Source organism: Acomys russatus, chromosome 16 (assembly GCF_903995435.1).
Source record: "Acomys russatus chromosome 16, mAcoRus1.1, whole genome shotgun sequence".
Lineage (NCBI taxonomy): Eukaryota > Metazoa > Chordata > Mammalia > Rodentia > Muridae > Acomys > Acomys russatus.
This window is the reverse complement of record NC_067152.1, coordinates 22,195,986-22,259,659: the sequence shown is the minus strand read 5'-3', so window position 1 is coordinate 22,259,659 and position 63,674 is coordinate 22,195,986. Positions and strand designations below refer to the sequence as shown.

At 50.4% G+C, this 63,674-nt stretch overlaps 3 protein-coding genes and 1 non-coding gene across 5 annotated transcripts; 2 read left to right on the top strand and 2 right to left on the bottom strand.

The window, feature by feature from the left end:
• Positions 1-3,114: 3,114 nt before the first annotated feature.
• Trnaq-uug (transfer RNA glutamine (anticodon UUG)) lies at positions 3,115-3,186 on the top strand. Its single transcript has one exon. It is a non-coding gene; the product is annotated as a tRNA-Gln (tRNA).
• A 12,658-nt stretch (positions 3,187-15,844) lies between these two features.
• Gngt2 (G protein subunit gamma transducin 2) lies at positions 15,845-17,030 on the bottom strand. Its single transcript, XM_051158373.1, has 2 exons — positions 16,873-17,030; positions 15,845-16,129 (listed from the first exon to the last, which is right to left on the bottom strand). Exons 1-2 carry the CDS (start codon positions 16,954-16,956, stop codon positions 16,004-16,006), a joined length of 210 nt encoding a protein of 69 aa, XP_051014330.1. The 5' UTR covers positions 16,957-17,030; the 3' UTR covers positions 15,845-16,003.
• A 3,078-nt stretch (positions 17,031-20,108) lies between these two features.
• Abi3 (ABI family member 3) lies at positions 20,109-30,606 on the top strand. Its single transcript, XM_051158375.1, has 8 exons — positions 20,109-20,568; positions 26,056-26,223; positions 27,246-27,422; positions 28,718-28,803; positions 29,013-29,111; positions 29,318-29,478; positions 29,797-29,922; positions 30,283-30,606. Exons 1-8 carry the CDS (start codon positions 20,452-20,454, stop codon positions 30,444-30,446), a joined length of 1,098 nt encoding a protein of 365 aa, XP_051014332.1. The 5' UTR covers positions 20,109-20,451; the 3' UTR covers positions 30,447-30,606.
• Positions 30,607-31,825: 1,219 nt separating this feature from the next.
• Positions 31,826-39,193, bottom strand: Phospho1 (phosphoethanolamine/phosphocholine phosphatase 1). Of its 2 annotated transcripts, none has more exons than XM_051158370.1 (3): positions 38,958-39,193; positions 34,467-34,579; positions 31,826-32,619 (listed from the first exon to the last, which is right to left on the bottom strand). In XM_051158370.1, exons 2-3 carry the CDS (start codon positions 34,509-34,511, stop codon positions 31,861-31,863), a joined length of 804 nt encoding a protein of 267 aa, XP_051014327.1. In that variant the 5' UTR covers positions 34,512-34,579; positions 38,958-39,193; the 3' UTR covers positions 31,826-31,860. The 2 variants fall into 2 exon arrangements, with proteins under 2 accessions (XP_051014327.1, XP_051014326.1); XM_051158369.1 differs by having other exon boundaries at positions 31,826-32,734; positions 38,958-39,192.
• Between the last annotated feature and the right edge of the window lie 24,481 nt (positions 39,194-63,674).

The following is a 63,674-nucleotide window of genomic DNA, read 5'->3' as shown; positions in this document are numbered from 1 at the left end:
AGAGGAGAACAACCAAAGGAAGAGTTACAAACTATTTTCTTTCTTCTTTTTTGGTTTTTCCAGACAGGGTTTCTCTGTGTAGCCTTGGCTGTCCTAGACTCCCTTTGTAGACCAGGCTGGCCTCGAACTCATAGTCATCTGCCTGCCTATGTCTCCCTAGTGCTGGGATTAAAGGTGTGAGCCACCATGCCTGGCGTTACAAACTATTGTTTATTTATTTATACAGGGTTTCCACGTGTAGCCCTGACTGGCCTCAAACTCAAGAGATCCACCTGCCTCTGCATCCTGAGTGCTGGAATTAAAGACATGGGCCACCACCCCTGAAAGAAAGTTCTTATACATTCACTACCCAGAGAGAAACTGTCAAACTGTCACCAACAGAGCTTTGTGGCCTTAGGCTAGCCTTTTTTTTTTTTTTTTTTTTTTTTTTTTTTTTTTTTTGGTTTTTCAAGACAAGGTTTCTCTGTGTAGCCTCGGCTGTCCTGGACTCACTTTTGTAGACCAGGCTGGCCTCGAACTCACAGCTATCCGCCTGCCTCTGCCTCCCAAGTGCTGGGATTACAGGCGTGCGCCACCACGCCCGGCACTAGCCATATTCTTGACTGCACACATGGGTAGAGGGTGTCATTCATTATACAGAAGGGGAACTTACTAGAAGGATAATGGATAGCTCATAGCACTAGAAGAGATGGACAAAACAAGCTCAGGAAAGTGGCCAGAAATCCAGGGGACTGAGGCAAAAGCTCTAGCATCTGGGCATGAGTCTTTGGATCCTACTGGCCAAGCTAACGACACACTCACGGAGCCAGGAGAGTGTATCTGACTTGGGGCACAGCTCTGATGTTACCTAGACTTTCAAAACACTGAATTCCTTACGAAAGCGAGACACAAACCAGGTGAGGTGGCTCATGGCTTTAACCCAGCACTCAGGAGGCAGAGGCAGGAAGATCTCTGTGAGTTCCAGGCCAGCCTGGTCTACAAAGCCAGTCCAGGACAGCCAAGGCTACACAGAGAAACCCTGTCTCCAGGAAAACAAAAACAAAAACCAAACAAACAAACAAACCAAAAAAAAAAAAAAAAAAACCATAAAAGGAAAAAAAAAAAAAAAAAAGGAGACACATCTGTGATGGCTATTTTGTCAACTTGACTACATGTGAGATTAAGTGAAGGCTAAAACTGGAGGGCACACCTGTGAGGGATTTTTGCTTAATTTGAAATAGGAAGATTCACTTCTAATCCAGATCTTGAGGGAGGAAGACACACCTTTGGTATAATATAGTGTATCAATATAAATATGCATTACATATGACACACTTCTTTTATATTACTATTATATATTCGTTCTATAAGTTCAATTTCCCCATAGAACCCTAATACAATGTTACAAGCAAACAGAACGCACTAGTGTACAGCTCTTCTGTTTGCCCAAGAGTGACATCTTAGGCATGTGACCACCAAGGCCAACAACTGCCCAGGGGAAGAAGGTACTTCAACTTACTACGACTCAGTAGCTTAAGACATGTGACATCTTCTATAATATGTGTGTGTGTGTGTGTGTGTGTGTGTGTGTGTGTGTGTGTGTGTGTGTGTTCCATACATAGTTTCTATAGACTGACTGAGAAAAACACTTAATAAGGGTCTTGGGGAGGAACTGGTGTAGTCTCTGCCACACAGCACAAAGGACATCAGGCTAGTAACCCGTTCACTCTCAGCCTTCTGGGCAGAAACCGGGTTATCCATCTCTCTCATAAAAGAGACAGATAGCCGGGCGTGGTGGCGCACGCCTTTAATCCCAGCACTCGGGAGGCAGAGGCAGGCGAATCGCTGTGAGTTCGAGGCCAGCCTGGTCTACAAAGTGAGTCCAGGATGGCCAAGGCTACACAGAGAGACCCTGTCTCGAAAAACCAAAAAATAAAAAATAAAATAAAATAAAATAAAAGAGACAGACATGCCGGTTGTGGTGGCGTGGCGCACACTGGTAGGATTTGCCGAAGGAGGCAGAGGCAGGAGGATCACGAGTTTGAGGCCAGCCTGGACTACACATTAAAAAAAAAAAAGAGAGAGAGAGAGAGACAGACAATCCTGTGTATTTAACATTACTGGTTTCCTTGGTGCTCATCTATGAGCACAAGAACTGCTGTGCCTCACACACAAGATTTTGTTTTGTTTTGATTTTGTTTTTCGAGACAGGATTTCTCTGTATAGCCTTGGCTATCCTGGACTCCAGTTGTAGACCAGGGCTGGCCTTGAACTCACATCCTCCCGAGTGCTGGGCTTAAAGGCGTGCGCCATCACGTCCGGCCCACAAGATATTCTTAAAACTCTTTCAGAGCACTTACAGAATAGCCTTTTTGTTGTTGTTGCCTCCTGGCATAGATGGAAGTCCAATAGTATATCGCCCGGACCGGCGAAACTGCTGAGTCAAACTGTTGGTGGCCTGACCTGCACAAAAACACTTCGAGTCAGTGAAACGAGGGAGTGGGGAGGAGGCCGGGGGGGGGGGGCGGGAAGCGTCTGATTTTAAGATCTGACTGGACCTTTCTAAGGATCCGAACGCTAGAAGTTTCGGCAGCGCGGGCGGAAGTGGAGAAGTGGAAGCGCATCTCCCAACAGTGCGGAGCGGGTACTGCGGGTACCAGGTGGGGAGCACTCTCCAGGATGCTTCCCCTCTGGCCCGTTAGCATCCCAGGTGCGGCCCGGGTTTGAACGGCTGTGCCACCACGTGCCAGTCCGCGTCCTTCCCCGCTGGGCTAAAGCGTCCTGACCACAGGCTTCCTAACATAAACACGTAAACAAGCCGAAAGCTCAGGCTGCGTGAGCCGAACCTCCGGGGCCCAACCCGGCTTTCTCCGGATTTGGTCCAACCAGACAACCCGCCGTCCCCCCGGACTAGGGGGCCAGGGCCAGTATCCCTGGAGGAACACCGTAAGTGGTGACACTTGAGGGCCCGGGAACGTGTGGAACTCGTAACGACATAGTTACCTCGGTGGTTCCGTGTCTGCCCGCCACTGCGGCCATTGGCCAGAGGCCCAATCCAAGCGTAGCGAAGCTTAGAAAAGGTTGCCCAACGTCATGTGGCTTGAGAAGGCTGCCGGGCGCCTAAAGCCGCCAGCAGGTCCCATGGTGTAATGGTTAGCACTCTGGACTTTGAATCCAGCGATCCGAGTTCAAATCTCGGTGGGACCTCACTGATCCTTTTTCTTTTTCGGCCTTAGAATCCCTGTTTTGGGGCCTGCAGGAAGTAACAACAAACCCGAGGCCGCGCGGGGAATGCACTGACCTGCAGGACGGCCGTTCAGCTTCCCTCCCTGCGTCTCAACACGCTTACATTTCAGGAACAGCCTAGGCTGGAAGGCACTGCGCACGCGCGCTGAGTCGGGCAGAAAAATAGATGTGTTGATGGAAGACTGAACATTAACTTTACCCTAGAGTGAAAACGAAAGAACCCGAAGGCTCCCGAGGCTCTGCTGTCTGGGTACGGCGGCGCCCGGCGCGCCTGGAAGTCCCCGCCTCCTATTCTCTGATTGGCTGGTGTGCAGAACGCATGGCGGGATTGCTTTATGAACCGCGAATGAAATGGTCGGACAGGGCTGTGGGGGCGGGCAAATAGTGCCAGGGGACCTCTGATTGGTCACAAGCCAGTGGTTCCCGGAGGCTAGTGCCTTTAGGGGTCGGAGACCCGTGTTTTGATCTCGGCTCTTCCGTGCTCACGGAGATTCGTCGTCTTTCAATTAGACAACAGTCCCTCCTTGGTAGGCGCACAGCTGATCAGGACTGTTTCTCAACGTCCATGGGGTGTTCCTCCGAGCGGAGGACAGGAATCGCCGAGGGCTCCTCCAGCAGCATCGCGCGGGTGTGCGTGGGACCTGCGGGAAGAGGCGTACCTCCACGATAGGGTCAAAGATACATATACAGGGAGAGTTCTTTTTGCATTTCGTTTCTGAGGTTTGAGACGTGTTTGTCCCTGTGGGGTAAGTGACGAGGGAGCCTTGCTGACGCATTATGATCTCCCTACAGAGTGATTGGCACTGTGGCTATAGGTTCCCGCTCTTGGGAGGAAGCCATGGAGACAGAAAGGAACCCCACTGGTCTCCTATTACTCCACTAAGCACGCCTCTTCCCGACCTGACCTACGCACTCTTTAAAACATCTGAATGGATCAGTTTGAACGAGCCATCCCAGCCTCAAAAATATCAAGGCCTGAGAAGAGGGACACTTGCGCTACCAGAAAATAAAGTTGCTTGTCAACTGTACACAAAAGAGATTAAGATAATGTCTGGATGGATAAACGTACCTACGGATGGAACAGAATACAGAACCAAGATACAGCCCCACCTTTAATGGACAGTTTATAACAGGTGTCAAAAACAGAAAATTTAAATAATAATAAAAATAAAAGGTAGCACAACAGAGTAGGGAAAAGAACCTCCTTGACATCGGGCCGTTGTGCTTATATGGAAAAATATGAAATCAGATTTCTCTCTGATTTACACCAAGCACAGCAGTAAATCCCGCGAGAGTTGTTGACCTCACCGTGAAGGAAGCAGTGAAGCTTTGGATGACAGCACAGGGGAATACCTACATCTCTTCAGTTTAAACAAGGCCTTAATAAAAGACACAAACACTGTGCGTGCTACCTTATGCTCTGATTGAAAGATAGCTAGTAAGGAAGAGGACATGTCTGAGTGTGCTACTCAGTGGCAACTTGTGCAAAGCACTAGAAGGCCTGGCAGAATAAGGATACGCATGTGTAATACATAAGTAACAAATTAATGTCAATAAATAAATACTAAAACCCTGTAAGAAAACTGCCCGCAGAAAAATAGCAAAACCGTGGGCTACCGGCATAGCCCTGCTGGTAAAGTGCTTGCATGCAACCATGATGCCCTGAGGTCCATCCGCAGAACCCCTGTCAAAAACTGGGCACAGCAGCACTTGTTTATAGTCCCAGTGCTGGGGAAGTCCCAGTGTCCCCAGCAGGGTCTCTGGGGCTCACTGGCCAGCCAATAAGAGAACTTGTCTTTTTGTTAAAAAAAAAAAAAAAAAGAAAGAAAGAAAAAGAAAAAAGAAAGAAAGAAAGAAAAAACTGAGCAATGCCTGAAGAATCACACCTGAGGTTGATCTCTGGCTCCACATCTACATGCACACACATTTTAAATAGTGAAATCAAGAGGAAAATAGTCTAAGACTTTAGTAGGGGCCGGGCGGTGGTGGCGCACGCCTTTAATCCCAGCACTCGGAAGGCAGAGGCAGGTGGATCGCTGTGAGTTCGAGGCCAGGACAGCCAAAGCTACACAGAGAAACCCTGTCTCGAAAAGCTAAAAAAAAAATTAAAAAAAAAAAAAGACTTTAGTGGGTACCTCACTTTGGACACCCACAACAGCCACAAACATGTGAGAAGGTGCAGCAGATCACTAAAGAGGGCACCTGGATGTCACACGCCCACCTGACGACAATGCTCAGTGTCTACAGGGACATGGGACAAGACGGGCTGGAAGCCTAGGTCAGCAGGACACTTAAACAAAGCTCTCAGCCTGGCCTCTTTAGAACATGCGTTCATTCACATAGGCACACATACGTAAATAGGATAATTCCCTCCACACACGGGTATGGCCCAGCATCATGGGACATCCCTATTAATACCAGTATCCAGCACTTGGCAGGGAGAGGTCGGAGGTTTGCTGTGAGTCTGAGTTCAGCCTGGGGGTACACGGTAAGTTCAAGGCTAAATAGCAAAACCTTATTTCCAAAAAACAAAACAAAACAAAAACCCAGGTATGCGTACACATTGTTCTGCTTGTATATTATATTTTTACACAAAGCTTTAAATGCTCAAAAATCTAGGGGATAGAAAGATGGTTCAATAGTGAAGAGCACTGGCTGCCCTTCCAGAAGACCAGAGTTCAATTGCCAGCACACAGCTGTCTGTGGCTCCAGTTCTAGGCAACCCGATGTCCTCTTTTGGCCTTTGTGGGCATCTGGCATACATGTGGTGCACAAACACAAGGCAAAATATTAATACATATAAAATAAATAATAAATCTTTACAAATTACTTAAAACGATTATGGGTTGAACGCCTGAGACCCCACAGCTGAGGAGGGTGAGGTAAGAGAATTAAGGGTTCAAGGCCAGCCTAGGCTACATAGTAAGACAGTCTAGGCTCAGTTGATAAGAGCCTTGGCTGTGCTTTCAGAGGACCTGGGTTTGAGTCCCAGCACCTACATGGTGCTCACAACTGTCTGTAACTCCAAATCCAGGGGCTCCAATGCTCTTTTCTGGCCTCTCAGACACTTCGTGCATGTGCACACACACACATACACACACACACACACACACACACACACGGAAAATATTCATACACTTAAAAATAAATAAGCAGCTTATTTGGTAGGGTGCTTGTCTAGCATGCAGAAAACCTTATGTTCCATCCATAGCAGCAGATACATGGTGAACTTTCAGGAGGTAGAGGCAGAAAAAACAGGTATTAAAGGTCATGTCCAACTCTAATAGGGAGTTGAAGGCTAGCTTGGGACACAACAGAGACTGTCTCAAAAAAAAAAAAAAAAAAAAAAAAGCTTATTTTAGCCAACCATGATGGCATCCACTTTTTGTTATAGCACTTGGGAGTCAGAGGCAGGCAGATCTCCATGAATATGGGGACAGTCTGGTCTACATACTGAGTTCCAGAACCTCCCAAGATGTATAGAAAGACCCTGATTCAAACCAATAAGTAAAGAAAAGAAAGAAAGAAAGAAATTTTAAAAAAGACTTTGTCTAAGCTGGGTGGTGGCAGCACACACCTTTAATCCCAGTACTCTGGGAGGCAGAAGCAGGCGGATCTCTGAGTTTGAGGCCAGCCTGGTCTACAGAGTGAGTTCAAAGACAGCCAAGGCTACACAAAGAAACCCCGTGGAGGGTGGGGCGGAGAAAGACTTTGTCTAAAACAAAAGCTATCCAGCAATATGGTTTTGCTTTACTAGATAGGAGGGTGCATGTATAAGACCAGTTGTCATACAGAGACCTGGATAAAACCCATCCTCCCTCAGTTGGCTAGATCTATCTGGGTAAGCAGTTTGAATGTACTAAGCCTCTTTGGTAAAAAAAAAGTAACAGTGGTGCCTTATGCCTGTCAGTGTTTCAAGAATTAGTAAAACAAGCAGAAGAACCCTGGCTAGGTGTATTGTCCCATGCCTATAATCCCAACACCTGAAAAGTAGGAACAGCAGGATCAGAAATTTAAGGTCATCCTCCACTACACAAGCAAGATCAAGGCCAGCGTGGGCTCCTTGAGATTCTGTCAGAGAAAGAAAGAGGCCAGTGAGATGCCTCAGTGGGTGAAGTCACTTACCACCCGAGCCTGGTGACCTGAGTTCCACTCCTGAACCTGCGTAAGGAGGAAGGACAGAACTGACTGCCGAAGGTTGTCCTCTGAGCCCTGCACACAGCTTGACACACATTTACCTCCACCCAACTCTTCAGGAACCCAGGTAATGTGACATTGAGAGAAGGTGGAAGCACTTCTGTCTGGACCAGTCTGTGCTACGTCCAACAATGGTAACTTCTAGAAAGACAACCAGAATAGTGAAGGTCTAGGAGCTTGAGTACTAGAAAGAAGAAACCCTGACTCGAGGGCAAAAAACTTAGAGAGCACAGACAGCTATGTAGTGTATTTGCTTTTGCGTTCTTAGTCTGGGCTACAGTGGAGGCGGAGGATGAGGACTCAGGGGAGGAAGGTGAAAAGGCAGTTAGGACGAACAGTGGGACAGTCCTGAGAGATGGGGCTTCTGATGCCTAGAATTGTTCTGGGGAACTTCAAGACCTCTGTCTGCTGTGGCATCAGAAGCTTCTGCACTGGGGAAGAGATGGGCACCGCCCACGTCAGGCCAGGCCGACTCATCTCCCACTCCCAGTGAGTCCTCACTTCTCACTCTGAGCTTCACCGGCCATGAGCTTTCAAACCAGTTTTCCACGAGTTTTCCCCTTTTTGTTTGTTTGTTTGTTTGTTGACTCATTGGCATTAAGACAGTCAGTCAGATAACATTTTGCCAATACACACACACACACACACACACACACACACACACACACACACACGCGCGCGCGCGCGCACACACACACACCCCTGAAATAAAAGTTTAAGAAACATGATATGGGCTGAAAAGGTGGCTCAGTGGTTAAGAGCACCAACTCCTCTTGCAGAGGGTCTGGGTTTGATGCCCAGCACCCACACCGTCTGTAGCTGCACTTCCTGGGAATCCAGAGCCTTCCTCCTGACCGCCTTGGTGCATGAAGTATGCATGAGGTACACAGACATACATACCTAGATGAAACAAATAAATCTAATTGAGATGGGAGTCGGGACAATGATCCAGATGTGGTGGTTGCACACCTGCAACCTGTCTCGAAAGACAAACAAACAAACAAACAAACAAAAAACCCATCATTCCTCTGTTCTTTTTCGCGTTCCAGCTTCGCTGACCCCTGTCTTCCCCCCTTCCGAGCCCCTGTAGCTTTGGAGGAAACCTCTCTTTTCTCAAGACAGTCCCTGCTCATGGTTTTCTTCCCGAGAAAGGACAGATGGGCTGTTTTTTTGGAATGTACCACAGAATGATGCCGTCTGTAGCATGATGTCCCAGTCTGAGTCACCAGCAGAGGGCAGCACCCTGGCACCAGCAAAGCTGCGTTTACATCCTTACTCCCGGAAGCCCTCCCTTCCTTGTCTTGGTTTTCACTTGCAGATAAAATAATGTGCAAGGCATGGTGGCGCACGCCTTTAATCCCAGCACTCGGGAGGCAGAGGCAGGCGGATCGCTGTGAGTTTGAGGCCAGCCTGGTCTACAAAGAGAGTCCAGGATAGCCAAAGCTACCCAGAGAAACCTTGTCTTGAAAAACCAAAACCAAAACCAACAAACAAACAAGCAAACAAAAAACGTTAAAATGTACCTGCACCACTTATCACACTGTTTAGCACACAGTAGCCTGTGAATTGCACAGACTCCTCTCATCCTGTTGGCCAGCACCCTCCAAGGTCAATGAAATAAAGCAAGCCTTGGCCTCAAGGAATCTGAGCTCCTTAAAAGAAAGAGGGGCAGGGGGAGTAATTGGAGCTAGAGAGACAGCTCAGTGGTTAAGAGAGTTTGCTGCTCTTGCAGACGACCAGTTTGATTCCCAGCATCCACATGGCAGCTCAAACCCATCTGTAACTTCAGTTCCAGAGGATCCAGTGTCCTCTTTCTGGCTTCTACCAGACATACACACAGTACATATAGGTAAAAATTAAGAAAACTGTGTCTTAAAAAAATTAAGAATAAAAAAAATTGTATAATAATGCCCTCTGTGGAGGGCATAATGTGTGCATGTGATTGCGGACACGGGTGGGTAAAGGAGGAGTGTTTGTAAGAGGTCAGAGGACAACTTTCAGGAGTCAGTTCTCTCCTTCCAATGTGAATTCTTGGGGTTGAATTCACAATGATCTGCCTGCCTCTGCCTCCTTGAGTGCTGGGAGTAAAGGCGTGCGCCATCATGCCAGCCTCCATCAACCACTTTTACCTGCTGAGTCATCTCATCTTAATGCATCTGGATGGAAAGATTACAATCAAACTCCCAGTCTTGACCCCTAGAAGGCCATGGCAGGAGGGCAGTGAGTTAAAGGCCAGTTTAAATATTTAACAAGTTGCCGGCCAACCTGGGATAAGTACTGAAATCCTGTCTTAAAGCCAAAAAAAAAAAAGATGGGCACGGTGGCTACACCCCTTTAATTCCAGCACTTGGGAGGCAGAGGCAGGTGGATCTCTGAGTTCCCACTAGCCTGGTCTACAGAGCAAGCTCCAACACAGCCAGAGCCACACAGAGAAACCTTATCTAGAAAACAAAAACAAACAAGAAGGGCTTTAAGAGAGGAGAAATCCCTTCAGAGTGAACTGGAGGAACCGGAAAGCCTTGGGCGTGAGAGGAGCTCCCAGGAAGCTGTGGAGCCTTGAGTGGTTAGCCTGAGGCAAAGGGTCTTTAACTAAGGAAGTGGAAGAGTGAGGGAACAAAGCCATTACCTGTGAATGCTTGAGAGCTTTACTGTCCTGGAGAATTACAGAAGTTAGGAATTAGCATACCCCAGGGACATGCAAGCCTGTAATCTCAACCCTTGAGGAGCTGAGCGAGATCAGCAGTTCAGAAGGTCGAGGCCACTCTCTGCTGCTCAGTGCGTCAGAGGCTGTCCCCTGGATAGAGTACACCCTGTCTCAAAAAGAAAACAAGGATTTGAAACGTGAGAAACGAATTAGTACAACATTGCTTAAACAGGGCTTGGAGGGGTTTTAAGTCCCACTGCCTCCTCAGACCAGAGTCCTCTGAGTTGCAATCACCTGGTCTCTGCTGAGCAGCTCTGCTTCTCTGACCCAACAGCTCGCAGGCCGCTTCACTGCCCTTCCTCCTCAGGCTGGTCTGAACTGCTGGGGTTCCTCCCGTCTCTATTTCTGGCCTTCTTTCAGACATACACAGAAGATCAGCTACCACCTGCCAATGATTTGGAGTAGGGCACAGAAGGTGAGAGGAAAAGCTGAGGGGAATCTCTGGAAAAGTGCCTGTCGTGTGTGTGTGTGTGTGTGTGTGTGTGTGTGTGTGTGTGTGTGTGTGGTGTCTCTACCTGTGGCCTCACCATTGACCCATCATCCAAAGACCACGATGATAGATAGAGTTGAAGGAAGTATCCTTGGTACTTTTTCTTTTTCTTTTTCGAGACAGGGTTTCTCTGTGTAGCCTTGGCTGTCCTGGACTCACTTTGCAGACCAGGCTGGCCTCGAACTCACAGTGATCCGCCTGCCTCTGCTTTCCGAGTGCTGGGATTACAGGCGTGCGCCACCACGCCCTGCTACTTTTCATGATGTCTATCTTTTCTCCTATTCCTTGCCTCCGCTTTGTGCCTTCCTACTGCATCTCCTAACCACATCTGAGAGGCTGCCTGCTCTAGTCTGCTCCCCCTTTCCCCGGAAACTGCTGTTCTCGGGGTGCTCTGGAAGTCCTTTCCATGTTCTGGATTCCTGGGAAGCTGTTAAGGTTCTGATCAGGCCGGGTGGTGGTAGTGCACTTGGGAGGCAGAGGCAGGTGGATCGCTGTGAGTTCGAGGCCAGCCTGGTCTACAAAGTGAGTCCAGGATGACCAAGACTACACAGAGAAACCCTGTCTCGAAAACCAAAACAAACCAAACCAAACCAAACCAAAAACCCAGAGAAATCCCAACAAAATTTGGAGTTTAGTTGATAACATTGTACCCATGCTAGTTTCTTATTTTTTGTTTATTTATTTTTTTTATTTTTTGGTTTTTTCGAGACCAGGTCTCTCTATGTAGCCTTGGCTGTCCTGGACTCGCTTTGTAGACCAGACTGGCCTTGAACTCACAGTGATCCACTTGCCTCTGCCTCCCGAGTGTTGGGATTAAAGGCCTGGGCCAAGCCGGGCGTGGTGGCCCTCGCCTTTAATCCCAGCACTCGGGAGGCAGAGGCAGGTGGATCGCTGTGAGTTCGAGGCCAGCCTGGTCTACAAAGTGAGTCCAGGATGACCAAGACTACACAGAGAAACCCTGTCTCGAAAAACCAAAACAAAACAAAACAAAAAGGCCTGCAACGCCACCACCCGCCTTTGTTTGTTTATTTATTGGTGTACGCACCCATGTGCACACGTCACTATCGCAGGGCCTCTCTGTGGATGTCCGAGCAAAACTCTCAAGGGTTTATTCTCTTCTTCTGCCTTGTGGTGACCCAGCTCAGGTTGTCAAGCTTGACAGCAGACATCTTTCCTCTCTAAAGTATTGCTGCAGACCCCTACTTTTTGTCATTTAGGACAGTGTCTCACTGTGCAGCCCTGGCTGGCCTGAAGCTCGCATTGTAGGACATGCTGCTGACCTCATGCTTGTGGGTAACCCTCCTGCCTCTTTTTCCCACATGCTGGCATTACAGGCTTGTGCGACCATGCCCACTTCTCGATTTCTTCATTTTAATAAATGTCACGACCACATAAGAAGTTACCACTGGGTATGTGTAGAGGGGAATTCTGTTACTTTGCAATTTTGCAATTTTTCTGTAAATCTAAAAATATCTCAAAGCCACCAAGGAAGGTGGGGACTGGGAGGAGTGGAAACAGAGGAAACTGCTGCCAGTCTGGATTGAGAACAAAGAAATAACTACATCAGTCAATCAGGCAAACAACAGCAACAATAAATAAATAAAAATAAAACCACCAAAGGAAAAATAATTAAAAGCCTTGGAGCTGATGGTGGCAGGATTTGATGGCACCGTTTGTGATCAGAATCTGAGAGCAATGGCTTTGGTGGCACGCTGGGCTGACTTGGGAAAGACTGAGTGGAGTGTCCCAGCTTTGCTGGGTGACACCACTCTGCCCAGGCTAGGGGCCATGGCCATTGGACAAACAACCTGGCCCCCTGCACCTTTAATCCTAGCACTCGGGAGGCAGAGGCAGGTGGATCACTGTGAGTTTGAGACCAGCCAGGTCTACAAAGTGAGTCCGGGACAGCCAAGGCTACACAAAAAAACCCTGCCTGGGGGGGGGGGAAATATATATATATATATATATATATATATATAGATAGATAGATAGAGAGAGAGAGAGAGAGAGAGACCAGGATAGCCATAACTACAAGAGAAACCTTGTCTCAACCCCCACCACCCTACCCCTGCCAAAGGATCATTGCTAGGCATGGTGGACCTTTAATCCCAACACTGAAGAGGCAAAGGTAGATCTCTGAGTTCAAGGCCAGCTTGGTCTACATAGGTCACCTAGAACAGCTAAATCTACATGAAAAGATCCTGGAGGGCAGGAAAGGAGAGAAGGAAGGAGAGAAAGAGAGACAGAGAGAGAGATCCCCTGGAGCTGGAGTTACAGGCGGTTATGAGCTACTTGATGTAGGTACTGCAATCTGAACTTCAGTCCTCAGGAAGGATAGTACCAGCTCTGTTTGTTTTTGGAGACATGGTCTCTCTGTGTAGTCCTGGCTGTCCTGGAGCTCACTTTGTACACCAGGCTGGCCTCAAACTCACAGTAATCCTTCTACCTCTGCTTCCTGAGTGCTGGGATTAACGGCTGCACCACAGTGCTTGGCAGTAGTGGCATTTACTTGCTGATGTTTGGTCTTGACTGTTAGCTTGGAGAGATTTAGAATCACCTTGGAGACACAACTTCAGGTGTTTCTGGCAGAGAGTCTCCAGAAAGGATTAACTGGGGTTCGGGGGTAGTGGTACGCTCTCAAAGCAATTAACACCTTCCTTTTAATTTTTTTTGAGACAGGGTTTCTCTGTGTAGCCCTGGCTGTCCTGGACTTGCTTTGTAGACCAGGCTGGCCTCGAACTCACATCAATCCGCTTGCCTCTGCCTCCCAAGTGCTGGGATTAAAGGCGTGCACCACCGCGCCAGGCTAATTAACACCTTCTAAATGGTGGCCCAGGTAAAAAGATGTCTAAAGAAAAAGTGACAGCTGCCTGAGCTTCTTCCTTCGGACAGTGTCATCCGTCGCTGGCTTACAGGCGGCTCTCCACAGCGCTTCCAAGTCTTCCAACAGTGAGGCATCTGGCTTTGTGGACCGGGTACCTGCAAAGTTCTGAGCCTTTCTGACATACAGATAGACACCGCTGGAAAGCCCAGCCCTGATTCTTGTCAGCCCCTGTAGCAGAAAACCCCCTTGTATTGAAGACACACGCTCCACTGGCTTACTTCCTCTAGCGCACTCTGAGTAACACAGCTGTCATCCGTGCTCTCCTTCCCAGCGGTCAGACGCCAAGAAACTCTTCAAACCACGCACCCCCCCCCCCCACCGCGGCTACTGCTGTTCTTCTCACCTCGGCCCGCCCCCCCCCCCCGTCTTATTCCCCTCCCCCTCCCGGAGAACCATCACTTCCTAGTTTCCTCTCCAACCCCTTTCTGCTTCCAGTCTTGCCAAGAACACATTTCCACTAGGGGTGGTGATTCATGCCTGTCGTTTGGAGCTGGGGACGTGGAGGCAGAAAGGTGGCTGTGAGTACAAGGTGAACTCGGAGTGCTTGCTGCATGAGATTCTATCACAAATTAGCAAAACCAAAAACCAAAACAAACCAAATCAAACCAAAACAAAGAACAGAAAACAAAACCAACCAAGCAAAACAAAACCCCAGGAAGTTTCCTTCTAACATGAGGAAGACAGGAAGATGGACAGCTCTACCAGCAGATAGAGCTGTATTGCTCAGCCAGAAGACCGTCTGGCCATCGTAAGGGCCTGGGACTCCTCTTGACATTCAGTTCCAACCTGACGGCTCTTCCATTTAAAATATAGTTCTTGGGGGCTGGAGAGATGGTGCAGCAGCTAAAAAGCGCCGGCTGTTCTTGAAGAGGGACTCAGTTTGGTTCCCAGGACCAACATTGGTGGCTCACAACTGTCTGTAACTCCAAATCTATGGGATCCGATGCCCTCTTCTGATCTCGATCTGCAGAAAACAGGTGTTCATGTGGTACACATGCATACATGCAAGCAAACTTCTTCTTTTTTTTTTTTTTTTTTGCAAGCAAACTTCTTATTTACATGAAACAAATAAGTCTAAAATAAATAAATAAAGCAAAATATTAAAGTACAGTTTGAGCGGGGTATGGCGGTGCACACCTTTAGTCCCAGCACTCAGGAGGCAGAAGCTAGTAGCTAGATCTCTGTGAGTTTGAGGCCTGCTTGGTCTAAATAGCAAGTTCCAGACCATCTAGTGCTACAAAGAGAGGCCCTGTCTGAAAAGAAAACAAAATAACAGCCGGGCGGGGGTGGCGCACACCTTTAATCCCAGCACTTGGGAGACTGAGGCCCGGCAGATTGATGTGAGTTCAAGGCCAGCCTGGTCTACACAGAGAAACTCTGTCTCAAAAAACAAACAAGTTCAACAAGGAAGAACCAGCTAGCCTTCCTTATACTTCTAGCTGTACTGCCTAGCACGTCGTAATAGACATTCAATACATTAAATAAACCATATACCGTGTAATCATAACCCTACAAACAACCCTCCAAAACACACTTTCAAGCTAATGCTGGTTTTTATTTTGTTTTCTTTTTCTTTCTTTCTTTTTTTTTTTAAGATTCATTTATTTATTATGTACACATTGCTCTGCTTGTACACCTGCAGGTCAGAAGAGGGCACCAGGTCTCATTATAGATGGTTGTGAGCCACCATGTGGTTTCCGGGAACTGAACTCAGGACCTCTGGAAGAGCAGACAGTGCTCTTAACTGCTGAGCCATCTCTCTGGCCCTTGTTTTCTTTCTTAATTTTGTTTCATTTCCCTGAGAGGGTCTTAGATAGCCTGGGCTGGTCTCCAACTTCTTATGTAGTGCGCACGGCCCTGAATGTCTAATCTTCCTGCCTCTAGCTCTCTAGTGCTGGTACTTTAGACAGGGGCTACCATACCCAGCTCATGTGGTGCTGGAGATGGATTCTGGGTCTCCTGCATGCCAGGCAAGTGCTCTACCAACTGAGCTCCCACCCCCATGCTGTAATCCAAGTAACTAGCAAGAGGTTATGAGGAGAGGACATGGGGCCCGGAGCCCTTTTCCCAGCCTCTAGCTCAAACTACATTGACGTAGAAGGGAGAAGAAAAGATACGGTATGGGATGGCATTCTAGGAGAAGTGAGGGCCTCAGGGCATTGCAGGCTCTTCCTGACCTGCCACACACACGTGTACCTACCTGCTCAGCTTTAGAACTCTGGTTCTTCCTGGCCACACCCCCCATGAAAGCTCCTATTGGTCAACACTTCCTCACTGTACCACCCACCCCTTGCCCTATCATAGGCAGAGGCGGGCAGGCAGAGGACAGGGTGGGAAGCAGGATTGACAAGCGACTCAGTGTGTGGTTGGTTGGTTGGTTGGTTTTTCAGCATCTTTACTCATTTTATGTGTAAGAGGGGGTAACCATTGGCCCCTGGGTATCCCAGCACACTTGGGCCTGGCTGAGGAGGGACAGAAAAGGGGCAAAAGGTGCTCTGGGCCATCAGCTTATCACACAAGCGCCTTTCTCTTTGAAGGGGTTTTTGTCTTCTGGGATGCCTTTGAGAAGGGGGTCCGTCCCTGCTTGGGCCTCGACGTAATCCTTGATCTCCTTTCCTGTCTTGGAAATCTGTAGGATGACAAAAACATCCTGGTCACAACTCTCCTTTGTTTTTCAGAATCCACGTCTTGGCAATCTTAAGAAGACAAGCAGGAGCTGGGTGGTGGTGGCGCACGCCTTTAATCCCAGCACTCAGGAGGCAGAGGCAGGCGGATCACTGTGAGTTCCAGGCCAGCCTGGTCTACAAAGCGAGTCCAGGACAGCCAAGGCTACACAGAGAAACCCTATCTCGAAAAACAAAACAAAAGACAAGTGGAGTAGAGATGAGGTCAAAGAGGAAGAAAACAGAAGAAAGAGGAAGGCAGGAAGGTGGGTTCTTCAACTGAACACTCAAAACACTTGATGGGCTGCATGGCCAGGCCAGCCTGGAGCCAGGGCTGGACACACTGGGCTCCCTCCCGACAGTTCTCAGTCTCTCCCCCGTACCCAGGAACACAAAGAGGATACCAGCTATCTCCTATACCCGACCCCAGCCCTGTGATACAGCCTGTGCCTAGTGTCTCTTCTCAGTTTTGAAGAGAAAGATAGAGAACCAGCTGGGCGGTGGTGGCACACGCCTTTTTAATCCCAGCACTCGGGAGGCAGAGGCAGGTGGATCTCTGTGAGTTCGAGGCCAGCCTGGTCTACAGAATGAGTCTAGGACAGTCAAGGCTGCTACACAGAGAGACCCTGTCTCGAAAAACCAAAAAAAAAAAAAAAAAAGGAAAAAACAAAAATGACGTGGAGAACCAGGAGGAGTGATAGAGGCTCACCGGATCACGTGGGTTCTTCACTTCCTTCTTCAGCTGTTCTACTTCCATCCTCAGCAGCTCCTTTTCACTGAGATCCTGGGCCATCCCGTCCTCGAGGGAGACCTGGGCCCTGACAGGATCCCACAGCCATCAGCACCTCCATGGCCCGATCCCAAGCAAGGTCGCTCACAGATCAACAACCCCTCCCTGTTATCCCTCCACCCCTTGCTCTATATCATGAACAAAGGTTTAGAAGGACTAGAAGTGACCAGTCAGATAGGGGTGGCACAACCTTTGCCCTTGGCAAAGAACCTCTCTAAGGAGGAAACAGAGAAGGAAGGGAAAATGGAGTTTAAGTGTGGGAAAGTTGGGACAAAAAGTGACTGCTCCAGCTGGGGACGGTGGCTCACGCCTGTAATCCCAGCACTCAAAGGAAGCAGACACAGGGGGAATCTCTGTCAGATTGAGGCCAGCCTAGCCTACAAAGTGAGTCCAAAACAGCCAAGGCTACACAGAGAAACCCTGTCTCAAAAAAACAAAACAAAACAAAAAAAATCAAACAAACAAAAAAAAGAGTGATTGCGCTGGGGCATGGTGGTGCACACCTTTAGTCCTCTCACTCAGGAGACAGGCAGGCAGATCGCTGTGAGTTCAAGGCCAGCCTGGTCTACAAAGTGAGTCCAGGACAGCCAAGGCTACACAGAGAAGCCCTGTCTCAAAACATACAAACAAACAAACAAAAGTGATTCCTCCACATAAAGACTTGGGGATGTTTTGGCTCCAGGTTCTGACAGGGGACAGTATACCCACTGTTAAGGGTTTTGGAGGCAGTTAGAGTCCAGCTGTGACACTCCCACCCCCACTCCCCCGCCCCAGCTCTGCTGTTTTGTCCTTGTGTGGCCTGAGAAGAGCTTCCTTGAGTCTTAGCTGCACCCTCAGCAAATGAATACAATAATAGTAGCATTGCTTTTATTTTTGAGACAGTGTCTCACGTAGCCCAGGCTGGCCTCAAACTCTCTATTGTAGCTGAGGATGACTCTGACCTCCCGATCCTTCTGCCTCCACCTCCTGAGCAGTGGAATTACAGGCATGCACCACAATGCCTACTTTGTGTGCTACTGGGGATGGAACCCGGAGCTTCAGGGATGCTAGGGAAAAGAAGCATTCTATCAACTGATCTACATCCCTAATCCCACTATTATTGTGAGAACTTAATAATAATAATAATAATAATAATAATAATAATGATGCATGGGGTTGCCGGAGAGATGGCTCAGCGTTTTAGAGCACGTATTGCACTTGCAGAGGCTGAGGACTCAATTCCCAGCACCCACCTGGTGGCTCACAACCATCCATCCATAATCCCAGTTCAGGGGACCCAATACCCTCTTCTTACCCGCTGAGAACCAGGCATGGATGTGGTACAGTGCATCCATGCAGGCAGAACGTTCATACATGTGAAATAAAGAAGGAAACACCGTCATACTGCCTGACACATAACAACCAGCGTGCATTTCTTCCTTCTTATTACTATTTCTGACAATAATAGTCTTACCAAGCTGGGCACCGTGGCGCACGCCTTTAGTTTCAGCACTCGGGAGGCAGAGGCAGGTGGATCTCTGTGAGTTCAAGGCCAGCCTGGTCTACAAAGCAAATCTTGGACAGCCAGGGCTGTAACACAGAGAAACCCTGTCTTGAAAAAGCAAAAATAAATAACTAAATAAAACATTATTATTACTATCATTACTGCCATCAAAACTCCAGGGCAACAGGAGAGCCAGTTTGGTGCTTAAACTTGGTAATACTAAGACTAGATCCCAGCCCAGTGTCCCAGCCCTTCCTTACCTGTTAGCTCTCTCTCCAAAGTACCAGTCCAAGAGCCAGATGCGATGGTGCTTGAACCTCCTAGTGCCTCATGAGCTGAAAATCTTCAGATAAAGCAGATGGTCAGCAAAGCCAAATCTCAGGCTCCTAAGCTGATCATGAGCTCAGGGTTGTAAGTCCTGATCCAAGCTGAGCCCCCACGCCCTTCACTCCTCTGTAGCAGACACTAACGTTCCACCCGCAAAATAAAAAACAGGCTACCTCCTACCCTTTCCCCCTCCCACCCCTCACCCCCCGCCTCACAGATTCCCTCTAGCCCACATGCAGCCCTTGCTTGTCTTTCTCCATTACAGAGCCTGCTCCTCCCCAGATGGCATGTCCCGAGCTAGCTCCTAGCTTTCCTCACCCTGAAGCCCTGTTCTTTCCATGGGAAGGTGTGGCGGGGGGGGGGGGGGGGAGAGAATGGGGTGAGGGTGGAAGAGATGGGGTGGCGGTTCCATAATTTCACCTTCCTCAGGCTCACACTCCTCATTCACGCCATAAAAACATACCCTCCGTTCCAATGCTCAACGGTTAGTGTCCAGTGGCCACTGCATTGCCTCCCCGCCCTCCCTGGCGTGTAGAACTCCATTATTTTCGGTTCCCAGTACCTGCCCACAACCTGTTCTTTCCCTTTGCCTCTCCCAGGACCACCTGACACCACGATGACGTTTAGCAGAGCCAAGCTCCTGCTCTGGCTGACATTTGTCCAATGGCAGGGGACATTCTTGAGGAAACGTTAAGGAACCAATGTGGTCAGTGAGGTTCCTCGTCTGCCAGGGGGAGGGGGAGGGGAGGGGCTCTGGGAGGCCATCCCTGGCCCAGGATTAAGTCTTAATCATCACATCTGGGAGCTCCATGAATTCACAGTCAGGACAAACCATAAGGCGTAAGGCCCGTTCAGTACTCAGTCCACCGTGCTGCCTCAAGCCCACCACATACGCTTCTGGAATCGCCTTTCCTCACATCCGAGGCCTCCCTGTTGCTCATCTGGGTCCCTATAATACTTATTTGGTCAGTTTCATTTTCCCCTACCTCCAGCAGGCACAAAAATACTGGTCACAGGACTTCCTACCTGACCCTTCACGGGCTTGCCCCACAGGTCTTCAGGATCCCTACTGGTGTCTTCCTGGTGTCTAACCCTGATTTTTCTTTGCTGCTGCTTGGGCTGGTTTCCATTGTAGCTGTACTGCCAGCCCCGCCCTGCCCCCCGCCCCCCATTAGTATGACTTATCTCTATATCCTACCCACCCTCCACTCCCCCATCCCATAGTGACTCATCCCCAAGCTTCCCAAGGAAGCCCCCACCCTCTGCCTTTTCCTCCCTTCTTCCATGAGTGGAAAATCCACCCCCATAGCAGGCCAGCCCCTTCCTCCAGTCTCTACTACCCCATCCCCCCATGGACTAGCTTCCTCTCCAGGACCAGGGAGCAATCACAGATGCCCCGACCTTGGCTTCCTTTGCTCGGGAGAGATTGAAAGGCCGAGCGCCCAAAACAGGCCCCTGGCTTCCCCCTTCTCCTGAGCAGGGACAGAGAGACACAGGCCCAGGACCCAGAGTCTGACTTCCTCTTGTCCCCAAATGAGCATGCCTACCCTTTGCGGGCAGGTTTGGGTCTCTCACGCAGAGGAAACCAAAAGCCGTGAGAGGGAGGGAAGGCAGAGCGGCCAATCAGGGACAGGGTGAGGCTCAAAACCCTGCAGGCTCCCCCAGGGAACCCCACCGAGGCCTGAACCATGGCTGAGCTACAGCAGCTGCAGGATTTTGATATCCCCACGGGCCGGGAGGCTCTGCGAGGCAACCACGGCGCCCTGCTGCGGGTGGCCAACTACTGCGAGGATAACTACTTGCAGGTAAGCGGAGAGCCTGCGCGTATCCAAGATACTCCTCCTCGAGAGGACGTGCAGCCTAGTCCCCTTTACACGGCCACCTGACGGGTACCTGTCCTCGCCTTGGCTGAGCAATCTTCAGGCTTCAGCATCGGTCCCACGTTTCCGAGCGCCACAGCGCTTGTTCTCTCTGCCACAGCCTCAGAGGTAGATGATATGAGTATCTTACCGTATGTATCATCAGTTCTCCTATCTTGCCCCCACCCCCACCCCCCACCCCGCGGCTCAAAGACGCTTTCCTCTCACAGGTGCTGGTACCATCTTTGGACTGACTCTAAGGGAGTCAGGAAACTTCCTGCAGCATGGGGGAAAGGCGTTTGTTCCTTCATGTTTGAAGGAGAACAGTGGAGAGTCAGAGCAGATCCCGATGTGTGCTGCAGAGGCAAGGGCACTTACAGCCTGCCTGCTGGGAAGTAGTGATGATGAGAGAGGCACTGTAGAGCAGCTTCTTTTTGTCTGGTTTTTGTTTTGTTGGTTTTTTTTTTTTGTTTGTTTGTTTGTTTTGTTTTGTTTGCTTTCTTTTTCAAGATGAGACAGGGTTTCCCTGCGTAGCCCTGGCTGTCCTGGAACTCAGTCTGTAGAGCAGGCTGGCTTCCAACTCTCAGAGATCTGCCTACCTCTGCCTCCGGAGTGCTAGGATTAAAGGCGTGCGCCATCACCGCCCAGCTTGGTAGAGCGGTATTTGGGGCTTTTGAGATAGGGTCTTACTGTATGGCCCAGGATGCCGTTGAGTTCACTGTAGCTCAGACTTCTAGCTTTCCTGTCTCAGCCTCCCATCGGTTACTGGGGTCACAGGCTCCCACCACCTCACCTGCCTGTTGTTTGTGTTAGGAAATTTTGTTTCGGTTTTAATATTTTTTATTTAATTTTAATTTATGTGCGTTGGTGTGAGGGTGCGTTAACGTGAGGGTGTCAGATGTTGGAGTTACAGACAGTTGTGAGCTGCCATGTGGGTGCTGGGAATTGAACCTGGGTGCTTTGGAAGAGCAGGCAGTGCTCTTAACCACTGAGCCATCTCTCCAGCCCCCTTGTTTTGGTTTCTTAAGGCTTTGGGAGGGGAGCGGGGCTGTCTGGGAAGCGTACTTCTGCTGGGCTAAGCCCCCTCCACCCTGGATCTGCTGGGCTAAGCCCCCTCCACCCTGGACTAGTCTTGCCGATCCAGCTCTTGTTTCTTAACTGATTCCTGGGGAGGCAAGAGGGGCAGAGGACTGCAAGGCTACCCACCTGCTCCTTTTGTCAATCTTCGAGGCCACCTTGTGAGACAAAGACTTTATAATTCCTGTCTTACGAATGTGAAAACAGCAGCTCCCGAGATGGAGGGCTGGAGGGCGGGAAGGTGACTTGTCCAGGGTCCCCCAGATTCCCTCACTTCTCACCTGAGCCCGTTCCTCTCTCTCCTTCTGCCTGTCTGATGCACTACATGGCTTGGGACAGTTTAGCTACACTCTTTGTCCTTGGTTTCCTCTGCTCTATCAAGAGTGACAGGCCAAGCCTGCGACCTCTTACCCCTAGCCAGAGGGGCCTCCTCCTATGGTGAGAGGACTAGGGAGACTAGGGGAGCAAATACCTATGGGAAATGGCAGACCTGAACGAGGCCATGATGACCAACGTCTCCCTGTGCCCTCCCACGGCCTCTTTTTTGTGCCTACCGGAGTCCTGAGAGGTGAGCACCAACCATTCACACAGCACAATGAGGAAGCTGAGGTCTGCGAAGAGTTAAACTGTATTTCCAGAGGCTTCCAGGAGAGCCACTGAGACAGAACTGCAGGTCAGACTTCTAGCTGGTTGTGGTGGTCCATACCTGTGATCCCAGCACTTGGGAGGCTGTGCCAGGGGGGAATCACTGAAAGTTCAAGACTTGCCTTATAGTCTACACAGTAAGTCCAGGCCAGTCAGGACTGCATAGCAAGACACTACTTCTAATGGACCCAAACAGCAAACCAGAAGCCCAAACAAAAAAGCAGCCAGAATTCTGACTCCAGATCCCATCCCCTAAGCCTTCAGGCCACAGTGCTGCCTTGAGTGTCATTCTGGTGTGTGTGTGTGTGTGTGTATGTGTGTGTGTATGTGTGTGTGTAACCAGCCTGTATACTTAGATGACCTGGCACGTGGCATATAAACCAGCTCTGCCCTGCTAGCACTTAGGCAGGAATGGAAGCAACCCTTTCCTTTCCACACCCCAAAGTCCTTCTGGTGTGCCCAGTGCACCTCATGTGTACAGTTGGTGTGCACACAGGAACTGAAGCCACAAGGTTGAGTCCCCTGGTTGGCCACTTATCGCCTTAGGACGCTCTGGTGAGTTTCCTGATGAGCTTCCTTCCTTTCCCTCTTTCTTCTCTTCCAGTCATTGTGACTCTGCAGCCCGGGCTAGCCTTGAATTTATGACCTATCTGCCTCAGGCCCCAAATGGTAACACAGGCCTGTAATTCTAGTCCTCTGGAACGTTCCTCCTCTTAGACTAACTTCCATTAATTGGAATCTCGTGTTAAAGCATTTGCCCAGGGCCCACCATCCTCTTTGTTTGTTTGGTTTTTTTTTTTTGAGACAGGGTTTCTCTGTGTAGCCTTGGCTGTCCTGGACTCACTTTGTAGACCAGGCTGGCCTCGAACTCACAGCAATCTGCCTGCCTCTGCTTCCCGAGTGCTGGGATTAAAGGCGTGTGCCACCACGCCCAGCTCCCACCATCCTTTCAGAAGGGCAGGATAAACGTAGCTGCGGTTGTTACTGCTGCCATTCCGGAAGGGTAAAGGGCACACACTGGTGATGAACCCTCATTCTTTCGAGGTGACAGCCTCAGGGCATCAGAAGCAGTGAGCCAGGTTGGAATCCCTGGATTCCTTCTTGTAGACCACTGGGTCCTAGACCATACAATCAACGACCACCCCTTCCTGTCTATAGAGGAAAAATTTGGGTCTTTAATAAGGTTTCTACCCCCATTCTTCACCCATTAACCAAGTGTCAGAAGCCCCGGAGGTAGTAGGCAGAGGCAGCCAGGTCAAGTGTAGTGTTCTCAGTCAGGGTTGACCAAGTGTGAAAACGGGGTCATTTGCATGACAGTCGGTTTAGATTGAAGGATCCCAGACCCTTGCTCCTCCACACCTGTCTTTGGGGTAAGATTAAAACTAGAAACATCTGGGTTAGAGGCATCCAGAGCTGGGGCCCAAGCAGACACTTTTGCTGTTTGGGTTGTAAAGTCCATGTGCTGGGCTGGAGAGGGGACTGTCCAGGAGCAGAGAAGGCTGGTTTTGTTTGTTTTGTTTTGTTTTGTTTTTCCGAGACAGGGTTTCTCTGTGTTGTCTTGGCTGTCCTGGACTCACTTTGTAGACCAGGCTGGCTTTGAACTCACAGCAATCCGCCTGCCTCCTGAGTGCTGGGATTAAAGCAAGGAGGCTGTTTTCTTACACTAAACAAAGCTCTAGAACAAGATCTGCTGTCCTTTGTAGTGTCTTTGCCTATTCAAGGCTTTGAGTTGGCATATGTTGATGAAATGTAAATTTTTATTTCGAATGCAGATGACATGTAAATAGGCACACAAAGGAACATCGTTTTCCTGCTGTCAGAACAGAAAAGTAAGGAAGGGAAGGACCATGGCACGAGTTTTCCAGAAGGTTCTAGTTCAGGCTATATGAGAGTACTCCAGACCTCACCGAGGGGCCTGATAGCTCTGGTGACACAGGTCTGATGGAGCACACAAAGTTTCAAGCCAGGAGGCCATAGGGTGTGCAGCCTTGCCTGTCAATACCCTACCTCTTCTAATTTCCTTAGACTCGCCTCTGCCCTCCCCCCCCACCCCAAGAAAGGGACGGGTTTCAGTGCTGCAGCCTCATTGGTGGGGAAGCAGGAGACCAAAAAGCTTTACCCAGCCCCCAAAGTCTGGTCTGGGACCAAAAGAGTCTTGTTTTGTCTTTAGCCACTCTCTGGTCACCCCCCTTTCCACTGACTGGCAGCGTGGCACTGCTCAGTGTCTGGCACACAGTAGGAAGCTGCCCAGCTAGTGTTGGGTTCCCCTTAGACCTGTCAATCAGCCAACAAATGCAAACGTATTTCATATCTTCGTGCTGGGGACTATGACAGCATAGGATACAGAACAGGATGGGCTAGCTCTCTGGTTTCATGGTGCTTATATTTGGACGGCAGGGGCGAAGGGGTGCATGGAAAGAAAGAAAAAAAAAAGAACAGGGCAAGTATGATATGTCAAAAAGATGAGCTGGGTAAATGCTTAGGGTCATGAGAAAAGTGGAGAGAAGCTGGAATCACCGAGTGAAAAGAACTCTAAGTACAAGCACCCAGGCCATGAGGTAGGGGCACTCTGTCTTGTTAGGGAGCAGAATGCCAGGAGCTGGAAGGTCCGGAGGGAAGCAGGAGGTGTGGAAAGTGGGGGTGTGGTATTTCTTTTTTTGGCTTTTTGAGACAGGGTCTCTCTGTGTAGCCTTGGCTGTCCTGGACCTGCTTTGTAGACCAGGCTGGCCTCAAACTCACAGCGATCCACCTGCTTCTGCCTCCCGAGTGCTGGGATTATAGGCGTGAGCCACGATGCCCGGCTTGGGGCCTGGTATTTCTAAAGCCACTGTGTATGGGCAGTGATGGTTCTGGCCTTTGATCCCAGCATTTGGGAGGCAGATCTCTGAGTCTGAGGACAGCCTGGTCCTACAGAGTGAGTTCCAGGACAGCCAGGGCAGAGAAATCTTGCCTTGAAAAACAAGTAATAATAATAATAATGAGGAGGAGGAGGAGGAGGAGGATGAAGCCAATTGTAATCCTAGCAAGTAGGAGATGGAGGCAGGAGGATCAGAAGTTCAAGGCCAGCCTTGGTTACATCAAGAGTCCGAGGCCTATACTACATGGAAGTGTGTTTCAGAATAGGAAAGGAGCTTGTCAGAAAGCTGTCAGAGGGAAGGAGAGATTGGAGTCCTTCTCTGAGTTCCCTCCTCCCTGAAGGTTGGGGCTGAGGAAGTAGAGGGACAACTGGGGGCTGGTAGACTTCTGGCCTCACTCTGAGGAGGGGACTTTGGTTTGCCGGTAAGAGCCTGATATTGGCTGGTTAGGTTTTGAATATAGGAATGTCTCCTGGAGCCAGCATCGACTACCCCCCCCCCCCACCGCCCTCTCTCCTTTCTACCCTTCACCAGTCAGGCTGCAAAGAGACTTTTGGCTGAGGAAGGCAACAGGGTCCTTTCATTTCAGCCCTCCCCTCAACTACTGGAGGAGCACACTCCTCCCTCACCCTCCGCGGCCAGTTTTTTTTCTCCGGCCGGCCTCTGACTTGCGCTGTCCTTGCATGTTCCCTCTTACTACAACGCATCCTCCCGGAAGCTACCTCAAGCATCCGAGGACTGCAGCTTTCTCCAAGTTCAGCTCCCGCCTTCCTTAGATTCTCTTGTGGTTCCACCCGACTCTGCCAAGGAAGCTGTGGAATGTGCTGGCCTCAGGCCAAGGCTGTGTGTATTTCAGGCCACAGACAAGCGAAAGGCTCTAGAGGAGACCATGGCTTTTACTACCCAGGCCCTGGCCAGTGTGGCCTACCAAGTGGGTAACCTGGCTGGACATACTCTTCGAATGCTGGACCTACAGGGTGCTGCTCTGAGACAGGTGGAAGCCAAGATCAGCACGCTGGGCCAGGTAAGGGTGTAGGAGGACATTAATAGTCTTAGCAACAACAACAAAAAGCCCCTTAATTTTCTCCATGTCCACATGGCCAACTTGACTACACAATGTTGGCACTTTCAGAACTTTGGAGACTCCTATCACGGCTGTCTTAGTGGGGTGTCCTTGCCACCCCATTAGGCATGCAGTTCCTGAAAGCAGACCTTTTTCTTTCTTTCTTTCTTTCTTTCTTTCTTTCTTTCTTTCTTTCTTTCTTTCTTTCTTTCTGCCTCTGAACACTATTCTGGATGTCTAAAAGCTCTGTCTGCCAATCACAGTACCTGCAGAGAGCAGGAGAGACTAAAAGGCCAGCCTCTTTGCACTGACATATAGGCAATGATTAATAAATGTCCTCCACTCAGGCTGGGCAAGCCTATCTTCAGCCCCAGAGAAGTCCCTGCCCTTGGCTCATATGTACCCTCCGCCTTCTTTCCTGGATCCTTGACCCCACGAGGCAGAGGAACTAGGGAGTTACACTTTTGGTTTGACCATATGTCCCCAAGGGGTCAGGGTATATGGGGTTTGTCTTCCTCTTCCTCCTGAAAACCCAAGGCCCCACCCCTCAAGGCCTGAGGGAGCATCCCAAGAGGAAGCTAACTCACATATTTGTCCCCTACAGGGGAGAGCTGATTTATAATTCTCTGCCACCTCCACTTTATGCCCTTCAGCTCCAGCGCTGTGCCCTGTCCTTCAATCCCTTCCCAGCATCCCCAGGGACGTTGGTTTTCTGGTTCCTGCACAGCTAATAATAGTCCCCATTCTCTCCTACCAGGAAGTCGCTCCAAAGTGGCTTCATCCTTTCCAGCCACTCTTCTCCCAATGGGGACCAAACTCGACCTTTTCTTGATTTCCTTGCCTCCCGTGGTCTAGAACTCGTTATACAGACCCTGTCGGCCTTGAACCCACAGAGCTCTAGCTACCAGCCTCTGTCTCCTGATGGTGGTGTTGTGCAGGCTGTTGTTTCCCACGGTGGCCTCCCAACCCTGTCTGTCGTGCAGATGGTGAACATGCATATGGAAAAGGTGGCCAGAAGGGAGATCGGCACTTTGGCCACTGTCATGCGGCTGCCCCCTAGCCAGAAGGTCATCGCTCCTGAGAGCCTGCCTCCCCTCACTCCCTACTACAGAAAACCCCTCAACTTCGCCTGCTTGGATGACATTGGCCATGGAGTCAAGGTAAGAGAGGTCCTGCTCTTCCACTGCCTACCCTGCCTCCCCCCCGCAACCCATGTATCCCCCCTCCTGTCTTCCTTCTGTCCAAGCTCACAACCCTTTCCTTCCTCTCTCACACTTCCATGGCTTAATCCCCTCTCTCCCCCAAGGTCCTTCCTTACCTGCCTTCTACTTTTTACTCAGACACCCGTGAGCTGTCCCTGCCCCCACTCCAACCCATGGCTACTGGGTGTGGGTGTGAAAGGGAAGAGAGGCGGGGAGGGAGGGGGTCAATGCATGCTTGAGAACCACTTTTCAGCCACACGAGAACTGCAACTTCCTCTGTCTGGGGGTTTGAGGTCACGGCTCTAAGAAGTCACTCCAGAATGCTGGTGGTAGGGGCAGGAGTCAGCAAACGAAAGCAGACGTGGTGGGGTGGGGTGGGGGTAGGGGGGAAGCATCTCTCATTTTACCAGTGCTGTTTCATATCAGATTAGATTAGCAGGATTAGCAGGATATTATGCCTGCCCCCAGAAGGGAAAATAACTCTTTCCTTTGGTTCCCAGATCCCTGTAAGTTGTTTTTTCCCACCCAACTTTCTATTGGTTTTTCTTTTGATGGCAGCTGTGTACAAAGCACAGGCCTTCTATAAGCTCCACCGCCTGAGTGATGTGCCCAGCCTCCAACTTGTCCTTTATGCTTCAGTTCCCCTTTGTCTTGTCTCTAGTGAGGGAGGGTGACAGAGAACATGAGTCCTAGGTGCTCATCCTGGGGGAAGTCCCAACGTTACCCAGGTGTCTCTTGCACTGGGAGTTGCACCCCATCCTCTCCTGAATGTCTTGGGTTCTGTCATCCCTTTGATTGAATTTGGGGGTGTGTCACTTCCACAGGTTTATGTGACATTTCCGTGTGACTTGTCTCCTCAGCTCATGCTAGAGTGGAGGTCTAATCAGAGTTAAGGACCACCAAGCTGCCAGGCCCCCCGGGGATTTGCAATAGTGTGGGGGAGCAAAGGCCATCTCAGTCACTGTGGCTGTGCAGAGGAAGTGGCCCTCAGACGCGTCTGTGCTGCGGGTTCCTTTCTGTGGGGTCGCTGGGGGGGGGGGTTCTGCTGCAGACTTAAGACTCTGTGGCTCAGGAAATGACACCCGGGGTGGTGGTAGGACAGGAGGAGGGCTGGGAAGTGGAAGTAGGAACTTGCTGAATCTGCCTAGCCCTCCCAGTTCTGGTCCTCCCCTCCCCCAGTTCCTCTCAGGGATGAGGGTGAGATGCTTGCTCCAGATGTCAACCCTACCCCTCCCCCCCGCCCCTCCCTTCAGGACTTGAGCACGCAGCTGTCGAGGACCGGGACCCTATCTCGCAAGAGCATCAAGGCGCCTGCTACACCTGCTTCCGCCACGCTGGGGTGAGGCCTCAAGGCCATTGCAACCAGCCCCTCGAGGTTCTTAACTGCTTCCCCCACCTACCCGCCACCCCTCACCCGCAGCGCCTGGCACCTTGATGTACCTGCGCCTGGCGTCCAGCTTCTCCTTCGGAGAGTCGCCCTTCTTCAAACCTTGAGCCCTGCTCAGCAGAGGCCCCTCCCTCCTCACGCTGTCTTACTTCACCCCTCAGGAGACCACCCCGGATCCCTGAGCCGGTGCAGCTCCCGGCAGTGCCGGACGGCGGCAAGCTCTCCGCGGCTTCCTCTGCCTCTTCCTTGGCCTCGGCAGGGTGAGCGCTTGAGTCTAGTGAGTGGGTGGGTAGGTAGTAGGTGGGTTTTGAGAGGAGGCTTCCTGCCAGACTTCTGGGGTTGAGAAAACTAAGGACTACAGGGTGTGGAAAATAAATTGAGACCAGAGTTTGGATTGAAGGGGCGGGGCCCTTGGGAGGACGCTGAGTTAGAAGGCGCCCTCATCTACATGTGCTCTGGTCTTTAGCAGTGCAGAAGGCGCCAGTGGGGTCCCCCAGCCCAAGGGACAGGTAGCACCTGCGACCCCGCCTCCTCCACCTGTAGTACCTGCAACCCCGCCTCCTCCACCAATCTCTGCTGAGGTCTTCTTGCCTCCCCCTCCGCTGGAGGTGTCCCAGCCTCCTCCGGGTAAGAAGTGCCCCATCCTCTTAATACCCACCTTGAAGTTCTCATCCATCCTTCTGTGCTCTACCCATGGAAGCAGTAAACCAAGACTCTTTTATACTAGCCCCGTGTACCAAGCTTCTCACTTAAAGGTAACTTTGGCAGGAACTTTATGGTCTTAAGCCACCTGCCTAAAGGTTGCCCAGGAGGGTCTGCCAACCCTCTCTGTATGCTGAGTCCATCCAAGCTCCAGCAGTGGGCTGGAGGCATCGTAGTTGATGATGCAAGGGGTGGCCCATGCCACACACATCCCCATGTACCTTTTTTTGTCTTCCTTTCCAGAAGCAGAGTTGCCCCTGCCCCCTCCTCCAGCCCTAGAGGAGGATGAACTGGGGCTGCTGCCTCCTCCTCCGCCAGGTTTTGGACCAGATGAGCCCAGCTGGGTCCCTGATGCCTACTTGGAGAAAGGTACCTTATTCTTGGGACTGAGTGTGGTCCCAGAATCTATTGGCATTCTGGGCTCTGTTGCCTGACCTCCACTCCCCATCCCAGAGGCATTCGAGAGCTAGCGCGCTCTCTCTCCTCTCTCCTCTCTCTCTCCCCCCAAAGTACAACTCTACTGGGTTTCTCTTTCCCTTTCATTTCTGAAGCCTAGGAAAAGAGCAGCTGGACTAATATTACTGAATATTACCTGAGCTGGGGAGAAATGCAAAAGTTCCAAAGCCCTTTCCCATTTCCCCTAGAGCTCAGCATTGTAGCTCCTCTATCCTTGGGGGAAGGGGGCACGACAGAGGGCACACCTCACGAGATTCTCTTCTTGCCCTGCAGTGGTGACATTGTACCCATACACCCGGCAGAAGGACAATGAGCTTTCCTTCTCTGAAGGCACCGTCATCTGTGTCACTCGCCGCTACTCAGATGGCTGGTGTGAGGGTGTCAGCTCAGAGGGCACTGGGTTCTTCCCAGGGAACTATGTGGAGCCCAGCTGCTGACAGCCCAGACCTGTACTCCCCAACACCAAGCCAGCACTGCCTCGGCGGGCCTCGTGAGCCCCCAAGAAGCCAGCTTCCACAGTCAAAGCTGGACTGCCTGTCTACCTCTTGGGTTTTTGCGAACTGGATTCAGTCCCTACTCCACACAGCAGAGGAAAAGGGGGATGCTTAGAGAGGGGCTGGCTGGTACTCGGGAGGATAAAAATAATAAACCCAAAACTAGCAGACAAGTTCAAGCCCCTTGCACAGAGGACCCCCTACCTCATGCAGAGCACACTGACAGCTTTGAATCAAACTCTGTTGTCCTGGTAGTTGCCCCACAGAGCCAGCGGCCCAGAAAGGACGGATGGAGAGCGAACGAGGTCATTAATAGAGCCCTGCTGACTGTCACAGAAGGACCTCACCATCTCTTTCCTGGTGCCATTAGACCTCTGACATCACAGGCAGCCATTCCCTGCATCTTTCGCCTTTTGCTTGCTGCGTCCAGTCTGGGCTCATCAGGCTTCCCCCTACTTCAATGTGGGCTCCCCGACAGCAAAGAGCACCTCTCTCACACCCCTCCCACTGTGGCGCAAGAGAATGAGTCACTTTGTCCCCCCTACACCTCCTTTATAGGTCTGAAACACCAGGGGAGGGGGGGAGGGGCTTGGGCTTCCCTGGCTCTGCCTAAAAACATGGCTTTCTGTTCCGTAAGGGCGGAGGGGGATGCGGAGGACGACTTTGGTGAAGTCCCTGGCCTCTTGCTTCGGTAGATGAGGCTGGAGTGAGAGGGTCTGTCACACTCTCCGAGGTCTTTGGTTGTTTCTACCTCGTTCCACCAGCAGGAGGTGGTTGTTCCTTCTGGCTTTTTCTTCCTTTTAGAGGTGTCTGGCGTAGCCAAGTGGGGAAGGCGGGAGGAAACAAGGCGTAGCCAGCGTAGCGGTAGTGTAGGGTTGTGGCGGCTGATGCAAGATCAGGGATACCTCGAGCTGTCTTCTGAGAGAGCATCATAGGTCTGCGCGAGGAATTCGGTGCTGGCATGCGGATTGGGGGGAATCCTGAGTCCGTTCGGAAGACTAGGTAGGGAAGGTTACGCAGTCGGAGCAGCAGCTAAAGTAGTGGGGGTTACTCTTTCTCCTAACTGCCAGGAGCCCCTTCCTCTCAGCTCCAGGGACACTGCCTGCCTTCTAAGGGGTGTTCACCACTTCCTTGGCGGGAGGCAGCCAAGCTGTGTTAACTGCATAGATAGGGACGGCCCTGAATCTCCGCTCCCAGCCCAAGCGGACGGAATTCCAGAAATGCCCGGGGGAGGGTAGCAAAGCGAAAGCGAAGACGGAGGAGTTAAAACCAGGTGGTCCTAAACCAATTCCTAGTCCTGTCCCTCCTCCGCCGATTCACACCCCACCGCCGCCGCGCCCCCTGCAGGCCATGATCTTCAACACGTCTTCAGCACCTGTTGCAGATGTTGGCGCACTTCGGTGGCTGTTTGCCAGGGCACCACGTGGGCGCGGAAGGAGCTGGGTTCGGCCTTCTGTGCCTCCTGGATGAGGCGGTGCATGGGGTAGCCGTGGCGCGGGAAGGCCACGTCCCCACCCGCCAGCAACCCCATGGGGCAGAAGTCATTTGCACCATCACCCACGTAGAAGAGGCGCTCGAAGTGCACGCCGTCACGGGCCCGCTCACGCAGGTATTCGCTGAGCACCTTGTGCTTACACATGTTGGCGGGGCAGCGCGAGCAGTTGTGCGTGTGGAAGGGCCGCAGCGTCAGCAGTCCCCGTGCATCCGGCCCGGACGGGTTGCTGAGGATCCGGCGGAATAAACTGTAGTGGCCTGCGGCGCGCAGGGCACTCTCCACACCAAAGGTGTTGGCATCCGAAATGAGGATAACCTCGAAGCAGGAGCCCTGCTTGGCTATGAACTGCAACAAATCGCCCATGCCCGGCGACAGGGGGATGGTCTCATAGACAGCGCGCAGGTCCCGAGGCCGTACACCCTGCTCACCGAGGTACTTGAAGACGCGCTGCATATACTCATTGTAGTAGCCCTCGCGGTAAGTGGCACGCAGGCTCTCGGGCAGCTGCTGGCCTGGCGCAGCGCGCACGATCGAGTCGTCGCTGTTTTCGTCCACGATGGTCTCATCGAAGTCGAAGGTCAGAAGGAAGCGAGGCGCTCCTGGCGCAGCCATCCTGCCGTCCTGGGAGCAGGGGGAAGAGGAGCAGGAGGGGACAAGCGAGAGGCGGCGCGGCGGGAGCCGGCCAGGGAGAGGCTGGTTAGCGGGCCACGGCCAGGGTCGCTGGCACATCCAAGACCTGAGGAGGACCCAAGGCTGGTTAAGCTGGAGTTGGAACCAATGTGTGGCCCATCCCGCTGTCCCTTGTCTGTCTCTTCAGCTAATCATGCTTGGGTCGAGGCAAGGGGGGTGGGGGAGGAGCCATACTAGTCTTGAAGCCAAAGGCTTGCTTGGCTTTCATTTCGGCTGCTCTCATGAGACCCCTGGGGTTTTTACAGGAGTGACCTTGAGGCTCAACTAGGTCGGAGACTTTTGGAGGTGCAGACAATAGTGGGCGAACCCCACACCCTCCGCTCTACCCCATCAAAGTAGACAGAAAAATCAGTCGTGTGTCCAAGGGAGGCAGTCTCTTTTTCCCTCTGATCTTTGTGAGATCAAGGATTAATGGGAGAGGTAGGCTCCAGGCTAGACCATTGGCATCACCAGGACAGATGGGCAGTGAGCATCAGGTCTTTGCCTGGGCCTGGATGTTAGCTATAAGTGCCAGGCTTGGAAAGCCTGGTCCCTGAGCCTCCTCGGGCCTGGCCAAAGAACTAGATATTTTTTAGGCCTTGAGATTACCAAGTAGATATGCAGACCACACAAGACCCAGGGAAGGCTCTTTGGGAGCTGCTGGGCCCTGCGCGGCCGCTGCCCACCACTAATCACTTGCCAAGTCCCTGAGAAGCACGTGCCAGCGGGTGGGGCTTCTGCCAGAGTCCGAAGCAAGCAAGCAGCAGGAGAAGCAATGGAGCTTAAGGAGGTGGGACCCCCCCACGCCAGGCCACGGCATACCTGGGAGACAGGTAGGGGAGAGGAAAGAGCAGCAGTGGCTAAAAAAGCAGAGAGAGGAAGGGGCAGGTAGATGGCGTGAGGGTGGGTGGGTGGGGCGGGGCGTGTCTAGGATGAAGTTAAGACCAAGGAGGGTGGAGTAGGCTGCTGAAACTTGGTGGGAATGGCAAGGCATGGGGAATGGGGGTGGTGGTGGGGAGAGTGTGGGAGATGGGGGTATAATGGGAGTGTTGGGGCACAAAGAAAAGCAAGCACACGGACACAGCAAGATTCCATCTACATGTTCCTGCCATCTTTGTTTGCCAGCAGCTGTGTGAGAGGGGCAGAGTGGCAGACCCCCCCCTCCCATAAACCTGTCACACTGCTTGTCTCTTTTCAACACTTCCTATCTCAATGCGCTAAATATCCAATATGGAACCTGGTCTCAGATCACACACCTCCGCCCACGTCTGCCTTTCTTTCTTTGTAAAGAATGTGTCTCATGTAGCTCAAGCTAGCCTCAGACTTGCTGTGTGGCTGAGGATGATTATGAACTCCTGGTCCTCCTGTCTTCAAGGCCTTCTCTGTGCTGAGGCTAACAGCACTCTACATCCCAAGCCCTCACCCACTCTTATTACTTCTGGGGTGCTGACAGACAGGGACGGCCGGCCGGGCAGCCTGGCACTTTGTAAAACAACACCTCAAGCTCATTTCAGAGTTGGTATTGGAACCTGGCTACCTGTCGCCCTCAGAAAACCTGTCTCTTCCAGCTTGTCACCTCCAGTAGGAACTCTGGGGTTTTAGCACCCGTCTGTGGGAACCTCTGGCTTGGGGGGGGGGTGCCTATTATGTGAGGCACCAGGATCCACAGCAGAGAAAATTTCAGGGATTCACAGAGCACTAGCGGAAAGGGCAAATCTGAAAGGGGCTGGAGAAGGCTCCTCATATCCCAGGGTGGAAAGTTGGGGCTTGAGGCTTCATCCTGAAGGGCTCCCACTTACCCTAGATAGGCATCGTAGACCAACGGCTGGAAAACAGCCGCTCATTGTCAGTATAGTATACTGAGCACCACCTCTTAGAAACTTTGTCGGTCTTCAACTGTCATCCAGAGCTCCTGGAGGGGGGGAGGAAAGACCCACAAAAGTCCATACCTGTTTATTTGGGGTGTGGTGGCCCACACCTCTCAGCACTCGGGAGGGAGGCAGGGGCAGGTGGGTTTGAGGCCAGCCTGGTCTACAGAGTGAGTTCTAGGACAACCAGGAATATGTAGAGAGACCCTGCCTCAAAAACAAATTAGACAGCCGGGTGTGGTGGTGCACTCCCAGCACTCGGGAGGCAGAGGCAGGTGGATCGTTGTGAGTTCAAGGCCAGCCTGGTCTACAAAGGGAGTCCAGGACAGCCAAGGTTACACAGAGAAACCCTGTCTCAAAAAAAAACCCCCAAAAAACAAAAAAACAAAACAAAAAAACAAATTAGCCATGTACTGACTTCTATTCACCACCCAATGCCCACCTGACTGTCTCTTCCATTAAGCCCATGAGCCACACCCAGGTTCTCAGCAAGAGTAAACTCTTAAATACGTACTTAGGCCATGCTCCTTGCTAGTAGCATCCTTGGCCAGGTCCCTGGCTTACCAGAGAGGTTGCAGAGGCCATTACTGGAGATAAGACAGGCTAAGGAAGGGACATGCCCAAAGGCCACTCGCTCAAAGTAGCTGAGACTTTTCAAAACCAGATCTCAGCGTCTGGTCCAGGGCTGCTTCTCCAGTATGGCCGTTTCCCACAGGTGAGTGGGGCACACCCTAGTTTACATATCACTTTTATTTCCAACCTCATTCACGGTTCATCAGACCTATGAAGGCAGAGAACAGAGGGATAGCTCACTTCCTAGAGGCTATAGTGTTTAAACAAGGTGGCACTTGGTTCATGTGCAGTGCACTACTGTCTAGAGGCTGAAAGCCCTGGGCCCCTGCAGGAGATATGAGACTTGCCACCAGCACTGACAGGACAGGCTGAAATCTCCACTGGAGTTTAGGTGACCCGGTCTGATGTTTTGGCTAGGGCCTTCATCAGAGCACCTACACAGGACACCATCTGCAGCCTCCGGTGCCCCCCTGCTCCGCTACCCCTCCATCCCCAGGTTGGGAGACCAGAGGCCAGCAGCCCCTTGGAATTGGAAAGATACCAGAGCTATTGCAAAGATCTAACTCATTGCTGCCCTCTCGTGGTGACAGAGGGCGGCACAAGCAAATGCTGACTTGGTCAAGGTGACACTCCCAAGACCATCCCAGGGCAGCAGAGAGGCAACTGCCTCCAGAATAGACTAGGGTAGGACCCGGGGGGGGGGGGGGGGAGTGAAGGGGGGAGGGCACACAAATCTCTTTATAGAGCTGCAACCCTAGCCTCCCTTGCTTCCTCAAAGCAAAGCTTTTCTGTAGAGACAGGAAGTAGTGTTTAGTGTCCCCTCACCCCCAAAGAATTTATAGCTCGGAAGGTAAAAATTGTTGAGATAGCGGATGACAAGGAGACAGGGCTGGGGGGAGGGGGGAGGGACAAGGGAATGGCGGGCAAGGGATGTTGGGGGAGCAGCCACTGTCAGAATCCCGGCTGATAGAACCATCGTCCCAAGACAAGAGTTAGGGGTGAAAGGTCAGGGGGTGCCACAATCATTAAAAAGAAGGACTAAGTGTCAGCCAGGGCACAAAACAAGGGGCACACACAAAGACACAAATGGGTCACCAGCAGCCACAGACACCAATTTTCTCTTCTCTCATTCTACTTCTCCCTTCCTTCCGTAGTCAGCACTGAGCCCGGGGCTTTACAGGTGTTAAACAGCATGCCCTTAATCCAATATGTTTTTGTTTTTAATTTTGAGACAGGTTCACCCAACATGGACATCCTCCTGGGGATTCCAGGCATGCAATAAATACACTCTCTGCTAAGGATCAACTTTTGTCCCTCGAGGGTGTGGAAAGGCCAACTATTTGCCTGTCTTCCTTTGAAAGAATTATACCAATCTTAGCCAGGTGATAGTGGCTGGCGGCAGTGCACGCCTTTAATCCCAGCACTTGGGAGGCAGAGGCAGGTGGATCTCCATGAGTTCAAGGCCAGCCTGGACTATAGAGCCAGTTCCAGGACAGCCAGAGCTGTTACACAGAGAAACCCTGTCTTGAAAATTCTTATGCCGCGGTAGCAGACACGATTCTGTTTTTTACCTAATACTAGATAAGTGTTTATGGAAATTTCCTTTTTTTTTTTTTTTTTTTTTTTTTTGGTTTTGAGACAGGGTCTCACTGGCTGGCCTGCAGCTCTCTTTGTAGACCAGGCTGGCCTCAAACTCAGATCACCTGCCTCTGCCCCCAACTGCTGGGATTAAAAGTCCAGTGCTACCACTCCCATTTCTTCGTTATCCCCAGCAGAGAGCCAGCATCCTGGGTTTCTTCTCAGAAACTAAGGCAGCCTCACTGTGACTCCCCGACCCCTGCTTCACTCCCTAGTTATTATTTGACTTCATAACATTTGAAAAGGCCAGTGGCAGATGCCTGGCCTGGGGATGCAGAAGAGGTGGGGGCGTAGAAGAAGCTAAGCTAGCCTGAGCTACATGAAAAGTTCCTGTTTCAAAACCACCACCACCACAAGCCGGGTGTGGTGGTGCACGCCTTTAATCCCAGCACTCGGGAGGCAGAGGCAGGCGGATCTCTATGAGTTCAAGGCCAGCCTGGTCTACAAAGTGAGTCCAGAATTGGCAAGGCTACACACAAAGAAACCTTGTCCTGAAAAACCCAAACCAACCAACAACCAACCAAACAAACATAAAACCACCACACACACACACACACACACACACACACAAATATCCCAAGAGTCACTTACTTCTGACAGGTTTGTATAAGTGATTAAAAACCCCCAGCGATGCCAGGCAGTGGTGGCATGTGCCTTTAATCCTAGTACTCGGGAGGCAAAAGCAGTGGGATCTGAGTTCGAGGCCAGTACGGAGTGAGTTCCAGGCTAGCCCGAGCTACATAGAGAAACCCTGCCTTGAAAAACAAAACAACAGTAACAAAAAAAAAAAAAAAAAAAAAAATCCTGTGTGGAAGCTGGGTGGTGGTGGCACATGCCTTTAATCCCAGCACTCGGGAGGCAGAGGCGGGCGGATCGCTGAGTTCGAGGCCAGCCTGGTCTACAAAGTGAGTCCAGGATGGCCAAGGCTAACACAGAGAGACCCTGTCTGGAAAAACCAAAAAAACAAAAACAAAAAAAGTCCTGTGTGGCCACCAGAGTTCCTTGTGGAGAATGGGGACAGGATCTCTGAGTTTCCCCAGCATGCTAGAGCAGTGAAAGGCAGGTTTCTCAGGCTGAAGGTTTTTTCTAGCCTCAACTAAAACCAACCTTTGGGGCCCTGGTTCCACATCAGATGGCAGCCCCAGCCCGCTCCCTCCCTCCTTTGACACAAATATTCTTAGGTTAAATCTGTGGAAAGGTGGGGTAAGAGAGAGAGAGAGGGTGGGGGTGGGGGTGCGGGGTCTATGCTTGAAATACTCCTAATGTTGGAGAGGGCAGAGCCCATAGGAAAGTTTGAGGAGTTTTTCAGAAGAAACATGCAGGTTGAGAATGAGGACTAAGAAATGTCACAGTAAGCCCTCTCTGTCCATCACTAGAAATTAGATCCGACAATTAAGCTGGGATTCCTGCCCTTAACACTCCTAACTTCTTGTTCACTAATCCGTACTAGGGGGAAGAAAGAAAGAAAGAAAGAAAGAAAGAAAGAAAGAAAGAAAGAAAGAAAGAAAGAAGCCCAGTGAAGTCCAGCTTACATCACCGGCGTTACACAGTGTCAGAAACAGGATTAGAACTTAGGGGTCTCTACTGTCTCCTGGAGAAACTAGCTGAACCTCTTCGGCTGTTCTGGAAGCTGTGTAATGCTCCCTGTCCTAGCTAGCTAATGATCTGTGCCCTGGTGCCGGTGAGGAATCTGGGACTAGGCGTCGCCTTTGGGGTTCCCTGCCTGGGTGGACAAGCAGAGGTGATCTTCACTGAGTAGGGGCAGGGAGATGGCAGCTGCCGGTGGGGTAGCAGGAGAGATATTTTTAGAGGTGACTGGAAAGCAGGCACTCTGGCACACCCCCAGCTGGCGGGCGCTTCCCTCTAATGCGGGCGGGGGGTGCGCAGCTCGGGTAGAAGGGAAGACTTGGGGGTGGCGGGGAGCTATGACAGTACCCGGAGATGAAGGGACACTGGGCACCATAAATCTGGGAAAGAAGGGGGCTCAGTTCTCTGCCCCAAGGATTATCCCACCACCAAACGCACGAAACACCCTCAAACTCCACACAGCCCCCACCCCAACATTGAGGTTGCGGTCCTCCGGGAGCCCAGGACTCATGCAAGGCAGCGGCGGTCGCACTTCTGTCCCAGCAGAGTTAGTTTGGAGTGGAAAATAGTGGGGAGGGGGCTAGCTAAGAGATTTAGGGGCAGGATGGAGCAAGGGGTGCTTACGGGAATTGGAGGGGACGCGGTCTTATCCACCCCCGGATTTCTGAGCTCCGGCTCACGCGTCCCTTCTGCCCGAGGGACCGTGGATGATGTGCTTCGGCTCCGTCCCTTCCACCTGCCCCCCATCCCCGGGGCCGCCACCGCGTCCCCTTTAAATGCCAGGGAGCCTGAGCCCGAGCCGCGGCGGGCGCTGCGGCAGCCGCAGCACTCGGGCCCACCGCAGTCCCCTCACGTCACAAGCGCCCAGCCAATCACCGCGGCGCCGGCGCACATCAAAGGGGCGGGCTGCCCGCGGGCCACGCCTCCCGGCTGTCCCCGAGGCCGCGCGGGCGGCGGTGGGGCTAGGCGGGCGGGACGGGTGGAGCGTGGCGCGTCCCGTCCGAGCAGCGTGGGGTGCGGGGCACCCTCTGCGTGCGCGTGGGCACGCGCGTGAGTCACTGTCACACTGCCCGCCTCCTGCTGGCCCCGGCACGGGGAGTTTGCATGCAGCCGGTCCACGGTGTCGGAGAGCTCCGCGGGACTGCCGGGTGACAGACCCTCTCTCTCCACGTGCGCCAAGCTCGGTGCCCTCTGTCCTTCCGAGATGAGCCAAGGCGTCCCGTCGAACCCTTGGAACCCTGTCCCCAGATTACCCGGTACTCGGGCTTGAGAGGCGGAGGGACTCTCCCACGCGACACCGCGTAAACACGGAGTTGGAGAACCAAGTTAAAAAAAAACACAAAACCGCTTTTTTCTCAAGTCCCAAGAGTCCGTTCCTGGACCCCATCCTCCGCTATTCCCGGTCCTTCCCAGCCCTCAGGACACTAGATTACGATCAAGAGAGGTGAAACCTAAGATTTCCTGAGCTTGTTCTATGAACCCAGCACTTGATGACCCAGGAGAAACGATTTGCCTCAAGAGTTCAGACACGGGAGCGCCTCGCTTTCAGTCACAGAACAGGATCTGTAGGTGAGAAGGTGCCCAGTCCTGGGTCTAACTTCAGCCCTCCTATGCCCTCCTCTGGCTCTGAAGACCAGTACTTAATGCTTCTACCAGTACAAAGACAGCTACGCAGGAAAATTGCGGGCCTGGTCGACCACCCATGTCCTTAAAGCCCTTAAGGATGACTTCTTCATAGCCTCTGTTCCTAACAGACCAGCGCCCTCCACCTCACTTGCTGAGGTCAGAGGACAACTAACAGGGACCACTGTGCTCCTTCCACCTTGCGGTGCCCAGGCCCTTGTTTGGCTGTTTTATTTTGAGTCAGGGGGTCTTTTACGGTTTGTCCTAACCTCACCTACCTGTCCTAGGCCTGGCCCTGAGCTCCTAATCCCTGGACCTCCACCTCCGGTTTCATGGATTAAAGGTCTGAGTCACCACACCCTGCAATCCTTCCTCTTGCAGAAGCTGTTTCATCTCCAGACACTTCGAAAAACAGACGCTCATACAATCTTAAGCGTCTGTGCTGTATCTGTCCCCTGTCCTGCAGTGCCCCACCCCTTTGCCCTTTGAGACAGTCTCATGCAGCCCAGGCTAGTCTGGACCTTGCTATATAATATAATCCAGAATGACTGTCAACTCCTGACGCCCCCCCCCTTCCTCCTGAGCACTGGGATTAAAAGCATGTGCTGCTGTGCTTCTGCTGGGTCCTGTGTGTACTCACAGAGCAGTGAGGAAGTGCTGGAAATATTTAAGAGTGTGGATCCACCATCTGATTCTTTATTCTCACACCAAAATGTTGCCAGTCCGGCTATGAGGAAATCAAGGCATGAGGAGCTAGCTGAGCTGCCTCAGGGCCATCCAGCTGAGTAATGCTGGTGTTCTAATCCAGTTGGCTTCCTGACCTCATATGTGCCTCTTCATCTTTGCTCTCTTTTAAGTAAAAAAATTGAAAGAGAGCATGTTTTTGTCTTTTGTTGTTTGTTGTTGTTGTTTTCCAGACTGGCAAGGTTTCTCTGTGTATCTCTGCATGTCCTAGAACTCACTCTGTGTAGCACTATGACAGAGACCCCAGGTACTGACACCTATAGGCCTTAGATTTTTTTTTTTTAATCGTTTGTTTGTTTGTTTATGTTTTTTGAGACAGGATTTCTCTACATAGCCCTGGCTGTCTTGGACTCACTTTGTGGAACCAGGCTGGCCTTGAACTGCCTGCCTTTGCCTCCCCGAGTGCTAGGATTACAGGCGTTCATCTCCGTGCCCAGCTGTAAAAATTTTTAAAAGAAGACATGCCAGGTGTGGTGGCCCACGCCTTTAATCCCAGCACTCGGGAGGCAGAAGCAGGGGTGGGGTGGGGGTGGGGGTATTGCTGTGAGTTCAAGGCCAGCCTGGTCTACAAAGCAAGTCTAGGACAACCAAGGCTAACACAGAGAAACCCTGTCTCAAAAAGCCAAAAAAAAAAAAAAAAAAAAAAAAAAATTACCATTGTTTTGAGCTGGCTGGTGGTGGCAGTGGTGCATGCCTTTAATCTCATCAGTTGGGAGGCAGAGGCAGGTGGACTTCTGGGAGTTTGAGGCCAGCCTGGTCTACAGAGTGAGTTACAGTACAGTCAGAGCTACATAGTAAGACTGTCTTGAAAAAACAAACAAACAAGCCTGAATCTCTGGTGCAGTTTCACCCTCATTTCCAAAATCCCTACTATGGCCAGAGAGAGCTGGTAAATGGCTTTTGGTCTCTACTAATGATCTCATGTTTTTTTACTGCCTTCTAATCCAGTCACGGGGCTGCAAAAACTCACCTGTGCCACCTGCAAAGTGCCTCTGTGAAATAAGTGTAATAGTGTTGGCAGGGCAGTGTCGGGCATGCTAGGGAACTGCCCTACCACTGACATATTCTCAGGCCCAAACATAGAAACTGTTAACTTTTTTTTTTTTTAAGATTTTTTTTTTTAAAGATGTATTTTATTAAGCTGGGTGTTGTGGTGCACACCTTTAATCCCAGCCCTCGGGAGGCAGAGGCAGGTGGATCCCTGTGAGTTCGAGGTCAGCCTGGTCTACAAAGACAGTTCCAGGACTCTTTTTGAAACCCTGTCTTGAAAAGCAAAACAAAAAAAACAACAACAAAAATATTAAAAAAAAAAACTATGTGGGTATGTGCGTGAGCAGGCAGGTGCCTTCGGAGGCCAGCGGCTTCAGACCTCCCTGAGCTGGAGACATAGGCAGAGACTGTAATGAGGGTAAGCTGCCCTATATGGGGGCTGGAAACTAAACTCAATTGCTCTGTAAGATAAGTGTCAGCACTCGTCTCTCCAGCCCCCAGTGCAGAAAACATCTATTCCCCCAGCACTAAAACGTTCCGGACACTCCTTGCCTGTCTTTCCATTTTCTTTGCTTTCCCTCTTAACAGTCAAGAGAGTGAACCACCAGATGGTCAACCTTGTGTCTAAAGATGGGGACAGAAATGGGAAGGAAGGAGTGAGCCCCGGTCCAGTCACCTGAGCCACACGCTCAGCCCAGGGTCAAAGTTCTTACTCTGAGTCAGTTTTACTTGACAACTTGGGTCACCTGACCTGGCAGAGAGCTCGTGGGGTAAAGGGTCGTCTGAGGTGACGGAGCTTGCTCAAGTCTGTGGTGACCCTTGACTCAGGTGGCCAGAGTCCATCAAGGGTTACAACTACGTGATCTTCACAAAGAGGTTGACTCACTTGCCCAAGGTTTCAGTGGTGAAGCCAAGAAGCTAGGGATCCAAGGTCACAGCCTGCTCCTAGGAAGGAATGGACAGCTCAGCTCACAAGGCCCACCTGAGGGAGGAAGACCTCTAATCTGTCCAGGAACCATCTGGGTGTTGGCCATGAGATACGCCCAACTGCCTTGGCAGGTGCCTTTAGTATTTCCAGTTTGACTGAGTCAGAAGCCTAGGGACAGTAAGAAAGTACCTTGCCTGAGGGCACAATGTGTCAAACGTAGGTGATCAGATGGAGAGCTGTACTGCTGGTGAACCCAGAGAGCACAAAGGTGGGACCATCAGTGACGTGGGGACTGGCGGGCTTAGGCGGGAGACGGGGCTGAGTGTCCAATTCAGTTCCTTCTGTTGTAAAACACTGTGCTGGGAGCTGTTTTCAGGACTGAAAACAACCACTTCCTAGCCTAGCCTGGACAAAAAAGGCCCATTCCAAAATTCTCCCCTCTTCCTTCCAAAAGCACTCCCCCCCCATGTGCTATTAGTCCCCCAATTTATATATGCAAGGGAGGGTGGAGGTGAGGAACTGGAGAGATGGCTCAGCAGTTAAGAGCATTGGCTGCTCTTCCAGAGGACCTGGGTTCAATGTCCAGCACCCACAAGGTAGCTCATAACTGTCTGTAACTTCAAGATCTGACACAGGCAAGACACTAACGCACATAAAAAAATAAATAAAGGCAGGCCTGGGTGCACACCTGTAATCTCAGCACTCGAGGCAGAGGCAGGAGGATCGTTGTGAGTTCGAAGCCAGTCTAGTCTACAAAGTGAGTCCAGGACAGTCAAGGCTACACAGAAACCCTGTCTTGAAAAAAACAAACAAACAAAAAAACAAACAAAAAACGAACAAACAAAAAAAGAAAAACCTAAATTAATTAATTAAAAACAAGGGGTGGGGTGGGGTGGGAGAGTGGTTGGAGAGATGGGTCACAAGAGCCTGAGTTCAGTTCCCAGAAATCACATGGTGGCTCACAACCATCTATACTGGAATCTGATGCCCTCTTCTGGCCTGCAGATGCACATGCAGACAGAGCACTCATACATAAAACAAATAAAATCTTTAAAACAACAACAACAACATACACACACACACAAACAACAACACAAAAAAAAACCAAGGCATAGGATATGTCACTTGCCCAGAGTCATAGAGCTTAGGACATGGCAAAGTACAAGATTTGAAATCTGATGGTTTTTTTTTTTTTTTTTTTTTTTTTTTTTTTGGTTTTTTCGAGACAGGGTTTCTCTGCGTAGCCTTGGCTGTCCTGGACTCACTTTGTAGACCAGGCTGGCCTCGAACTCACAGCGATCCGCCTGCCTCTGCCTCCCGAGTGCTGGGATTAAAGGCGTGCGCCACCACGCCCAGCATGAAATCTGATGGTTTTATTACACATGAATGTATTTTGTAGAGTGACTGACTTCTAGTCCTCCTGGCTAGCCTCTCAAATGCTAGCAACATAGGAGCCTGTCATCATATCCATCTGGGAGCTGAGACAGTCTTGTTTGGTTTTGTTTTTGTTTTTTGAGACAGGGTTTCTCTGTGTAGCCTTGACTGTCCTGGAACTCACTCTGTAGACCAGGCTGGCCTCAAACTCAGAGATCCTCCTGCCTCTGCCTCCCGAGTGCTGGGATTAAAGGCGTGCACTACCACGCCTGGCTTCCAACTGTATTCTTAATCAGAATTCTTTTTTTTTTTTTTTTTTTTTTTTTGGTTTTTCCAGACAGGGTTTCTTTGTAGACCAGTCTGGCCTTGACTCACTCACAGAGATCTGCCTGCTTCTGCTTCCGAGTACTGGGATTAAAGGCGTCCACCACCACCACCCAGCCTTAATCAGAATTCTTTTTTTTTAAAGATTTATTTATTTATTATGTATATAGTGCTCTGCCTGCATACCAGAAGAGACACCAGATCTCATTGTTGTGAGCCACCATGTGGTTGTTGGGAATTGAACTCAGGACCTTTGGAAGAACAGACAGTGCTCTTAACCTCTGAGCCATCTCTCCAGTCCCTTAATCAGAATTCTTCCCCCCCCCCTCCCCCGAGACAGGGTTTCTCTGTGTAGCCTTGGTCATCCTGGACTCACTTTGCAGACCAGGCTGCCCTCGAACTCACAGCGATCCGCCTGCCTCTGCCTCCAGAGTGCTGGGATTAAAGGCGTACACCACCATGCCCGGCCTTAATCAGAATTCTTAACCAGAGTTATTCTGGTCAAGTAAAGGTGCTACCGTAGGGGAGGAGACTTGTTTATGTTCTTTTTGTTTTTGTTTGTTTGTTTGTTTTTCTGAGACAGGGTCTCACCATAAAGCTCTGGGGGGCCTGGAACCCAGCCTTATTTAATCCCCCCTCTGTGCCTGTGTGTGTGTGTGTGTGTGTGTGTTTAGATACAGGGTCTCTTGTAGGCCAAGCCAGACTCCAGCTCACTATGTAGCTGAAGTTGACCTAAAACACCGAATCCCCCTTCTCTACGCACCCAAGCCCCAAACAGAGATTACAGCACCATGTCTGTCAGGAGGCTCAAGTTCTTGACTATAATACTTTCTTTTCTGAGCACATTTGGTCCTATTAGGTGTTTTGGCTGGTTGGGTTTTTGAGACAGGGTTTCTCTGTGTAGCCCTAGCTGTGTCGGAATTCTCTTTGTACACCAAACTGGTCTCAAACTCAGAGATCTCTCTACTTCTGCCTCTCTAGTGCTGGAATTAAAGGTGTGGGCCACCACAATCAGCTTTAGTTTAGTTATTGTTTTGAGATAAGGTCTCTCTACAGAGTCCTGACTGTGCTGGAACTTACCATGTAGACCAAGCTGGCCTCGAACTCATAGAGATCAGCCAGTCTCTACCTCCAGAGCTAATATGTATTACCTTGTAGGGTTGAACATCCCTTAAGTTCTGGCTTCTAGAAAGAACAGTTTGGCTAGGAACGAGGACATCAGGCACGTGGCTCCCTTGGGGACCTTGTTTTCCAACTAGGGTAGATGATCAAGATCTTGCAAGTTTTAAGGGCTGCCTGTTATTTAATGGGATCCAGACTGTGAGTTTCAAGGGTTCCTCCTCTACCTGCCTAGAGGCCACACAGTCCCCTGGAACCCTCAGGTCCCAGCCAGGTCCAGAGGGCATGGGCAGGAGCAGAGCAGGCATGGGTGAAGTGTCCTCTGCACAGGCACCAGCCTGCCTAGTGACCTGCGTCCGCAGCCCCAGGAGGGCATGACAAGGAGCATTTTTGAAATAGTCTGGCCTGAGTCCCTGGGATCACCCAAACAGGCAGAAACCTGTCTGCTGCCCGGTGGCACTTGGGGCATTCCACAAGTCTGGCCCCTATCTCTACCCCCGATGGGGAAGACTCTGAATCTTCACACCGTGTGATTCTCGGTAACCATGTGAACCTGCCGTGCCACGCCCACTGGTCCACAGAGGAGTTGGGCAAGAGCACAGCACAGGTCAGGCCTCTGAGCTTCAAAGCCAGATCCTTCAGAAGCTGGGAACAGCCTGTGCCCTCCTGCTGCCCAGGCAGCACAACCATGCTATGCTCATTTGTTTGTGGTCTCTTTAAAAAACAACACAAACAAAAACAAACACACACACCCCCAAAAAAAAACCCACAGAAGGTGAAGATATGGTTCCGTGCATGCATAGCAGTTAAGAGCACTGACTGTTCTTTCAGAGGATGAGAGTTTGATTCCCGACACCCACGTGACAGCTCATAATCATCTGTAACTCCAGTTCCCGATTTTCACAGGCACCAGGCATACCATGGTGTAGGCATACATGTAGGCAAAACATCCATGCTCATAAAAATAAAAAGAGACTGCTGGGCACGGTGGCCCACGCCCCTACTCCCAGCACTCTGGGAGGCATGGGAAGGTGGGTCTCCTCGTCTACAAAGTGAGTCCAGGACGACCAGGGCTACACAGAGAAAGAAAAAAGAAATAAACAAATAGAAGGAGACAAATATTTATATTTACTGTGTAGGGCACTGGGGGGAGGGAGATTCAATTAGGGTGTAGCCCCTGACCTAGGTCAGCTTATGGTCTGAAGGTAAAAGAACAGGCCTTTCAGAAGAGTGTCAGAGAAAGCCAGCCCTAGAGGCAGATCAGTTCCTGGAAGGCTGAGGCAAATTCAAGGCCCACATGGGCTGTACAGTGAGTTTAAGACTGACTGGTCTAGGTAACTTAGCAAGATTTCCCCCTTCAAAGTAAAGACTAAAAGTAATTTTGAAACGTTGGGAAGCCGGATGTGGTAGTGTGTGTCTCTAATCCCAGCTCTTGAGAAGTGGAAGGTCAGAAGTTCAAGGTTGATTTACAAAGGTTACTCAAGGTCGTGGGGTTTTTTCCCCCCCTTATCTTCTCTTTTTATTTATTTACTTATTTATGGAGACAAAATTTTACTATGTAGACCAAGTTAGCCATAAACTCACGGAAAGCTGACAGCCCCTGCTTCCTGAGGGCTGAGATTGGAGGCCGGCACCAAGATCAGGAGGTGGCGGCAGCCGGGCAGAGGCTGTGGCAGCAAGGGCGGCGGTGGCAAGTGGTGATGTACACCTTTGATTCTAGCACTTGGGAGGCAGAGGCAGGTTGGTCTCGACTTCGATGGCAGCCTGGTCTACAAACTGAATTCCAGGACAGCCAGGGATACACATAGAAACCCTGTGTTGCAGGATCTTTGATCCCATTGTGATCCCTGAGATTGTGAACTGTAAAAGCCTGGTACAGTTGAGCCTTAACACACACCTTTAATCCAAGAGCTTTCTTTTGTTTTGTTTGTTTGTTTTGTTTTTTGAGACAAGGTCTCTCTGTGTGAGCCTTGGCTGTCCTGGAGTAGCTTTGTAGACTGGGCTGGCCTCAAACTTTCTTTTGTTTGTTTGTTTGTTTGAGACGAGGTCTCTCTGTGTTAGCCTTGGCTGCCCCGGACTCACTTTGTAGACCAGGCTGGCCTCCAACTCACAGTGATTCGCCTGCTTCTGCCTCCCGAGTGCTGGGATTAAAGGCGTGCGCCTGGCTGAACTTTCTTTACATAGGATTTAATGAGGTTAACCATAGGTCAAGAGACAAGCAAGAAACCAGCTGACAGGGATTAAAGAGTAGGAGGGAGGGACCTTGAGTTGAAGTGTATTTAAGACAGCGTGTGGAAGAAGAAGGAACTTTCGCGCTTTAGCTCTTGAGCTCCTTGGCCTTTGGCTTTTGAGATTTTTTGGCCTTTTCCTCCTGGGCTGTCAGCTGAGCCTTTTGAGTAGGAAGGTCAGCTGGGTGCTTTCTCTGCTGAGCTAGCAGGTTTTCACTGAGCATCTGGCTCCTGAGTCTTTATTGAGATTTTTCTTTTCATTCAAAACAACGACCCTGGCTGAGGGCCGGGGGGTGGTGGTGCACACCTTTAATCCCAGCACTCAGGAGGCAGAGGCAGGAGGATCCCTGTGAGTTCGAGGCCAGCCTGGTCTACAAAGCGAGTCCAGGACATCCAAGGCTACACAGAGAAAGCCTGTCTTGAAAAACCAAAAAAAAAAAAAAAAGTTTTAAACGGGAAAGGAGTAGAATGGTCAGGCTGGGCCCTTCTCAGGGGACCCGCTGCCTGAGTGCTGGGTCTCCTTTTTCTCCCCTACGGTCTGTCGGGTGACAGTTCCTAGACCTCCTGAAACACAGATGACATAGAAGTCCCCAGGAGGACGGCAGCAGCTCAGATAGCTGTTCTGGCGCTGACCACCCCCTCCCCTTATTTTTTTCGTTACCAGAGACCGATCATGGGTCCTCCTCACACATGTTACGTAAGCACTGCACCTTTGAGCTATCCCCGGCCCAGCCTTCCTCCTACTTTTTGAGACAGTCTCATATAGCCCAGGCTGACCTCAAACTCATTAAGTAGCTGAGAAGGACTTGACCTTTGGACTCGCTTTGTAGACCAGGCTGGCCTTGAATTTACAGCGATCCGCCTGCCTCTGCCTCCCGAGTGCTGGGATTAAAGGCGTGCGCCACCACCGCCCGGCTCCGTTTGAACTTTTAAAAAAAGATTTATTTGTTTATTATGTACACAGTGCTCTGCCTGCATGTGGTCCTGAAGAGGGCACCAGATCTCATTTACGGATGGCTGTGAGCCACCAAGGTGGGAATTGAACTCAGGACCTCTGGAAGAGCAGCCAGGGCCCTTAACCTCTGAGCCGTTTCTGCAGCTTCATAGGTTCCTTTTTAATACATGTGTCAGTTCATTCTGTCCCTTATGTTCCTCTGAGAACCCTGTCTTAACACGCATGTTTCTTTCCATCCATGCCTTGCGTGCCTCCCACCCTTCCAGCTGTTCACTGAGAAGTGTCACCTCCTGCGGCGTTAGCTCCCACTGCTCTCCTTTTGGTGCATGTGTTCCTTGAAATGTCTGCAAAACTTTGTAATTCCATACATAAATGGAATTTACAACCATATGTGCCTTCTTTCAGTCTTTTTGTTGTTGTTTTTCTTTTTGGGTTGAGACAGGGTTTCTGTGTATCCTTGGCTGTCCTGGACTTGATTTGTAGATCAGGCTGGCCTCGAACTCACAGCAATCCGCCTGCCTCTGCCTCCCAAGTGCTGGGATTAAAGGCGTGCGCCACGACGCCTGGCCTCTTTCAGTCACTTTATGGTGCTTGCTGGAGCCTCTGCCTGGGGTAAGGACTCCTCAACTGAGTTCAGGGCTTTGCTCTTAAGTACTGTCTGTAAGGAAGCTCACGATGCTCAGTCCCATGATGGGGGCCTCATCTGTATCTCCACAGCCCCCTGTATTTCTCCTGGTGAGTAATAACCTCACTCGCCCTAGACTGCCTACTCCACAGCACGCAGGGACCTTCCTGGGTTTACTTGCATGGTATACAACATGCCCTATAGAGTCCTTGACCTATAAGAGCTACTCAGAAAATGTTGGGCTCAGTGGTACAAGTACCATCTTGAGCAAATCCCACAGCCTGAGTTCAATCTCCCAAACCCTGAGTAGAAAGAGAGAACGGGCACCCACAAGTTGTCCTCTGATCTGCGCATGCACACATTGACATGCAAGCACAAGCGTATTATACATGAGTGTAGACACACTCAAGACCCTGTCTCGAAGGAAAAGCAAAAAACAAAAAAACCAAAACAGGGCCAGGCATGGTGGCACACGCCTTTAATCCCAGCACGTGGGAGGCAGAGATAGTTGGATCTCTGTGAGCTCAAGACCAGCCTGATCTACAGAGTTCCAGGCAAGCCCAAGGCTACACAGCCAGACACTGTTCCAGAACAAACAAACAAACCAACAAGATAAAATAAGTTATATACCCATATGAAATTGTCAAATAACAAAATCTATCAATAAAAAGTAAATTAAATTATCCTTGTCTGAATATTAACAATAAGCGTTGCCTGGACAACAGTAGGATTCATCTGGTCCACTTCTATAGGGTGAATGGGGGAAACTGTGCAGGCCTCGGTCAGGTCACGACCAGCCTTCTGAAGCCTGTGGTTGCGTTAACAGAGGGAAGGGCTAGCTGAGACATTTTCATTCTTCACCTTGAGCCAGCTGCTCCTCCAGGAACCACCTCTCCCCCAAGGCAGGGCAGTGCTGCTGATGGTAACCCAGAGCCAACAGGACTGCTGGCTCGGAACTCTCAGTTCCTTGGGCTTCATTCCAGATGTACCCACCAAAATAAGAGTTTCTTTTTTTTTTTGGTTTTTCAAGACAGAGTCTCTCTGTGTAGGCTTGGCTGTCCTGGACTCACTTTGTAGACCAGGCTGACCTCAAACTCACAGCGATCCTTCTGCCTCTGCCTCCTGAGTTCTGGGATTAAAGGTATGCCACCATGCCTGGCTCCTGAGTGGGTTTTAAGTACATTGTGTGCATGCAGGTGCCAAAGAGGCCATGAGAGAGTATTGGTTCCCCTGAAATTGGAGTTACAGGCAGTTGTAAACCACCTAGTATGGGTGCTGGGAAGACAGGATCTCATATAGCTGAGGCTGGCCTTGAACTCCTCAGCTTCCTCTCTCTTCCTTCCAAGGGCAAGGATTGGTGTGCACTACCATACCCAGCCTACAAAAACAATTTTCTTGTAAACTTTCCTCTCTGAAGAAAGTTTAAAAACTGATGAACAAGTCAATCTTTTTTGTTTAAAGATTTATTTATTATTATGTATACAGTATTCTGTCTACAGGTCAGAAATGGGCACCAGATCTCATTATAGATGGTTGTGAGCCACCATGTGGTGGGAGTTGAACTCAGGACCTTTGGAAGAGCAGCCAGTGCTCTTAACTTCTGAGCCATCTCTCCAGCCTGAGCAAGTCAATCTTGAAAACAACAAAACAAAACAAAAACTCCTGGGTAACACAGGCCCTGCAGTGTAAATGGGAAACAGCCCCTGTGCACCTCACTGTTCCCTGCCTGCTTGGTGATTAATGTCCCTATAGCATATCAGCATCTCTGGCCCAAATGATGACCCGTCTGGGCACCGCCACCCCTGGGTGGCTCCTCTGGTTAGGCCTAGGAACACTGGCCCATGTGCTCTCACTCACTCTATGTCACAGCCCCACAAACTCTGTGAGATCAGGGAGGTGTGCGGGTCATCCCCAGAGTGTGAACACACAATACTGTGTGCATCATGGCTCCATCTGGAGGTGGGTGTGCCCTGCACTGTGGTGCTTGTTGACATCTGTGTGTGTTTCCCTCGGCACAATAGGCCGATGTGTTTTGGAACGCGCCCACAGTCACACAGGCCTCTGGGTGGGGGTGGCTGGGAGAATGCTGGGTGGTTTAAAGGTCCTTTCAGGATAAGTTCATTGTCAAGGCTGCTTAATCCCTGAGAGAACTAAAGACTAAACTATACATAATGATGCTAAAATGCCTTTCTTCATATCTTCCCCCTCCCTCCCTCTCTCCCTTCCTCCTTTCCTGCCTTCCCTTTCCCCTCCCTCCCTCCCTTGGTCCCTTCCTCCCAGAGCCTTAAGTGTCCCTGGGTGACCTCAAATTCTCTATGCAGACCAGATTTTGACCTCCTCATTCTCCTGCCTCAGCCTTCTGAATCCAGCGATTACAAATGTGAATTATGAGCGGGCGTGGTGGCGCACACTTTTAATCCCAGCATTCGAGAGGCAGAGGCAGGTGGAGCTCTGTGAGTTCGAGGCCAGCCTGGTCTACAAAATGAGTCTCAGACAGCCAAGGCTGAGAAACCCTGTCTCAAAAACCAAAAACAAAACAAAACAAAACAAAAAAAAAAAAAAAACAAAACCGAAAAACAAAACAACAACAAAACCTCAAATATGAGCTACAGTGGCAGCTCCCCTTGAGCCTTCTGTGTGACGGGTGTGTGTGAGTGACAAGGGTGCTGGCCTCCAAGGGGCCCTGCATACCTGCTTCTTGGTGCCCATTCTGCCATGATGTGAAGGGCCATCACTGTGAGGTTGGGTCCTGGCTCTAGGGGACACAGCCACTGGCTTGGGAGCGCCCCTGAGAGAGGCCCCAGAAGGAATCGAGCCCTAGTCAGAGGGAACCAGGGTCTGCTGATCCCTCATGAAGGAGCATACACATGTCTCCACCCCAGCTGGCCTTGAGAGACCCACACTTCTAAGAGGACTCCCACTCCCACAGCCTTAGAGATAAATACTTGCTGGTGTGAGCTGCTAAATTTGGGGATAGTTTGTCACATGATAACAGAAAAGGACATCGGGATACCAGGCATTGGGGGGAGGGTGCACGTCTGTAATCCCAGCACTCCGAGAGGCAGAGGCAGGGGGATCGCTAAGAGTTCGAGGCCAGTCTCGTCTACAAAGCGAGTCCAGGACAGCCAATGCTACACAGAGTAACCCTGTCTGACACCCCCCCCCCAAAGAAAACTACATCAGTTTCATCTAAACCGAATTAGCTGAGTTCTGAGAATAGCAGGAAAAGGGGTAGACCGTATGCTTTGGTCATTCATCTACAAGGTCAACCCAGTGTGCCGGTCAGCAGCCGGCATTGTGGAAAAGACCCTGGTGAGCAGCAGGGGGAGAAGGAAGGGGGAGGGTTCAATTTAAGTGAGGTCATTAGTGGGATGTGAGCCTAACACTCAGGAATAGGTGAAGGAAAATCAGAGTTTAAGTCCAGCCTGGGCTATGTATGTGAGACCTGTCTCAAACACGCGCATGTGTACACACACACACACACACACACGTACATATGAATCATATGAATGCACTGGTGTGTCTGTGTGTGTGTATGTGTGTGCGATAATTTTAAGCGGGGTGATCAAAGAAGGCCTGACTTGGGCGCTGGAGAGATGACTCAGCTGTTAAGAGCACTGATTGCTCTTCCAGAGGTCATGAGTTCAATTCCCAGCAACCGCATGGTGGCCCACAACCATTTCTAATGTGATCTGTGCCCTCCTCTGGCCTGCAGATGTACATGTAGGCAGAGCACTGTATACATAAAAATAAATAAATCTTTAAAAAAAAAAAGACGAAGGCCTGACTTAGAAGGGAACAGGTAAACCAAGACCAGGAGCCAGCAAGATGGCTTATCCAGTAAAAGTTCTTGTTTCATAGCAGGTCTGCTTCCGTACGCTCAGTTCCTGGAAGCCACAGAAGATGGAGAAAACTGACCCCTGACAGTTGTCCTCTGACCTCTGCATGTGCACCCGAGCACAGGTGAGTCTGCACTCAAACACACATATAACACACACACACAATTGTAAAAATTAATAACAATAACAACAACAACAAATACCTGAAATGGTAGAATGATCAATAACAGAAGTCAGAGGGGCTGACAGTGCACTTCCATAATATGCCTGGGGTGCCAGCCTCTCAGGAGTTGAGGCTGGGCCATCCCTGAGCTGAGCTGTTTGGTGGCAACATAAAAAGACCCCATCAAACAGAAAGAACAAGGGAAAAGGAGGAAAGTAAGAAAAAAAGGAAAGGCTACACAGAGAATCTCTGTCTTAAAAAAAAAGAAAAAGAAAGAAAAGAAAAGAAAGGAAGGAAGAATGGAGAGGTCAGGAGAAGAGCCCGTTGGTGTCAGAAGCAGCAAGTGCAAAGGTCCTGAGATGCAGGCATGGCTGGGTCACCTGACTGTCTTTTTTTTTTTTTTTTTTAATTTATTCTTGTTACATCTCAATGGTTATCCCATCCCTTGTATCCTCCCATTCTTCCCTCCCTCCCATTTTCCCCTTATTCCCCTCCCCTATGACTGTTCCTGAGGGGGATTTCCTCCCCCTGTATATGCTCATAGGGTATCAAGTCTCTTCTTGGTAACCTGCTATCCTTCCTCTGAGTGTCACCAGGTCTTCCCCTCCAGGGGACATGGTCAAGTATGAGGCACCAGAGTTCGTGTGAAAGTCATACCCCACACCTGACTGTTCTTGCCTTATATATTTCACCAGCAAATTTATTGTCCTCACTGGGCTTAGCTCTGGCCACCTCCAGAAGTGGGGGGAAGGTGGCATGTGGTGGCATCACTACTCTTGTGCTGTCCCCATAAAAGGCTGAGGCCCTAAATCTTGGCTCCTTGACTCCATTCTCAGGAGTGGCTCTCACGGGCCCCATAAGTAGAAGCCACTGCAGGACCATGTGCTGTTCCAGCCCCTGACTAGAGCAGGTCTGGGCCGCATTCAGGGGAGGATATGGGAGAGCATGACTCTGCCATGTCAGTTGGGCATCCAAATTGTCACTAACAGAATGGGTTTCCTGCTGGTGAGTCATGATCCCCTTTCCACCTGCCTCCCTCTCAACCTCAGGATGCTTGTCTGTCGCTGGCATCTCCTCAGAAACTCTGGGGTTCCCTTGAGCAACTCTGTTTAGCAGATAGACAGAGTGTGGGACAAGCCTGATGTTTTACTTCAAGGACAAAGGGACAGGATACTGAAGATGGGAGATGTCAGAGGTGGACACTAGAAATGTAGCCCAGTTGGTAGACTGCGCACATAGGTTCAAGGCCCTGGCATCAGTTACTGGCACCATGTAAACAGAGCATAGTGGGATCTGAGCACTCAGGTGGATGCAGGTGGACCAGAAGTCAAGGTTATTATACTTTTCAAGGCAAAGCAAATTTGAGGTTATCCTGAACTAAGTGAGAATTTACCTCATGAAACAAACATAAAGGAATATGGGCTTTCCTGGAAAATGGAAGGTACAAAGTAACCAGGTACCACCCCAAGCCTCCATCTCTGAGAGCCTCCTAAGAGACCCACAACATCCCAGAGTGGCCGGAGGAATCATTTATTCATTAATTTTTATATATTCTTTTGAGACATTTCTTGAACACCTATTGTGTGCCAAGTGCTAGGGAAACAAGCTAAACACAAAGGAGGAACCATCTGCGAGTGCTCCTAGCTGCCCAGGGAGACAGCCCAGGGCACAGACAAGGCCACTGTGCCTCTGGGGAACTTAGAAGGGATGCTCATTCCAGGTCTGGATAGATGGGTGTATGTGCTGTGCCGTCAGGAAAGGCTGCTATGAGAAGTAGCTTCTAAGCTGAGTGGGAGTCAGGTGAGGAAAGAGTGCTGAGGAGGAAGAGCATGTGAAAGGTCCTAAGGGGATAGAGATGGTCGAGGACACATACACACACACACACACACACACACACACCCCACATACCACATACACACTCACTCACACACACACCACACACACATGACACACACACTCACACACTCACCACACCACACACACCACACACACACTCACACATACAACACACACACTCACTCACTCACACACACACACTGACATACACCACACACACAACACACACACTCACATACACAACATATACTCACACACACCACACACACTCCCACACCATACACACTCACACAACACAACACACATATTCACACACTCATACACACCACAACACATACACTCACATACACAATACACACTCACACACACACACATACTTGCATACACATATACCCATTCTCTCTCTCTCCCTCTCTCCTTCCCTCCCTCCCTCTCCCCCCAGCACTCCCTCTCTCCTGGACCCCATGCCTGAGCAAGTCAGACCTCTAGAACACAGGCCAGTTCCTAGGGTGTTTGTGTGAACTAGGGGTGGGGGCAGGTAATGACAGGCTCTCAATTGCTCTGCACCCCACCCAGCCCAGCAGACATGGAGGTCAGGCTTTGAGGATGCTATCCCTGTCTCCTGTGGGTAATGGCTACCTCCCATTGAAGCCCAGACTGGGGCCAGTTTCTCCCTGGGACCCTCCCAGGGTGGCAGGCCTCCTCCCAGAGCCCTAGTGTCCAAGATAGCAGGGCAGTTTGGGAGCTGTTTATGAAAGGCCAGTTAGCTGGAGATGGGCAGGGCCCCGGGGAGCCGTGACTGTGGCCACAGATAGCAAGCAGGGTGGGGAAATGTGTGTAAATTACAGCTCCCAGAATAGAGGGGCCCACAGGGAGTGCCGGGGCCTCCTACCAAGGAAGTCCTGGCAGCCTGCCTGCCTGCCCAGCATGTCTGGGTTCCAGGCACTGTGTCAGGCTGAGTCCAGTAACTACAAGATGGGCTCGTGGTGTGTATGAAGTGCTGTCCACCCCATCCAGCCAGGTCATGGCAGGGAGACTCATGTGGGTAGAGAGAGACCTGCCAGGTGTGAGCTTCTAGGAGGGGATAAGTGGTAGGAGAGCAAAGGTCTAAAATGCAGGCTGGATGACATCTTGCCTACCCCCGAGGGGAGGAGACTCTCCCTTAAGTGTCCCCATGGATAGTTCAAGGAAGTGTGAGACCCGCTAAAAATAACAGGTATGACAGGCAGACTAATGGCAGCCGTGTGTCAAGGCTGTTCTGAGCAGTAACGCACATCACTTCAGTTCACCCGCACCGTCCTGCTCATGTCAGTGTGAGTACCCTCATTTACAGACAGGAAGATGAAGGCTCTGGGGGGGGGGGGGGGGAGAACGTGTCGAGTGACCTGAGCCCAGATGTGACAACCATTTCCCATGCTGGTTCCCTAGGATCATGGTCATTTTCCTCATACTGGCTATTGTGGTTTGAATTAGAATGACTCCCAGCTAGGCTCATAGGTTCTGAGTGTTTAGTCACTAGGGAGAGACTGTTTGAAAGGATTAGAGGAATTAGGAAGTGTGACGCTGGGGGGGTGGGGGAAGGGGGATTTTTAGGCTTCGTAAACCCATGCCAGGGCCAGAGTCCTTCTGCCTTCTGCCTGCAGCTCAGGACAGAGCTCTCAGCTACTGCCCTGTCTCATGTGTGTCACCATGTTACCCCCCACGATGATAGTGGACTAAGCCTCCAAAACCATAAGCAAGGCCCCCAATGAAATGCTTTCTTTTATAAGAGTTGTTGTGGCCGGCTGTGGTGGCGCACGCCTTTGATCCCAGCACTCAGGAGGCAGAGGCAGGCGGATCTCTGTGAGTTCGAGGCCAGCCTGGTCTACAAAGCGAGTCCAGGACAGCCAAGGCTAACACAGAGAGACCCTGTCTCAAAAAACAAACAAACAAACAAAACAGAACAAAAAAAGAGTTGCTGTGGCCACTGTGTCTACTCACAGCACTAGAACAGTGACAGTGGCATACCAGAGCTGTGTCTACACCAGAGCAGTACCGTGTTCTGGAGGCCTCTAGCCTGAACAGCAGTCTGAGTCACACGTCTTACCCAGTCCAAGCTTGTTTCCTCCCGTAAGCTGGGGAAATTGTGGACCTTCTTGGGGTCCTCTGGGAGTCTGACATTGTGCACGTTTGAACTGTTTAAGTCTTTTGCTTGTTTGTTCTGAGACAGGGTCTCATGTAGCCCAGCTTAGCTTCCAGTTTGCTAACTATATAGCCAAGGATAACTTTGAACTCTTCAATCCTTCTGCCTGTCTGTACCTTAGAGTTCCAGGGTTACAGGTGTGGACCACTCAACGCGGTTTATGTAGGGCACGAACCAAAGGGCTTCGTGTCTGCTAGACAAGGCACTGCGCCAGAGAACTGGAGTCTCTGAAGGTGGCCTGCCCATCAGAGACCTCTGCAATGCGGCTCATGTGGGAGCTGACTAGCTTGGACCGATCCCTTGCTGAGCTTCGGTGTGTTAATCTGCACGTGTGTCTGTACTGGACACCATATGTCCACTGGACACACTGATGTCCACAAGAGGACATCAGAAATCCCCTAGAACTAGAGAACAGGTGGCTGTGAGCTGCCTCACAGGACTCAAACCCAGGTCCTCTAGAAGAGCAATCAGTGCTTTTAATTGTGGAACTGTCTCTCCATCTATGGAAATTAAATGTTAAAGGGCAGCGGTGGTGCACGCCTTTAATCCCAGCATTTGGGGAGGCAGAAACAGATGGATAGCTGTGAGTTCAAAGCCAGCCTGGTCTACAAAGCGAGTCCGGGACAGCCAGGGTAATAAAGAGAAACCCTGTCTCAAAAAACCCAAAATAAATAAATAAATATTAAACAAAGGGGTCAATAACGCCAAGTTTACCAGGAGAGCTCACCTAGGTCCCCGAGCAGCATGTTCTTCAAGACGAGGGATTGTCTTTGTGTTTTCTTTTTAACATGTTTATTATTTATGTACTTATTTAGTGTGCGTGTATGTGTCTATGTGTGTGCAGACGGGCCACGGCACACGGTATCGGTGTGAAGGTTGTCTCATTCCTTCCACCCACTCTGTGGGTCCCGGGGATCCACCTGAGGTAGTCAAGGACGGGCAGCAAGCGCCTTTACCCACTAAACCATCTCGGTGGCTTCCCTTGGGATTTTGGGGAGCTATGTGGTTTTCATCCCAGGGTGAGTTTCAAGCAGGGTATATTCTCCTCCAGGTGGTTCTGCTTTCAAACTGCCTCTTTGTAACTGTTTTGTTTTGGTTTGGTTTTTTACAGAGGAGCCTGGGGCATCCCTGCTGCACTCCCCCCCCCCCTCAGGTTTCCTCCTTTGGTTGTTTTCCTAGGCTGGAGGCTTCATGAGCATAGACTGGGCCCTGGGAGACACTTATCCAAACTGCTGGTGGTTTTAGAGCCTCCTGCCCTCCTCCATGTATTTTTTTTTTTTTATTTAAAAAATTTTTTTAAATTAATTTATTCTTGTTACATCTCAATGGTTATCCCATCCCTTGTATCCTCCCATTCTTCCCTCCCCCCCATTTTCCCATTATTCCCCTCCCCTATGACTGTTCCTGAGGGGGATTACCTCCCCCTGTATATGCTCATAGGGTACTCCAAGTGTTTCTTAACGTCCTATATGAGCCTCTCAACTTCCCCTAGGGACGTGCTGCGAGGAACCCCAGGGGCTGGAACCTGCTGATTCATCTGGGGAACCAAGGGCAGGTTAAGGGCACAGAGCAGAGCCCAGAAATGGGAGGGGAGGCCAGGTCTGAAGCTTGGCAGCCTTGGGGTTCTGACAGCTGCTGGTACTCTCTAACCTCAGCTTGGTATCTGCAGTGAGTGGCCTGCAGCAGTGGGCAGGGACCACACCCTCTACCTGCTCCTCAGGAGCCTTGTAACAATTCCTTTCTGCAGCGGCACCACCCTCCCCCACAAGGTTTCCTATCCAGCCCCAAGGTGAGCTGAGGAGCCCTTTCAACCTGGCAGCTGACACTGTGCTGCTGTATCTGCCTGCAGCCCAGTAAAATACACCAGGAAAGCTATCTACAAAACCAACCTCCTGGACAGTGTGAGTGCTCAGGCTGTGAGTGCTCTCGGGCTGTGAAGGGGAATCACTTATGCTATTCATTGCACCAATGCTCAGTGTGAACTGCCTGTGTCTGGTTCTGTCCTGGATACCAGGGAGCTCCTGTCCAGTGGGAGACAGATCAGCTGTAAGAAAGTGCAGAGATACCATAGCATTACAGACACCCTGGGAAACAAGAAGCAACCAAGGGCGCCAAGGGGGACACTTACCTACCAGGAAGTAGAAGTGCCTACAGTGACAGGATGTTGAGCAAGCAGACATGAAGGGAAGTAAGTGGCTTTCTACAAAGGGAACTTCAAGGACTCAAGTAGGGACCTTCCAGGGGTGTTCAAGAGCCTTGGGGACCCAGGTAAGCTAAGCAGGGGCCACTGAAGGGAAAGTGGATTTGATGGACGATGGGTGGAAGTTTGTTGTGAGATGGTTGTGAACACTTATCTCTCAAACCAGTTTTAAGATTTATTTATTTGTTTGTTTGTTTATTTATTTATTGGGCTGGTGAGTTGGCTCAGAGGTTAAGGGCACTGGCTGCTCCTCCAGGCCTCCTGAGCTCAATTCCCAGCAACCACATGGTGACTCACAACATTTATAATGTGATCTGATGCCCTCTTCTGGCCTGCAGATGTGCATGCAGGCAGAGCACTGTATACATAATAATAAATAATACATTTTAAAAAGATTTATTTATTAAGTATGCAGTGTCACTGGGTCAGCTCCATTTGAAAGAAAGATTTGTTATAAGTACTCACACCCAGACACACACACACATACACACACACACACACACACACACACAAGGTCTGCAAAACACAACACTGGTTGTCTTTTCTTTTCTTTTCCTTTCTTTCTTTCTTTCTTTTTTTGAGACTGAGTTTTTCTGTGTAGACGAGGGTGGCCTCAAATTCACAGAGATCTGCTTGCCTCTGCCTCCCCAAGCGCTGGGATTACAGTCATGTGCCACCGCACCCGACTAAGACTGGTTGTATTTGCTAGGGTTTTATTGCTGTGAAGAGACAGCATGATCACAGCAGCTCTTTTGTTTTGTTTTGTTTGGTTTGGTTTGGTTTTTCAAGACAGAGTTTCTTGTGTAGCCTTGGCTGTCCTGGACAGCAGCTCTTATAAAAGAAAACATTTAATTGGGGCTGGCTTACAGTTCAGAGGCTTAGGCCATTATATTGTCATCATGGTGGGAAACAGCTGCACGCAGGCAGACATGCTTCTGGAGAGGCACCTGAGAGGTCCACATCAGGATCTCAAAGTAGCAGGAAGAGAGAGTGACACTGGGCCTGGCTTGATCTTCGGAAACTTCAAAGCCCACCCCTTGTGACACGCTTCCTCCAGCAAGGCCACACGTCCAATAATGCCACTCCCTGTGAGTCTATGGAGGTCATTTTTATTCAAACCACCACAGTGGTAAAGGGCAAAGTGCCAGCAACTTGGGTACTAAAACAGGCAAATTCTGTATCCGCTTCTGTATCCTCGCGGAGAAATGGGGACCTCCAGAAGATATCTCTCTTTCGCCCTCTTCTGGCCGACTCAGGCAATACATGTGTGCCTGCTTGTGCATGTAAGTGGGAGTGGGAGAGCGCGCGCGCGTGTGTGTGTGTGTGTGTGTGTGTGTGTGTGAATGTGTGGAGGTCATAGGACCACTTCTGGGTATGGATTCTTTCCATCCACTGGGCAGTCCAGGGCTTGAAGTCAGGTCATCAGATTTACACGCAAATGCCTTTATACACTGAGCCATTTTGCTAGTGAAATTAAAAAAAAAAAAAAAAAAAAAAAAAAAAGGGCTATCAAGTAGCCCCGGAAAGCCTCAAATTTGCTATGTAACAGAGAAACCAGATCCTCTTGCCTCTACTATCTCAAGCTCTGGGATCACGGGTGTACACCATTATGTCTGGCTTACACAGGCCAATCCTAGAGCCTCACACAAGTTAGGTAAACATTCTGCCAATGATCTATATCCCCAGTCCCCCATATGTATGTGTATGTGTGTGTGTGTGTATACATAAATATATATGAGTGTATATATGTTTTTTTTGAGGTGGGGGAGGGAGACAGGGTCTACCTGGCTGGCCTAGAACTCACCACATAAACCAGGCTGGCCTCAAACCCAGAGCTCTGGTGCCTCTGCCTCCCAAGTGCGCCACCATGCCCTGCGGCCCTGTCTCAGTCTTTTTTTTTTTTTTTTTTTTTTTTTTTCCCTGTCTCAGTCTTTAAAGTCTGTTAAATTGTTTGGCCTTACTATTTATCCTAGGCTAGCTTGAAATTTACTGTGTAACTCAGGCTGGCCTCAAGCTCATAGCAATCCTCCTGCCTGAGATTCTAGGCTGGGGTATTTTATAGTTGTACACCACCACACCGATTTCATTTGAATCGTGTAGAACTTTGTCCAACGTGCTCTATTCCCAGAAGGTAGCTTAATTTATTCATTAAAAAGAACAAACAAACAAACAAACACAAAGCAAAAAACCCTCCTTACACAGAAGCTGAACTACAGTGCACTCCCAAGACTTGGCCTGAGTCATGCAGAGTCATCCTACCACCCAAGGAGAAGTTAGGGTGTCACCCGGTTGGCCCTTCTCTCAGATAGGACATCCAGGCTGGGAAAAGGGGGGCAGGCGATGAGCTATGGTGGGGCTGTTAGTATCTGTGGCGTCCTCTCAGCCAAGCCAGGTACTTCTTAGAGTTTGTTATCTATCAGACCCAAGCCATTGTTTCTGAGCATTGTTCCCAACAAACCAGGGGGCAAGAAAGAACCCGGATTTCCAGTGGCACAGTCTGCCACCCCAGGAAATGGGAGTGTCCTCTTCAACCCTGGAGCCCCCCACGCCGACCCGGGATCCACAGGGTTCTTTGTACAGTTGATAACTCTGTTCTTTTTCCTTTTTTGCGTGGGGGTGGGGTTATAGTCTTATTTTGTAGCCCTGGCTGGCCTGGGGCTCTTTATAGAGACCAGATTGGCTCCAAACTCACAGAGATTCACCTGCCTCTGCCTTTCAAGTGCTGGGATTTTAAAGGCGTGTGCCACCAAGTCTCATGTACTTCTCTCTCTCTCTCTCTCTCTCTCTCTCTCTCTCTCTCTCTCTCTCTCTCTCGTTTTTGGTCATCTCTAGAAATCTGTGGATGGAAAAGGGATGGCCCACGTTACCTTGAGCCTTCAATAGTCATCTTATGTGAGGTTGGGTCTTGTGGTACAGGCTTGTAATGCCAGCTGTTCAGAGCTAAGGCAAGGGGATGGGAAGGCAAAAGGCTGGTCTGGGAAATTTAGTGGTGGGCCCCTGTCTTAAAAAGAAAAATTCTCAGCCGGGTGTGGTGGCACAGACCTTTAATCCCGGCACTTGAGAGGCAGAGGCAGGTGGATCGCTGCAAGTTCGAGGCCAGCCTGGTCTACAAAGTGAGTCCAGGACAGTCAAGGCTACACAGAGAAACCCTGTTCTGGAAAAAAAAAAATCTCTCTCTCATACACACACACACACCCACCGCACCCCGAGAGAGAGAGAGAGAGAGAGAGAGAGAGAGAGAGAGAGAGAGAGAGAGAGCACGCCTAGAGAGATTGCTCAATGGGGAAGAGCACTGGCTGCTCTTCCAAAGGACCCAGGTTCTAGTCCTCGCACCCACGTGGCAGCTCACAACGTTTATAACTTCAGTTCTGGGGGATCTGATGCTCTCTTCCGGCCTACACAGACCCAGGTGTGCACAGATATATAAACAAACAAAATATCTATTTAATCCCAGGACTCCACAGGCAGAGGCAGGTGAATTTGAAGTCAGCCTACTCTACATAATGAATTCCAGGACAGCCAGCGCCACATATTGAGATGACAACAACAACAACCCATACATATGAAATAAAATAATGAAATATTTTTTTAAATGCATAAAGCACCGGGAACTTGCCTCGTAAGCACAAAACATAGGTCAGATCCCCAGAATTACAAAACCTTTTTGTTGCAGGATCTTTGATCCCATTGTGATCCCTGAGATTATGAACTGTAAAAACCTGTTTCTTGTTTGGTGTGGTTGAGCCCTAACAAACACCTTTAATCCAAGAGCTTTCTGTACACAGGTCAAGAGCGGGAGCAAGAAACCAGCTGACGGGGATTAAAGAGTAGGCGGGCCAAAAAAAAAAAAAAAAAAAGGGTGGGGGGCTGGAGAGCTGGCTCGGTGGTTAAGAGCACTGACTGTTCTTCCAAAGGACCCAGGTTCAATTCCCAGCACCCATATGGCAGCTCACAACTGTCTGTAATTCCAAGATCTGACACCCTCACATCAACACACATAAATTTAAATAAAATAAAAATATTAAAAAAAAAAAAAGTAGGAGGGCCTCTCAGTTGAAGGGTATTCAAGACATCCAGTAAAAGTAGAAGGAGCTCATCGGCTCTGTAGCTTCTGAGCTCTTCAGCTCCTTGGCCTTTGGCTTTTTGGGCTTTGAGCTAACAAGTCTCTGGCGTTGGGTTTTTTGGTCCTCCTGGGCTGTGAGCTGAGCTAG

What these genes read in the sequence shown, in the direction of transcription:
- Abi3 (XM_051158375.1), top strand. Translation starts at nt 20,452, where the DNA reads ATGGCTGAGCTACAGCAGCTGCAGGATTTTGATATCCCCACGGGCCGG. An exon ending in GCGAGGATAACTACTTGCAG is followed by an intron (nt 20,569 to 26,055) that starts GTAAGCGGAGAG and finishes TGTGTATTTCAG; the next exon opens with GCCACAGACAAGCGAAAGGC. An exon ending in ACATTGGCCATGGAGTCAAG is followed by an intron (nt 27,423 to 28,717) that starts GTAAGAGAGGTC and finishes CCCTCCCTTCAG; the next exon opens with GACTTGAGCACGCAGCTGTC.
- Phospho1 (XM_051158369.1), bottom strand. Translation starts at nt 32,727, where the DNA reads ATGTGCCAGCGACCCTGGCCGTGGCCCGCTAACCAGCCTCTCCCTGGC.
- Gngt2 (XM_051158373.1), bottom strand. Translation starts at nt 16,956, where the DNA reads ATGGCCCAGGATCTCAGTGAAAAGGAGCTGCTGAGGATGGAAGTAGAA. An exon ending in TGAAGAACCCACGTGATCCG is followed by an intron (nt 16,130 to 16,872) that starts GTGAGCCTCTAT and finishes GTCATCCTACAG; the next exon opens with ATTTCCAAGACAGGAAAGGA.